Source organism: Pinus tabuliformis, chromosome 6 (assembly GCF_031772625.1).
Source record: "Pinus tabuliformis cultivar Carrire ecotype Pingquan chromosome 6, CPIR1, whole genome shotgun sequence".
In the NCBI taxonomy this organism is placed as follows: Eukaryota; Viridiplantae; Streptophyta; class Pinopsida; order Pinales; family Pinaceae; genus Pinus; species Pinus tabuliformis.
This window is the reverse complement of record NC_142292.1, coordinates 546,746,117-546,818,205: the sequence shown is the minus strand read 5'-3', so window position 1 is coordinate 546,818,205 and position 72,089 is coordinate 546,746,117.

The window sequence follows — 72,089 nt, the reverse complement described above, 5'->3', positions numbered from 1 at the left end:
AAGATTTTCACTCCATGTGAGCCTGTTACGTCTCTCATTGTCATTCACCAGGCTCAATGGATTGTACAAAATAATAATCACCATTTGTCACCTCTCATACGTACCCTCTTCTGGAATCGTACTTCCCACTTCTCGATCACCTCCTTATCATTTATGAACCAACCTGCATGACACACCTTGATGGAGGTGTTCATAACTTCACCACCTTTGGCCACCACCTTATCCATGAAACGGTCCCACGTGCCCATTTTCTCGCCTAGTTTTAACATTCCTCTCACTTCCATGATCGTAGATTAATAAATTGTGTGAGCATGTGGGGATTTTCCTAAGATTGGGCCCACCTCTACGCTTTCGTCATTGCCAAATGTCGTGGATTTATCTCTTTTCACCAACTTCTGGCATTCTTCCTTGATTTGTCCCTTCTGGAGATTTGTCCATGTCACGTTAGTAAGCATTTGTGTGCTAGTTACCCCTTCATTGGACAACTTGTCTGCCATCGCATTTGTTGACCTCCGAAGCAGGCTGAATTCCACTGTTATTAAATTCACCAGGTGGTGTTGTATGTGTTATTTAATTGCACCAGACGCCAATTACACATGACCTTCCCTACCTATGAGCCACATTGTAGCCTCCATGTTGCTTGGATGGTTATCATCAACTCTCCTTCTACAATAGCGTTAACAATTCTATCTCGAGCCAAAATTTCTTGCCCTTGTTCCAAGGCATGGAATTTAGCTGCGTTGTTGGAGGCATGTCCCAAATTTATGAAAAATACCCTACAAAGTTTCCCTAACCGTTCTCATATAACTCCATCAACCCCTGCACTACTGCGGTTCCCTTTAGATGCCCCATCAAAATTCAACTCAAAGAAACCTTGGGGCAAGGCATCCAAATCGATGAGCCCAATTGGATTTGAATATCTTTGGCCTGGGACCCCTGCATACCAAAGTAATCTAGTTCTAAGAGATTTAAGACTCTTGCCTCTTATGGAGATGGTTTTTCCTCCGATATTTTTGGTCCTTTACTATTTATTGTTTCCTTCAACTAGCACCGAATTGATTCCACCAAGCATTCTTCTTGGAGCTTCTTATTCAAGAAAAATCATTGGTTTCATTCTTTCCAAACTTACGAAAGGATGAAACTAGGAACCAGGCACCAGGTGAAGTTTACCACTTCATTATTTGTGTAATTCCCTTGCCATTTCCTAATAGTTCCTTATATATTGTCCATAATTCTATCATTTTTCCTAAAGATATAAGTCATCCAATCCCATATGACATATGTATAACTACAGATGTTTAAAAGGCAATATAGGTTTTTCTCTCCACTTTCATAGAGACAACACCATGCGGCTCCAATAAATCCTCTCTTCACCAAATTTTCCCATATGATAACTTTCTTGTGCAGCACTAGCAACATAAAGGTTTTAATTTTCAGCCACTAGGTTGATGACCACAGTTTCCTCCAAGATGGATCATTTGCCTCACCTTAGGCACCTTCTACATAAACTTTTCCCTCCTTGAGATTAAATTCTCCTCCTTATTTTTTCCATCGTCTTAATTGATCATGGTCATCATCATAAAATATTCTTCTCCTGCTTAATTCCTCTATTAATCTATGGACCACTTGTTCATTCTGGCTAGGCTCCAGAAAATGGTTAAGGTTCCACATTCATCATTTATTTCCATCCAACCATTGTTCTCAAAACTAGTGCACTTCTTTGCAGTCCTAACTCTCAGTAAATAATTGGATTGAGTGCCACTCATCCTTGCTTAAACTAGGTTGGTGTTGCCAAGCATCTTCCCAAAACAATGTTGACCTTCCATTATGATATCCCAAAAGCAATGTTTTTGTATTATTTCTCTACTTCCCAGACCATATTCCATATCATCGAACCTTGAATTGACCCTAACATACAGACAAGTTCTTGTGTAGATCAGTTGGGGGCATAATTTTCTCTCCAAAGCTAGGCCCATGGCACTGACCCTCCTTTTAGCCATCGCCACCAAATTTTAGCTCCACTCACTCTATTGACTGTCTTTTGATCCTGTAGGCCGAGGCCCCCCTAACCTTTTGGTTTACATATATTGTTTCAGGATACCAATGCTCATTTTTTCTTATCCTTAGCTAGTCTCCATAAACCTTTGAATTTCTTTGATTTTTTGGAAACCTCATTTGGGATTTGGGAATATTGATAACATATACCCTAGAATTATTGGTAGAATGACCTAAGTCAAGACTAGCCTGCCTGTGAGGTTCAATTCTCTAATAGTCATTCACTTAACCCTATCCTCGAAGCTCAAGAAAACCTTCTCCTAGTTCGATTTCTTCTAGGCTTGAATAGTTAGATGGATTCCAGATATTTGGAAGGGATAAATGTCCTTTGAAAGCCTAGGATAGAAGTCAAATTTCTCTGAACAACAATATGTGTGTTGAAGAAAAAGTGCATAGATTTGGATTGGTTTATCTCCATACCTGAAGCTACTGTAAAATTTTCCAAGAACAAATGAGCTTCCTTCACTATGGGGATACCATGCAACATGGTATCATCGACAAACTACTGATGCATGGTAGTTGAACCTCCTTCATGCAATTATAGCCATCTAATGTCCCCATCCCAGTAAGTTGTTGAAATTTCTCTGCTTAGGCCTTCCATCATTATGACAAACACAAACGGTGACATAGGGTCACTTTGGCATATTCCCTGGGAAGGGGAAAATGGTTTTGCAAGAGCACCATTTAGAAAAATTGAAAACTAGAAGAGGTGACCAAGACCATTATCTAGATTATCCATCTATTATCAAACACAAATACCCTTAGCACTACCTCCATATATTCCCAGTTGATCTTATCATACGCCTTTGAAAGGTCAAGTTATATTTTCATCCTTACCTTCCCTAGGCTCTTTAGAGAATGGGAAATCTGATGGGCATGAATCACATTATCCAGAATTTTTTTGCCTTCCACAAAACCTAACTATTCTTCTAAGATCAAAATAGGAAGTATCGTTTTGATCTTGTTGGTTGCCACTTTTGATATAATCTTGTATAACACATTTCAAAGAGCTATTGGTCTAAATTTCAAAGGGTTAATTTCCTTTTCCTCTTTCGTAATAAGAGTTATAAACATAGATTTTGGAGCCTTAAGGATTGTAGTTGAGTCCTAGGAGTCATCCACCACGTGAAACAAATCTGTCTTGACTATTTCCTAGCAGGATTTGAAGAAATTTATGGTAAATCCATCTAGACCTAGCACCTTACCATTATGCATCTCATTTACCGCCTCGGTCACTTCTTCCATGGATATGGGTTTATTTAGATTCTTATTATGTTTATATGTTATCAATTTTGGAATATGCTTTACTACCTTCTACATGGCTTCTGATCTATTAAGCAGGGTCTCCTCCGCAATATCATGAAAGTGTTGAACCAATACTTGCTCAATGTCTTGGTGTACTTCATAAGGCTACCCCATCTTTTCCTTAACCCTGAGGAATCAATTAGAGTTTTGGTGTTCAATTGGTGAAATAATTTAATATTATTTTAACCTTCCCGGAGCCATAGAACTTGTGACTTCTATTTCCATAAGATTTCTTCCTAAAGGCATCTTTCCTCCCATTGCTTCAAAATATTTATTTCCCTATTCTTCCTTTCCCCTGTATATCATTCTTCAATCAAAAAATTTTGTAACACCTCCATATTCATTTCCAAATATATTTTTTCCTTAAGGATGTTACCGAACTTTATATTGTTCCACTGCCTTAGCTAGGTTTTAATACATCTCAATCTTGCCTACAATTTAACCATCTTAGATCTTAAGATTGGGAGCATATCTTCCCACCATTTTTTGATATTTTCCATAAATGAGGGGTGATCTATCCAGAATGGCTCAAATATGAACGATCTATTTTTAGGTGTACCCAACATTGCAACATGACCGACCAATGATCTGAGCCCTGCAGGGGAGAGGATTGGCTTCCATATCCAGCCTTCACATCAACAAAATCTTTGCTATTAGGAATCTATCCAACCTTGAAGCAACTTGATGCCCCCCTCTATGCTTTTTTCTCTAGGAAAATGTTCCATTACTTGTCTCCATATCTATTAGATTTTCACCATCAATGAACCTTTTAAAGGTCTTAGAATCTCTGTCAATACACCTTTGACCACCCTTCTTTTCTGCCAAGGAAGTGATCATATTAAAGTCTCCCCCTATAATCTAGGGGAGATGAATTTTTCAATCTCTAAGATCCTTAAGGGCCTGAATAAAGCTTAATTTTTCATCTATCCTTTGTGGGCCTTAAACATTTGTGAACACAGTTGACCTAGGGACTGATATTATCTATATCTCTATAGATAGGAAAAATATGATGGCTTTTGCATCTATTAAATTGAAAACCTAAGGGTTTGACCAAGTCACCAAGCCCCCTGCAGTACTTTGAGCTTCCACCTCTAAGCATGTGAACCCCCTTCCTAATTTCGTACTCACTTCCTTAATCTTCTCGATTGAGCATTTCGTTTCTTGTAGGAACACAAGATCTGATTGTTCCACTTTTAACTTTTCCTTTAACAATATTTGTTTGCATAGGCCATTGATTCCCCTTGCATTCCATGTTACAACTTTCATTTTTAACTTTGGAGATTAGTTTGTGAGCTTAGAGCTCTCATCTTACCTGAGTTGATCAACATTTCTCCCAATTCTAGAAGGACTACGTTGTTCGACTTCCTTCCTCTTTTCCTTTGCATTTTCCTTGGTGTTGATAGGGTCTAAGATTCTGATGCTTTGACGCCAATCTCCCTAATGTCTTCATGTGGTCGTTTCTGTCCTCGAATCTTTTCCTCCTCTTGCATGAGGTAGAGGTATTGAATTCGATCCATCTCCTCTACTAGGATGAGCTCCAACCCCTTTTTTCTCCATTGTTCCACCATATTATGTAAGTCTATCCCTTTCCTTTCCACTATTTTCTGTAGATTTGGGTCCTTTTTTCCTACTGATGAGCACCAGTATTGCAGCAAAAATGCTTCAAGTCTTGGGCTAACAACTCTACTTTATCAACCCAGGGTTTGTAAAACTTGGAGGTGATAGTGTTGTATACACAAGTAAAAGTGATGATTCTGCCTTTTGTCACAGTTCAGCTGGTGAGAGACCACTGAGGTTTTCAAGCCATACTTCTATGGAGTCAGAAGAAGCTTGGTTTCTTGATATAAGAAAGGGAAATCTACTCTAAGGGAGAGCTACTCTACTGCAATAATGAAAAAGACCGAAATTCAATGCTAAATCACACCATTTCCTAATTAACTGTCAAGAAACTATGCTTGTCGTGGCGGAAAAAGTCGTTTGTGCGGGCACAACTGACCTCCCTAGGAGTCTAAACTCTCTAGCGACAAACAAGACAAAATGGAGTGATCTTTCTCTAAATATACCTTTTAAAACATGAAAACTACAAGTGTTTAGGCTTACCTTATTCCAAAACGCTGTTGTTGTAGTCCGTCCTTGCCGATCCGGATGAGCTCCTCCTTCACATCAATTCCTGCAACCACAAACAATCAAACAATTACCAAGCACTTGCATTTCATATAATAAAACATATATTCAACATGCAGACCAAGGAACACATGAAATAACTCATTAACACAAGCTATTGAGAAAAATAAACCAGTTTGTATTAATAACGAAACAAAGAAACTCTTACAACCTGGCCTTGGTGTTGTGCAAGTTCCTCCCAGGGTCCATCAAGGGTTTTCCTCTACTTTGACAAAGCTCACCCACTTCCAAGTAGAATCAAGCAAAGACAATCTCTCCTCACAAGGTTCTAAATGGGAGTCCTAATTCCTGCAGCATTTACCCAAAGAAAATGTATAGCTTCAACCTCTCCTCCCTCTGGCTCAATGCCTTTATTTATAGTGCTGTAAAGAGGTTATTCAGGTCCACCATCAATGGGATAATCCCCCTCTTTGGGTGGGATAGCTCCCTTATTGATGGGATAAGTTCCTCCTTAATAGGGATACATGAACCAACTGGAGGCGCATCCATTTCATCAAACCGACCTCTAGAAAGTTCTAGAAGTAACCACAAGTAACTTTTTTAAGATGAAACTCGCGCATTTTGCCTTTTACAGAAGGACGCACCTGTCCCTTAACATACAGAGCGTCCAAGGACGCAACTTTTGTGAACATTGTGAGCGTCCCCGCAGGTAAGGCTAGAGAGAACCTGCGACCCCAGAGATAAACACATTTTTTACAAGACTTTCTCTCTTCTTTGAGTTTGAGATGGATAGCAGAGGCATAAGACTTGCCTAAGAGGGTAGCATGACTGTTGATTTGAGCCATACTAACTGTAAGTAGTCATGGTGACATTTTTTAGTGTAACAGATTGCCCCCTAAAGTGCGAAGCCTGGAATAGATTAGGGTTTTGTAATTCTAGGAAGGGTGAAGCGCTTTATCATTTCAAGGATTGTCTTGTGGATGACCTGGTTGGAACCTGCAATTTTCAACACAAAATACATGTATAAGATTATATCATCACTGAGGTAGGCATTCCCATACTCAGATTCAAAACTTTAACTAATGGACTAACTATTCTGATACAGGAATGATCTTGCAGTACATCATTTTTTATAGACTTTTGTAGACACAGTATGGACGCAGCCATCTGTTTATGATTAGTCTACATAGATAATGAATACAAAACTCCTCGCAGCCTGGATGGTAGAAACTAGATCCAGGGTCTTCACTTCTACTTCCCGAATTGGTACGATTCTAGCCATGTGATTAAATGATTTGATGTCGAACATGGTAGAAACCACTTGATTACCAGTCGATGATGTAAACTGTTAACAAGCGTGAGAGAGACCACCAGTAATGTCAATGGTTCTCAAAGTACCAAGCACAACCCGTGAAATGTGAATAGATGTTTTGATGTCGAACACTTCACGGAATCCTTTGATCGAAAGTCAATGATGTAAACTGACGTCAAAGGCGAGAAACCTGCCATTGATGCATGCAGACTTCAAGGTACTGTCGATTCCTAAGTCATCTTTCTAGATAATGTGTCGATGTCGATAGAAAGCGACCCGTTGCAGGCAAGCCTGCAACACGAAATCATTGTTCAAGTTGAAGAAATGTTGCTGTAAGGACTGACTCAGGGATGGTCAAATGGATGACAAGTATTTTGCAGATGAAAGTTTTGCTTGCAGACCTCTTGAACACATAACGACACGACAGATGGCTTGGTGACGAATAACTCAAAGTTAATCCCGGAACCCGGTTAAAGACTTTCAAAGTGGTTTGGTCAACTGTGAGGTAAAAGATTTCCCAACCCAGGTGAATGAAAAGTGTCGTGTTCAAGAGTGGTAATAAAGTTTCTTTTGAGACAAAAGGTAACAAACAGGTTCATTCTTCTCTCTTTTCCCCCACCATTTCTGGCAAGTACCTCTTTATTTTTAACAAGCTTGAGGAGGATAACATATGCTTGATTATAAGCTCATCCTTCGGACGAGTCCAACCTAGTTTAAATTCGAACCCTAGGAAGGAGTGGTTCGTTCCTGTTTGTAATTGAACAGGTCCTTTACTGTAAAAGTTTAACGAGCCCAGTATAGGAGAAACTCGGCGTTTTTCATTTTTAGAGAGTCTGAAAAAACAAAAGGAGACTCCACGTTGAACTTTTTCGTATATTTGTGTCCCTCAAGCCCGAAAAAGTATAAAATAATACCTGGGGGAACCGCTTGATCTTGCGACCAAGGAGTACTTTCATAATAGTGTCGTTGACCTGAAAAGTAAAAAGCGATCAAGGACACGTCGTTTTATTTCCTTATCGAGTTTGAAACGACAAAAACCCGGCAATCTTTTCCTGATTTTGCGGTCAGAAAAGAGCTAAAAGGGGACCGTCTTTTAATTCCGTTTTAACGAGTGTAAAAGAAACGCTCGGCGATCTTTTCATGTTTTAGGAGTCAGAAAAGGGCTTAAAAGATGACTCTGATATTTTTATTTGTGAAAAATGACAATTTCCCTCGAAATCCCTTTGTCCTGCACAAAAGCAACACATTACTCATACCTGTTTAAAATAGGCAAAAATACATCGAAAAATATCTTTTCATGGTAAAAAATGAACTAATTCATCCAAAAAACCTATAAAAAGACCTTTTACCATGTCATTTTTACCGTTTGACTGTTGAGGTTGAAAAAGGAGCTTTTGACAAGAAACTTCCCGTGGTTGCTGCGGAAAATCTGACCGTCGGAATCGAACGCCGTCTTATCCAGGTATTTTACACATCCTACTCTGCATTTCTATCCATTTAGAATTAATTTTTAGGTCTTAGTTTCATTTTTTGGGGGGGTTTTGGTTTTGGAATGCGCCTCTCGGCGGACGCGGGTGCCCTTCGGGTGACCCGCGTCCCCCGACTTTTTCTCATACGGGAAAATGGTCGGAAGACGCGGCCCGCCTTCAGGCCAGCCGCGTCCGGGCGCCCTGTGCTACAAAGCCGGGGTGCGTCTTCCGAGAAGTGCGCATTTCAAAACCCCAACCCCCTCAAAAAACTATCTAAAAATTCCCAAATCAATTTCTAATGACTATTTCTGATGTGCAGGGCATTAACCATGTTAGATTGGAGAGAAAGAGAGCATGTAGAGGATGATGAAGCTGCAATAAATCATCAACCTTCCCTGGATGCCCTAAGAGCATGCGGATTATACAAATATTGGACCATACCGGGCATGAGGGGCCAGGTAAGATTCTTGGAATGGCTGGTTGAGCGATGGAACGTTCAAGAACAATGCTTTTACATAGGAGGGCACCAGCTCGAGATAGAGCCCTCGGATGTATACTTTCTCACTGGCTTGCCGAACAGAGGCGAGCAACTCAGTCTTGCGGGGACTAGGCCGGGTGGCCAATCCCTTGATAGTCTCCGCGACGAGTGGTGCACACCTGGGGCTCACCATTCGAAAGGCATAGAGATAAAACACATCACTCTGCCTGAACTCAAAGTCATAGCGTTCACGGTTACCAGAATTTGCGGCGCGGCCGCTTTACACATTGCTTCCGGATCCCAAATGCGGATGGCAATTGACTGTTACCAAGGCACCATTTTCAACTGGTGTGAAGCTGTGTCGGCTCATATGAAGAGCCAACTGACCAAGGCAAAGAACGGACGACTAAAGACTTTTGGATATGGGCCTCTAGTCGTGAGCTTTGCCTTGGAGAGAGTTCCAATGCTGATCCCTCAGCAACTCACTGTTGATATCTTGGGTCCTCGGGAGCCAAAGCTGATACGATGGGTTGCGGTGATGGCCCGGCATCCTGACGAGGGCGCGACAGTGGTTCGATTCTCAGATAGTTACTTTCACTGGTTAGAGGACCAGGTTTTTTCGATACAGGACTTTCCGTATGCCGGAGTGGATTTTAGAGGTGATCCGGACATGGTTCTTCCACAGGGAGAACAATGGGATGACAGAGGTACTTTTATTTTCACAAGTTTTCTAATTATGTATTTTTTTATTTTTCATATATATCGTCTCAAAACTAACAGTAAAATTTTTAAAATGCAGATGTTGGTCCACAGCGTCCAGCCAACCTCCGGCCTTTTGATAGACTACATCCAGCTGCACCGGTACCGGCCCCACAGGACGCGGCTGCAGAAGTACTAGCTGAGTTGGAGCATGATCTAGAGCGTCTCACGGCAGATATACCTGAGACTACTATGGATGACATTCCTACCCGGCTTCAGCGCTTCGTAGTCGCGGTCCCTGGACCGTTTAGGAGATTTTTGCGTAAGGTAGCCCGCGCAGTGGTGTCATACAGAGAGCACCACCAGTGATTGACTAGTCACTTTTGTAGTCACATGTGACATTTTGACTTTTTGTACTATCATTTTGCCGATCATAAGGTGTTTTCAACCTATGATCGAAGACGATGTATATATTTTTTGACACACTTCTATCTATATATATATCACTATTACCGGCTTATCTTGTTTAACATATGTGATGAAATGTTTTTTAAATTTACTTGCATGATTATTGTAAATGTCTGTCCAACATTCGAGAAGCAATTGCATCTGCTAATGTATTCAAAGACCTTGGAATATGTTGATATTCAATGTAATCAAATTCACGTTCCAAGAGACGCACTCTCAAAAACAACCTTAATAACACAGGATTCCTAATGGCATAAACTCTATTAAGCTGTAATACAACAAGTTCAGAATCTAACCTCACTATCAAACGTCGAATTCCAAATGAAATAGATTCGGATAATAATTCAATCACTGCACTGTATTCTGCAATGTTGTTCGTTGTTTGACCGAGGCTTACCCCATGCATAGAAACTAACTCGTCAGAGGGCGAATAGATAACCCAAGCTGCGGAAGAGATGTTCCGTGTACTACGACAAGCACCATCAGCAAATCCAATGTATGTTTGGAGAGGCGTCGACATCTGCAATATCAAGAGTAAAACCAAGATAAGCCAGAATAACGACGAAAAACCACACTCTCTAAGCTAAGCACACTGACTAAACTAACACACTTGCTAGCTAGAAAGAAAATCTAACCTATCTAAAAATTTCTCCATACCCATCATTTAAGCATAATACCTCTTTAGGTAAAGTCCATTTCTGGGTTTACCCAAAGAGTCCCCATCAAAGTCAACTAGCTCATAAGCCCCTTTTGCTAGCTTTCGCTTTACAATGTAGGGCCCATGCCACATGGGAACGAATTTTCCGGCACCTAGCTTATCGTTAGCTTGATCATATAATAGTACTAGGTCTCCTTCCGAAAAACTTCGAGGGGTTACATTTCTATCATACTGAGCTTTCATTCGTTTCGCGTGAGTCTCGATTGCCAATGTAGCGTCACGTCGAGTCTCATCTAATTTAGCCAAGTACAATAAACGTTTCTCCTCTTCGGAAGTAGCTGGAAGTAATTCGACAGCCATTTGAAGTGATGGGATTTCGCATTCAATGGGTAACACAGCTTCTAAGCCATAAACTAGCTGGAAAGGAGTGAACCCTGTTGAATTTTTCACTGAGGTTCGGTATGCCCATAGCGCTGAAAATAACATGTTGTGCCAATTCGACCGATGAACACCAATGGTTCGTCGGATCATGATTACTAGAACTTTGTTGATAGACTCAACCAAACCGTTGGCTTGCGGATAATAAGGAGTAGAGCTATCGTGGCGCAAACCAAGCTGGCTTGTAAGCTCAGTCATCATGACGTTTCGAAAATGGCTCCCATGGTCAGTAATGATTGCTTGTGGGACACCAAACCTAGTTATGATATGATTGAATACGAAAACTGCAGCTGTTTTGCCGCTTGCGTCGAATGTAGGCATCGCCTCGGCCCACTTAGTAAAATAATCAACCGCAAGGATGATATACGCATGCCCCCCGGCCGAGTGAGGGTTACAAGTAATAAAGTCGATACCCCATTTGGCGAATGGACCAACGGCAATTATAGGGTGGAGAGGAGCAGGTGGAGCGCGCATCTTGCGATCAAACACTTGACAGTTGTGGCACTTCCTGACTGCAATGATACAATCCTTAAACATAGACGGCCAGAAATAGCCAGCGCGCAACACCTTCTGAGCTGTGGCATACCCAGACATATGACCGCCACATGCTCCAGAGTGACAATCATTCAAAACCCTCTCAGCCTCTTCGTGAGTTAAACAACGTCGAAAAACTAGGTCTGCCCCCCGGCGATAAAGTGTATCTCCAATAATTTTGTATGGCTGGGATTGAAACCGAATTTTTCGACGTTCCGCTTTGAAGCTTCAGGCCGAAAGGTTTGGGTTTGGAGATAAATGATTATATCCCCGTACCACGGATCTACAGTACTGATAAGAAACAAAGATTCGTCCGCAATGGACTCCTCTGCCACAGTCTCTGTGGAAATCACACATCAATTCCGCAAAAACTAAGGATTTCTTAGACTTGGACTTCTCGAACTCCAAGTCGAACTCTTGCAGGATGACAATCCATTTAGAGTACTTGCCCCCTAGCAGTTGTTTTGTCAAAATATAAATCATAGGGTTGCAATCCGAAATAACTGTAGTTTTACGGAGAAGAATGTAGTGACGAAAACGCTGGACAGCTTGAACGGCTGCCAGGGCCAATTTCTCCACATGCGAATATTTTAGCTCAGTGGGATTCAAGGTCCTACTAAGATAATATATCACATGCTCCGCTCCGAATTCATCTTCTTGAACTAACACCATTCCAATGGTGGAATGCGAAGCTGCGAGGTATAAGAAGTAGTCCTGGTTGTAGTTGGGAGGATGCAACAACGGTGCATGGGTCAACGCGTGTTTAAGTGCATCAAAAGATTGTTGGGCAATCTCGTCCCAAAAGAATTGTGCGTTCTGTTTCAACAACCGTGTAAAACCTTTAGTGACCTCGGCGTAGTTTGGGATGAATCGGCGTAAAAAGTTCGCTTTCCCTTGCAAACTTTGGAGTTGGCGCAAACTCGAAGGAGGAGGCAATTTGATGATAGCCTCGACTTTCGAGGGATCGACGCGAATGCCGGCTTTTGAAACAACAAATCCCAGCAATCGACCTGTTTCTATACAGAAAACACACTTGTGGGGATTCAACCGAATTCGATAATGCCTACACCTCATAAAGATTGCTCGTAGGTGGACAAGGTGATCAGCTCGATGTAAAGAATGAGCAGGCAAATCATCGAGATAGGGTTGCACAATGTGCTTGATGTCATGAAATGCATAAGACATCGCCCGTTGAAAAGTGGCCCCGGCATTCTTAAGCCCAAAAGGTAACTTGCAATAAGCAAATGTCCCCCATGGACAAATGAATGCCGTTTTTGGTTGGTCGGCAGGTAGAATATTGATTTGATTATAGCCCGAGAAACCATCCATGAAGGAAAACATTTCACTTCCGGCACAATCATCAATAATTTGATCGATATAAGGCGTAGGATAGTTGTCTTTTGGACAAGCTCGATTTATATCCCTATAGTCGATACAGATTCTTATTGTTCCTTGTTTCTTATTGACCGGAACAATATTCGATACCCAATCCGTTAACGGGATCGGATAAATGAAACCTGCTTTCAACAGCTTTTCGACTTCTGCTTTAATCGCAGCCGCTTTTCGAGGGTGAATTTGACGCAACCGTTGCCGGACGGGTTTAGCATCCGGGTAGGTCTTTATTTCATGAACAACAATGGCAGGATCAATTCCCGGCATTTCCTCGTAAGACCAGGCAAACACGTCGCGGAATTCTTGGAATAGGGCCTTGTAAGTTTGGATTTCTTCTTCAGTACATGCGGCACCTATATGAATGTTTTCCTCGATTCCGGGCTTCACTGAAATATCAATGGGAATAGTACGAGAAATATTCCCTAAATTCAACTCTGAATCAGAATGTTTCGTTGGATCCTGAGCGTCTTTGACATATTCAGCGGTAAAGATAGATGAAAAATCATTTTCAAATGCATCATCCTTAGGTAAAAACGAAGATCTGTGATGGAGATCCTCCCATGGTAGATCATCTACACTTAGGATTTCGCGAAGTTGTTCGTCAGATGACACGACTTCGGGAAACGTTATCCGTTCTAAGGGTGAGGTGAAAAGTGACTCTTCACTGACCACATTCATTTGGTCGACTTCGGTTGAATGAAAGTCGGTAAAAGACATGAGAGCTTCATAAGCAATTTCATACGGACTCAAAGGCATAGCATTACCGAGTGAGTCTATCTCAGAGTCAGATGGGACGAACCAAGGATCATCATAAATAATGTTTTCTGATGTAATCATATGAATTGTTGCAAACGAAGGATCTGCGCTGAGTGGAGGGAGAGGAAAAGTTCCCAGTAAACCGGAATCCTTAACTAAACCTACACCAACGTCCCTATAAGGGATTGTCGTCTTACCGACATGCTGGATACTCTCTGAAGAGGCTGGGTCGGATGAAAAGTATGTCAGCTGATCAATAGTCACGATCTTACCGTTATGTGGAAACTTAATTACTCTGAAGACCGATGAAACGACCGCTGTCATAGCATATGACCAACTTCGACCCAAAAGAAGGTTGTAGTCTAGAGGGGCATCAACCACTTCCACATCCAGACTAACGGTTTTACCTTCAACCCCTATAGGCAATTCTTGTAGAATACCAAACGGACGGAACCCACGGCCATCAAAGGCCTTAAGGATGGTGGGGGATTGGTTCAACGAAGGAGAACCAAGCGATCTCCAACATTGAATCGACATAATACACGTAGAAGCTCCCTCATCAATCACAGTCCGATGAATAGGCCTGTTTTTGACTATCACTGGAATTTGGAAAGCCATTTGATGGGGGAGACGTGGCGTACTATTTTCTAGATCAAAGATCATTAGGTTCGGGTCCTGAACATCGACAGCTCCGATAGCCGACAAAAGCAATTTCCGTTGTGCTGGGCATGATTGCAGCACTTCGAGTGCCGACATTGCTGAAGGTGAAACAGCTAAGTCCTCAACAATGTTGTAATTCTGGGCTGCTCTCGCATGTGGATTGAAAGCAGACCTTCGAAGTACACCCTTGGCGGGCGGCTTAATCACTAAGTCTGGGTTAGGTTTTTCGATCTGTAGTGGATCGGAACCAGGAGCTGAGGTTGATGGGTTAGAGTGAGAAGATTCTGCTTCCTTGCCATCAACAGGAGCCTTACTACCATAATCTTGCGATCGAGTCGCAATCCTCACATGAGACATCATCAAAATGGGTTCTTCACTGGCATTCGAAGAAGAACCTATCATCTTATTCTCCTGCTCTGGAAATGGATTCTTTAACACAGCAGGAGTGGGAGAACCTTTGACTATTTTCACAACCTCGGCCCGATGAGGGCAATCTCTCGTAAAATGATCCTCTTCACAAATAAGACAAGGATATCGAGGTTTGCGTTTTTCGTCATTGGTTTCGACTTTTAGTTTTCTCCTTTGGAGCCTTGTCTGCTTTAGCCTTCTTCTTTCCTTTCTTCTTTCCACCGTTTTTTGGTTTGGCCGTAGATGACTCTACAGCGTGAATGTCGGCGGTGAGTTCAGGAGAAGACTCTCCTGTCGGAGAATCAGGCAAAGTGATAATTGGAGTAGTTGAAGCCTTGGAAGACTTCTTCTTGCTCTTCGTAGTCACGATACCAATCATACCATCAGCGGCATGAGATCCCGAAGGAGCAGCAGCGATTTGATTCGACTTTGGAAGATCCGGAATCTTCTCGTGTAACGTACCCGACTGAGTGTAAACTAAGTCAAGGTATTGTGCCTGAGCAATGACTTGCTCCTCAGTAACTACTCCGGCCTTAGCTACATCTTCAGTAATCTTCGGTAATAATGATTTAACAAACCATTCAGCTAAGATTTGGTCCGGGATAAAAACTTTCACTAATCTCCTTCGACGTCTCCACTCATGAATGTGATCAGAAATATACGTGGACGTCGATTGTTTTAGTGAAGTTAATAACTCCGTGCCGTTATCGTATCTGACCGGCAACTGAAAGTGAGTTAAGAACGAGGTAGCTAACTGGCTAAAGTTGTAAAAAGAGGCCCGTGGTAACTCAATGTACCACTTGGCCGCGAGACCAATGAGTGTACGCTGGAAAAGACGTAAGCGGATGGAATCATCTGAGATAGAATTCGAAGCACACCAGAGGTGGTAAGTCATCACATGATTGGACGGATCCTCTCCAGACTTACCTTCGAACTTGGGTATGTCGCTGGGCAACTTATTTGGCATTGGCGGCCAGAACTGAAGATATTGAATTGGATCATTAGTTAGGCGCGTCAAGTCGGGTAAATCCAAAGTTGCAATAAACGGTAACTGCCGGTTAGGATCTCTAAAACTCTGGGTCACAATACCAGCCCCAGGAGGAGGATATCCAGGATAACTAGGAACAGGAGTCGCATTTGGGATATTATATCCTCCTGGAAAACCAGGATTAACCGGACCGTACTGGGGTTGTTGAGGTTGTTGATAAGTGTACCCAGGATACGGTTGATACTGGTAAACCGGTTGTTGGACAGCTTGCCCATGTTGGTACTGTCCCTGGTACGGAGGTTGAACAAATTGAGGTTGAGTAGTGACAACCGTACTTATACCAGGCTGACCTACAGGCATCTGGACCGTGGTTTGAATCGTAGATCCAGACAACGGTAAAGATGTCTGAGGTGTGGTAACAGGGACAGTAGAAACTGGAGCCGTCGATACTCCAGAAGTAAGTATGGTAGATGTAGCGGTAGTTGCAGCAGCCGTTTGAGATGGAGTACTAGGTGCAATTGACGGCTGAGTAACTACCGAAGCTACAAAAGTTTGAACATTTGGCTGGACAGGTTGCGGTTGCTGGGTTGGACCAGAAACTACGGGTTGTCCAGCTTGAGGAATCATATGTACACTTGGCTGCAACACCTGTTGACCCTGTGATGGATCCCACACTAGCATTCCAGGGTATTGACCCGTAACAGGTTGAGGATACTGAGATCCATAACCAGATTGAGGGTAGGATTGATAATTGTAAGGTGCAGTTCCCATACTCGGAACATATGACTGACCTTGAGGCGGTTGATAACCTTGACTTGAGTATTGACCTTGAGGTTGATAACCTTGAGGTAAATACTGATACTGGGGTTGACCTTGACCTTGAGGTTGGTACCCTTGAGGTTGATAACCTTGGGGTTGATACCCTTGAGGTTGCCATCCTTGGGGTTGCCATCCTTGAGGTTGATATTGATACTGAGGTTGACCTTGGGGTACATATTGAGGCTGAGGTTGACCTTGAGGCACGTATTGCACCATAGGTACATACTGACTTTGAGGTTGCCCCCCAGACACGATTTGTGTACCTTGAGGTTGCCCCCCAGGCGTTAACTGCGGTTGCCCCCCAGGCGGTAATTGGCCACCTTGAGGTTGGGAAACGGGAACTGAACCTGACATCATGTAAATGTCTCCTACACCCAATGGTATATTACCACTGTTTCCAGCAAATAACCCATGATCAACGGGTTGAGGAGATGCCCCCGCAAAGGTACCAGAAAGTGACTGATACCCAGTGGGAACAGAAGGACCGCCGTGTAAAAAAGATTTAGGACTTTGAGTAAACACGGACGACTGACCAGACATATTTACAGGAGTATAAATACCTCCAGGTGGAAAAGGAGTACGAGGTGTAGAAAAACCTACTGAGTTGTCTAAAAAATTGGTTAACGCAAGGTACCAAGAAGTACTTCTAGGAGGACTGTAAAAGATGGATTCACGCTCCCTTAGATCAATAGTAAGTTGACCTTCAAGGTGAGAGACACCTATATCTTCTTCTGGAGCAAGTTCTTCTATAGCAATCAAACCAGAAGGTAGATTTTCGGTGATAATTCTTTCTATTCTCGGTGAATCAGGGACACTAGAAGTTGGAGTAACAGGTTCGGAAATTTCAGGTTCTTCGCCTGTTTCACTGGCAGATGAAAAACTACCAGCAAGCTCGGAAACTGTAACAGTTTCGGGATTGTAACCTGTTTCTAAACTTTGGTAATCTGGATGGACTACCAAGGAAGATTCTCCCTCTTCAGGTGAACCTACTCTACTGTCACTAGGAGGAGTTACAAGGACCTTTAACCCTTCGTACTGACCCGGAATGTCTTCAGGAGATTCACCCCGCGATTTACGGAGTTTTCTTAACAAATCTATTCCGGTAACAATCTCAGGAGACTTGCCCCGAAGTCGACGGGACTGTCTCGGTAATTCCGCCACAATTAAAGATTTTTAACTACAACACACGAAAACAAAGTAAAAAATTTCAAATCAAACCACCTAAAGTCTTCTAAAGAAGCAAACAAATTTGAAGCACACGCCTAAATAATCTAGAGCGTCAAAACACACACAAACAGTAGTCTTCCGGACCAAAAGCGCTAGTTGGTGATTAGGCCCAACCTCGCAGGATTCAGTACAGAAATGGCGGGTGGAACAGTTACCCCGGCAACCTGCTTAATGAATAGACCGGCACAAGTTCCTCCACTTTAACCATCTCGAAGTGAAGTGAACCCCCCGGAAAATCCAAGTGAGTATAACCGACGTCTGCTCCAGGTACAGTGGGACCTTCCCTCCACCGTCACCTCGGTAGAACCCTAAAGATTATGGTCACTAAAGTTACCAATCACAACAATTACACCTGGGGGAACAGTCTAAACTCCGACAGCACGCAAGGGGAGAGTAACAAGCTCAATCCCCTTACCGGCTCCTTGACAATAATCCAAGGTTTACCGATAAGTGACCCCTGGCTCCTCGACAATGGTTAATCCGAGGTTTACCGTTTGTAATACGTACTGTCTGGCGTCGTTCCCAACGAGGGGGGAATGATCCCCTCACTGGTTCGGACACGAGCTCGTGCTTCTCCTTTAAGAGGAGCTTTCCCAGAATGCAACTGAAACAATTGGATTTAATCTACTCAAGATAAACTATCTGTTTGGTTTTGTAGTCTTGGAGAGTTAAGTACTCACCTACTCCAAGACCCTAGCCTAAGCTATGTTGGTGTTTCAGAGCCCTAGAAAAATAAAAAATACTAGATTGATTTTAATTTAAGCGTTACTTTTAAGGTTGTTTCTTAAGTCAAAAGGTGATGGAAGTGAAACCAGTGGTGTGTTGACTCGACTCGAAACCACTACAAAATGCACCTAGGATGATTTACCCACTACTTTACTTTTTCGATGAATTGCTTAACTAAAAAGTTGAGAGAATGCAATCTTTATAAAAGCAATTTCTTAATTGAAGACAATCAAAGAAACAATTTGTTTGTCTTTTCAAAGCATAAAAAACATGACCGCTCTTTACATGCACGAAAAAACTCTTTTTCTCTTTCAAAAACAAAAAGCTACTTGAAACAAGACTTTTAAAGAAGATGTTTTTGTATTTTTCTTTTAATAAAGCAAATAAATCTAATATAACCAAAAATCAATCTTAACAACTATTAAAATCTACGAAAATTCACTCATAAGCAAACTAAAAGGTAAATTTACTCTAAGCCATCTTAACGAGGCCAAAACCAACAATGATTATTCTAAGGTGTTTTACTTGATCACAATCAAATCAAGGACTAGCTTATTGCAGAACCAAAAACTAGTCAAAACAAAACTCTAATCTTTTGTTCTTTTGTAAAATGGAAATCAACACTTTATAAACAAGTAATTCGAAATTTGACCCAAAACAACTTAAATGGTAAGCTGCTCACACAAGGAGACTTTACGACAGGCCCGACTTCTAAGAAGGCTGACAAACCAGAGAGATCTAAGGCTGGACAACTTTCTACCGTCAAAGTCACTACAGGACCTATTGAAAAATCAAACCCTAGGCCTAAACTTCGTTGAAATCCACTAAAACACTCAAAGCTCACAAAACAAGTTCAGGTGAAAATTTTTGACAGGGTACTAAAGGATCTGGGCAGAAAACACTAAGAAAAATCAAAATCTAAAAGCAATTAAAGCAAAAAATGGAATTTTCCTAAATTTTACAGGAAGACGCAGGCAATCCGTTATAACAGGCGCGGGCCCGCTTTGTGCAAACGGCAACAACGCGTCCAAAGACGCACTGTGCAGTACTCAGAGGGTGCGTCCTTCTGGAAAAGTTAAGAAAAACCAAATCTAACTAAATCTAAAGCTAAGCCACCCAAATACTAATTCTCACAGTCAAAAACCAGAAAATAAAAATGATTTTCTCAGAGCAAAGTTCACACAAAGGAAAAGACTTTCTCATTAATGGATTCCCCAGTGGAGTCGCCAATTTGTCGTGGCGGAAAAAGTCGTTTGTGCGGGCACAACTGACCTCCCTAGGAGTCTAAACTCTCTAGCGACAAACAATACAAAATGGAGTGATCTTTCTCTAAATATACCTTTTAAAACATGAAAACTACAAGTGTTTAGGCTTACCTTATTCCAAAACGCTGTTGTTGTAGTCCGTCCTTGCCGATCCGGATGAGCTCCTCCTTCACATCAATTCCTGCAACCACAAACAATCAAACAATTACCAAGCACTTGCATTTCATATAATAAAACATATATTCAACATGCAGACCAAGGAACACATGAAATAACTCATTAACACAAGCTATTGAGAAAAATAAACCAGTTTGTATTAATAACGAAACAAAGAAACTCTTACAACCTGGCCTTGGTGTTGTGCAAGTTCCTCCCAGGGTCCATCAAGGGTTTTCCTCTACTTTGACAAAGCTCACCCACTTCCAAGTAGAATCAAGCAAAGACAATCTCTCCTCACAAGGTTCTAAATGGGAGTCCTAATTCCTGCAGCATTTACCCAAAGAAAATGTATAGCTTCAACCTCTCCTCCCTCTGGCTCAATGCCTTTATTTATAGTGCTGTAAAGAGGTTATTCAGGTCCACCATCAATGGGATAATCCCCCTCTTTGGGTGGGATAGCTCCCTTATTGATGGGATAAGTTCCTCCTTAATAGGGATACATGAACCAACTGGAGGCGCATCCATTTCATCAAACCGACCTCTAGAAAGTTCTAGAAGTAACCACAAGTAACTTTTTTAAGATGAAACTCGCGCATTTTGCCTTTTACAGAAGGACGCACCTGTCCCTTAACATACAGAGCGCCCAAGGACGCAGCTTTTGTGAACATTGTGAGCGTCCCCGCAGGTAAGGCTAGAGAGAACCTGCGACCCCAGAGATAAACACATTTTTTACAAGACTTTCTCTCTTCTTTGAGTTTGAGATGGATAGCAGAGGCATAAGACTTGCCTAAGAGGGTAGCATGACTGTTGATTTGAGCCATGCCAACTGTAAGTAGTCATGGTGACATTTTTTAGTGTAACAATGCTTTGCAATAATTATAAATTAAAATGAATCAAATGCTACTATATAAGCATGGAAGTAAAAAACATCAAACATCACTAATGTGCAATTAAAGGGATTGAAATAAATTTATTTTTGTCTTTTTGTCTTTTCATGCAAAATCAAGTATGCAAACTAATTTCTTTTAGTGATGTGGCAGGTGAATTAAGGATGTTGGAGGATGGATAGAAGGGTTAGGAGACTTCTGGATGGTGTGGGAGACCCTTGGGAGACCTTTGGTGACTTCCTAGAGGATTTCCCTCAATTCAGCCTCAAAACAGGCCATTTCAGGAAAACCTACAGGATGTACTAGAAACCTACAGGATTCCTTGTAAACCTACAGGATACAGCCGAGAGAAAAATGGGAGGTGTTGGAAGTGATGGAAGGCTTAGGGTAGGTGGTAGATGGGTGGAATGAAGTGAGAAAAGTTCTAGGATCACTCAAAAGTCAACAACAAGGATAGAAGATGGTTGTATTCACTTAATGCGCTTGGAACAATTTCTATGTAAAATGATGAAAACTAGTGAAGGCAATGGTGAAAAAAAGGAATGACTATGGTGGATGAAGTGGAAGGTGGTTGATGGCTATAAAGTATTTTTCTACTCCTGAAGCACCTTCTCTACATAAAACATGTATAATTCCCAAAAATTTACGTAAACAAGAAGCATTCTCATAAGTTAGAAAAGCATAATTAATGAACTACTGCCTACATTATGCATGAGGAAAGTTGCTGAAAGGAATGAAAGCATGGATGAGGTCTACTGCAAGAATGAAGATAGAAGAGATGGAAATGAAATCGTACTTTGCAAAACTGATCAAATGCTAACCCAAATACAATAAACTCTAAAGCTCATACAAGAAATAGAAATCTGTGTTTTTGGGGGTGCATAAGGGTCCCTTCCTCAAATCATGATCCCAAAGGGAGGAAATGAGGCCAAGACACCTACTGACAGCCTTGTGGTAATCCTAATATCTCTGCTAACCTACTACTAAAGTAAGGCACAAATGGAAGCAAACTAATAAACAACCAATCCAATCTACACTACTTGCAATGAAAACACATCTAAGGCAAATTAACAATGAAGCTATGAGACTAATCTAAACATACAGATACAAGAAAGAGGAGCCTTAGCTGCTAGGGTTGGGCCCTAACCCAAGATCTTTAGCCCTCTGAGTTAACTCAGTGCTGGCTCAAAATAAAACTCATTCTTACCAAAACAAAAAATTACATCAACAAAACTTCCACAAGTCTAGAGCTCGAAATAGCTTAGAGTTTTACAAAAAAAATTGAATCCTAATGAGGCTCTAAGCCTCTCTACTTATACAACTGAAGTGTCCAATGACTTCCTTAAAATTAGGGAGTTTTAGATCACAAACTCGAGATAAACTAGCTCTTTGTCTCTCACTTGCTCAACTGCCTTCTAATCCTCATGGCTTGGCTGCTTAAACTCCGAGCTGGTGTGATGGATGGAGGAATATTCAAATGGGGGAGAAATAAATGAGGATGATTTACCTCCTACAATCCCTCTCCCTTGTCCCATTCGAGTTTTAACCTTAGTATTTACCAAAATTCCTTGATTTTCTCCTTCATTCCTACATTCAATGCATATTAGTCTGCTAGGCATAATATCCAACTCTAACTCATCTCATAAACAAAATATAATAAAAAAAATGTAATAAGTTGTGAGAAAAGTTGGTTTGACTAAGATAGGAGGTGAATTAAGGACCATATAATTACCTAATGATGAGGCTCATCATCACCCCCCTGCTGAAAGTGTTGCTCATCCTCTGAGCAACTCAATCAGTATTCATATCCTTCATAGCTCTAGTGGCCTCCCGGACATCCCATGCCTTTGCTGTGGTTTCCTCTTCTTATTCATAGAAGCCTGCTTTCTTTTCTACATCCTCCCACTACCTCTTTTCTTCTTCTTCCTTCCTTCCTTTTAGCATTCTTAAGAGTAGTGGTAGACTCAGTTTCAGGCCAATCCAATTGACTTTCATCCTTTGCATAGATTGCTTGTACATGGGTGTCCTATTTAGTGCTTCTCTCAATCTTTGAGGAGAGTGGTACTCTCTTATATTTTAATTGTATGGAAATGTGTTCCATCTACTCAGGCAAGCATGTATGCTATCATCCACTAACAACCTGGACATGTCCTCAAAATGTGAAATTGCTTGCTCTTGGGCAACAAGATACCTAGGTGCAAGCTGAGGATAATTTGCAATCAAATTATGGGTATTGATGAGGGTCATGGGATCTGATTGTTCAGCTCTATTCATAAGAGGTTCAATTTGTTCTCTTGCCAATATTTTTTTCATCTTTGCAGCCCTTGATTCCTCATGGTTCATCCATGATGCAAAAGGCATCAACTGTAAATATCCCAGCTTGGCATTAGGGTCCCATACATTCATGTCTGTTAAGGCCATGTTATGCAAATAAAACTCAGACATCTTGGCCCTATCTTCTAGTGTGCTCTGATCACAAAGATCAATGAACTGCTTGTAGTCCTGAAATGGCATGGTGCCTATCTGTGCTAGGGTATTGATCTGGAACTACAGCCACTGTTACTTGAGGTATAGGGCATAGGATTTAGGAGAGACTGGCCATACATGCCAATTTATTCTCTCTTTCTTGCAGTTGTCCTCTCAACCATACATTTTCTGTTTCTAGTTTATTTTTCATTATGGGCTCTCTGTCTCTCAAGCTACTTAGCTCTCTACCCATCTCCTTGAGCTTCTCCTCCATGTGCCCAATGTCTTCCACCCCCTTGGACTTGGAAATTTGCATCCATCGATGAGTTCTGGCTCTCTCCTTCTCAAGCTTGAAGAACAGTGGAATAGCAAATTTTTGAGGAATGACCCTGCCTCCTTCAATAAACCTGTAGTAGGAGTCAAGGTTAGGTTGGGGGCTAGGTTCTTTTGACTCTGGGTCCTCTTCTTTAGTTTCTTGTTGTTGGCCTACCTCCTTTTCCAATTTTTGTGTCTCCTGTAGTTTTAGCAAAGTATCTTGTAGGATTGCTTCTGCTTCTTGTAGATCCCATTGTGTATCTTGTAGGATTGATTTTCCCTTGGAGGAGGTGGATCTAGTCATAGGCCTTCTCACTTAGGTGATAGGAGACTTAGGAGAAGGAATTTTCTCCTATTGTTTAGGTGAGTCCTCAATCACAATGGAAATTTTGGTTGGTTTTTGGGGTTTCCCCTACCTTATTCTTGTGCTTTTCGTTGTCCTGAAATATAAGGGGGTTTGCCTCTGTCTTTTGCCTTTTTGCTTGATGGGGGTGCTAAGAGCAGTGAGGGCAGTTGCTGTCTCTCTTTCAGTGGGTTCTGGAAACACCCTAGGTGACTCCTCCCTGTCTTTTGCCCCCTCTTTCCCATTGCTTTCTTTACCTGTGTATTTCCTTTCTTCTTCCTCTTGTATATTCTCATCTTCTTTATTAGTTTCCTCCTTAACATCCTCCTCTCTCTCTTCATCATCCTCCTTCTCTTTCTCCTCTTCTTCTTCATCTTCCTCATTTTCTTTTGTTTCATATTCTTCTTCACCCATCTCATCTTCATCTCCTTATGCATCTTCTTCTTCTTGCTCTACTTCTTCTTCCTCTACTTCAATCTCTTCCTCATACTTTCCACTGACAGTAGGACTAACATCATATGTGAGAGCTTTGATGTCCTCCTCTTCCTGCATGTCTCTAAAAAATGACCATTGTGTGGGAATTCTGAGGTTTTGGAGGGCATCTTGTATAAGGATTCTAATTAACCCATGGTGAGCTAACTGTTGGGAATTTCCCTCTTGCACCTTGATGCTTGTTTTCTATCAGTGATTGTAGCAGGAAGTATGGTATGTCGAGCCTATGGTGAGGGGGTGTTTTTGCTTCAAATCTCAACTCTTCAAGAAGCCTAAAATGATAGCCATAGACCACACTATACCTACCCTCACATGATATGTATTTGATAAGTTGGTAGCTCATCTCATTCCAGGGATATGGCAGACTTTCTCTCCTTACTCCATTTTTTTCCTCAATGGGTTCCTCACCTTCTAAAAAGAATTTCATTTTGGCAATATGGCTATCTCCTTTGTCTTCCTTCCTCCATGGTACTCCTAGGGGAAGTGTGGTAACTCTGCTGATGAGTTCAGGGGTGAGATCTATGGAGAGGCCTCTTACCACAACAATGGCATGGACTCTAGTAAGTGGAATGAGGAAGAGAAAAATCTTAGGCCGCCTCATCATCATACTCCCTTAATTTTTCAAAAAAACCCATCCAATTATGCTTTGTGAAGATTTCTAGTACCTAAGGGTGTTGTTGGATTCTCACAGTGTTAATGGGCTCCCTTCTATTAAACCCTCCTGTCATCTTGGTTGGTGAAGTTTGAGGAGATGAGATGGTTGATACAATTTTCAAATGCAGAAGTAAAAAAACTAAAATGATTGTGTGGACAATTCTCTTGCACAATTGCCAAATTCACTCAAACTAGAGGACTTTTTTTGTTCAATTTACTTGGAAAGAGGGATATAATTACAAAGCCTACCTCTTCATAGTGTTTTTTGTGGCCAACCCCTGTGTTTTCCCCTCTAAAATTCCTCTCAGCCTATCCTGTAGACTGTCTCTATGTATCCTATAGGAATCCTGTGTGCAATCCTGTGGGATTTCCTCTGCAATCCTGTAGGAATTCCTGTGCAGCCGAGGTAAGGTTTCCATTTTTGGACCATTGGTCCCCACTACCACCTCATCATTCCCCACTTCCTCGTAATCAACTCCCACTTCATGCTTTTGTAGCCTTAACTACTTTTATCTTTCTCCTTTCTATTTTTTAGTTGACTGTTGCCACGTGTGAGAGGAAAATTTGTTTTTTCTTTGTTAACTAATTGAAGGTGGCTAAGTTAACTGGCCACCTTTCACTTATAAACCAACTTACTCATAACCTTTACATCTTTTGACTACATTATGCACATGAGAGACTGAGCGGGATACTTGCCTGTGGTGCTAATACCTTGCTGTAGTTGTTGAAGACTGGAGGTGTTTGCTGTGTGTATTGGTTGCATGTTATTCCTCTTCCTTTTTTTGTTGTTCTCTGATGATTATTTTGTTGTGCAGGTATCTAGTGTTGAATATGATGGTGTTTCTGCTACTTTTGAGTTCCTTATGCTCTTGGATCATCGTGTTTGAAGCTTGTTATTCACATGATTTGTATTCTGTGGGATAGGCTGCTACAGGATGTCTTGTAGTTGCTTCTCCCTCAGAACTCTTAATCATATACTTTGTTGGGATTTTGAGGATGGTTACATGGATGGAGAGGGAGAATAGGAGTGTGGAGAATGAGAAATACTTAGGTGGTGCTCCCTATTTCTCTATGTTTCCTTCTTTTATCGAAGATTGTGACAGAAAAAAATTTGAAACTGATTTTTTTTTTTAGGGTGAATGCAGGAGTGATGAAGGTGGACATAGGTATGGTCATGGAATGATGATGTAGGGGTGCTATTTTATTGACACAGAAGTTCATTTTTTCCCTTAGGGTTGCTTCTTGTAGGATTTCTAGGTCATTGTGGTTCCTATAGGATCATCTTGTAGGTTTTCAGGGGATCCTGTAGGTTTACAGGGGATCCTGTAGAAAACACAGTCCCCTTGTAAACTGAATGAAAAGAGGGGAAAAAATTAAATAAATGGTAGAGTGATGAATGACAATGAGTGGAAAAATAAAAATTTGAGTGAAATAGGTCTCTTTGTGATCCTCCTTTGATCTTTGATTGTTTTTCTTGCTGACCTGCAAAATAGAATTTTTCATGATTTTTCTCTTTTCCTTTTTTCTTTTTTGAAAACAACTAGGCTGCCTCTGAGAGGTTTTCATACTAGTTGTTTGCCTTGGGCGCCTCAAGAGTGGTTTTCACCCAGGGATCTTTTTTATTCTCATTTTTTCCATTTTTTCTTTTTTATTGACACCATTGGGCCACCCCAAGGGGTTTTCAACCCGATAGTGGGACTCAGGCGCCTCATGGAGGTTTTCACCTGAGTCCTTATTCTTTTTTATTTTTCTTTTTTCTCTTAGTGATTTGATTATAGAAATTTTGAATAATATGACACATATTCACAGAGATTATCCTGATTATACACTTATAAGCGGAACATGCATAATACATAACCTCCTCTACGTTGATCATCAATTTACAGAAGTAGAAACATTCACAGGCGCACATAGAAGCATCAATCACACATATCAACACAGTCTTTTCCAGGGGAAAGCATCTCGCTAAAAACCCCAACTATCTGTATATTATATTGATTGAATCATGTAACAATACATAGTACAATACTCCTCACAAGTACTCAGTACTATCTCCACATGCTACACACAATACAGCTCAGATCTGATCTCCAAATCTCCCCACTGCTTGCCTGCCTCCACAACTCAATACCTGCTCAAGAATGAATGGGAATGGTTTACCAAACTCGTATTTAACCTCCAAAGAATCACTCACACTGGGAAATACATGAGCAGAGGCTATAATACTTGGTATTGGCTAATTCATTGGCATACTCAATCCCTTTGATTGTGCAAATCATCATGCACAACTATAGTCACAACTGATAGCAATCTAATCCTCTAACACCTGTCCATGCTGAACTGAACATGCACTGACATGAAACTGAGTTAACTGATGTATTCTATAGTTGCATTATGATTTAATAATTAGTTTAACAACTCATCATTAGTCTATTTGCAGTTAGACTAATTACAACTAGTTTAACCAAGTAAAACTGAACACAACTCCATCAACTCTACAATCAACTCCACCAAACTCAACTGATTGAGTTCTAACTGAAGTCATGCATGCAACAACTCAACTGACCCAAAAAGAAAGCATAATTCCTTCTGACAGCTACATGTGCCACATCTGTAGCTCAAACTGAAGTGCTCCAAGAGAATAAGATCAAGTTTATAGTCCAAATATTATTATGAGACAATAATATTTGACTTTTCTATTTTTGACAGCCAGTCTAAAAATAGACTTTGATCACTCCTGCTGTGATCAATCCTGCTGTGATCACTCCTACTGTGATTACTCCTGCTGTGGTCACTCTTGTTGTGATCATCCCTGCTGTGGTCACTCCTGCTGTGATCATCCCTGCTGGGATCCAAAAATAGAACTTGTGCCATAATTTGCCTACGGGCCCACTTAGTGAAGGCGACTCCTTTCCACTAAGCTCCATCGTCTTGCTGCATTCTCAATAAGCATTTCTTGTTACTCACTTTTCAACACTCCCTCTCAACAAGAAAGGCTTCCTCTCAAACCCGATCCTGTAACTCTGGAATGTTCTGCATGCAACACATCCGGCCAGTCCACTTGCTCTGTCATCAAAGTCTCTGACTGCTATTGCCTCTGTCAACTGAAAACTCTGCATCTTTGTGCTCTTCAGTATTTGACTTCTCTAGCCTGTGTCACTTTGATCTCTGACTGCATCTGTGCTGCTGCTAGTTCTATCTCCCAGCATTGCATCCGCACTGCACCTCCCAACTGAGCTCCCTGTTGGGCTAGAAACACCCTTTGATGCTGAAGCTCTACCTGCTGCTGACAAGTGCTCCCTCTCTGACATCTGCGCTACTGCAACATCTCCATACATCTCACACCATTTCACACCTCTCTGTGCCACCTAGCACTGTGCAAAACACTTGTGCCTCTCGCATTGCTGCAGCCTGCTAGCTATGCACTGTCTTGGGATTCCTTGCACTGTCGCTCTCTCTGTCGCTCCATCCACATATGTCTCTACCCAATCAGTCAATTCCTGCTACTCCACATCAGGGCTCCCGTAGCAAGGTCTCATCCAAGAGGTTGGGTACCTCAAGGATCCTGCCCCTCCTCCTTGGGACTATCAATCCACATCACCCCACCTCCTACCTGGAGGTATGACTGCATGCGATCCCTCAGCTCATCTGGCTTGAAGTTTCCCCCTACTGGAGGTCTCTGGATGAGTAGATGTCTCTACTCGATCTCCTCTCAGCTTCCCCTGTTGTGGCTCCTCCACAACCTCCTGAAGCTGCTGCACCAATCGTGGCTCCTCCATAATTGTCTGAGACTTCTTCTAGCTCTGCATGTTGAGAGGTAATATACGCTCCCTCTCAACCACCAAGTCTCCATCAGTTGCCTCGCTGCTCAAGGCTTTGCATGCATCTTGAAACTCAAGAGCATACAGGTTCTTGACCCGTGAACCAATCTGCTTCACCTGTCTACTGATGATGTGTCTAAGGAAAACCTTTCCCTTACTGAAGACTACATCATATCCTCTGTCTTCCAGCATCGCGATCGACACCAAGTTTCTCTTCAGTCCTGGTACATACTTGACATCGGTCAAGGTAAGGCGAGCTCCATGCTCCCTTTGAAAAATAACCATGCCTACACCTAAGACACTATACTTCTCATCATTACCCATCCCTACGAGTATCTGGAGATCTTTCTCCTCCAAAGTACTAAACAAACTTTTGTCACCGGTCATGTGGAAAGAATCTCCACTGTCAAGAAACCAACCACTTCCCACCATGGATGAAACCATGCATGCGAAGAGTGTGAAGTCCAACTCAAACTATGAAGCAAGTGAGGCTGCCTCACCTTCAGATCCTTCATCGGATCCCTTCTTGGACTTCTTCTTTGGGCAATTAGTAGCATAATGACCCAACTCATGACAAGGAAAGCATCTCACCTTCACCTTGTCAACCTTCTTCCCATCATTGGAAGAACTGGATTCGGAAAGAGAAACCTTCCCCTTCCCCTTATTCACCTTACTCGCTAAGGCACATTTCTCCTCATCATGCATAGATGAAGAACTGTCTCTGGTGCGCCTTCTAATCTCCTCCTGCATCAAATCCGACCATAGTCGTTCCCAATTTGGCAGTTTCTCCCTTCCATTCACCGAGTTATGGTAGCTATGCCAACTCTTAGGAAGGTCAAGGAGTACTAGACTCACCATCCTCATCCAACAGTCACCCCCACACTTCCCATCACATCCCGGCATTGGGTGAACTTCATGAGATACTAGGGCATACTGTCTCCATTCTCACACTTAATGTTTTTGAGTTTATCTCTTGCTTTGGAATTCAATTCGAATTCCACCAGCTCAAAACTCAACCGCTTCCGATCTAGAATTCGTGAGAACAAAGTATTTCTTGTACAGAGATCGACTGTATGGGCATTCACCGGATATCTCACCTTCCAAAAGAAGGATGAATCCAGAGGCTACCTGGCCCGATTACAGACTTTGCCTGAAGAAATAAATTGTAAACACTTTCTGAATAGTAGATTTGATGATCAATCCTCGCTTTGATATGTAGAAATTTTGAATAATATGACACATATTCACAAAGATTATCATGATTATACACTTATAAGTGGAACATGCATAATACATAACCTCCTCTACGTTGATCATCAATTTACAGAAGCTGAAACATTCACAGGCGCACATAGAAGCATCAATCACACATATCAACATAGTATTTTCCTGGGGAAAGCATCTTGCTAAAAACCCCAACTATCTGTATATTATATTGATTGAATCATGTAATAATACATAGTACAATACTCCTCACAAGTACTCAGTACTATCTCCACATGCTACACACAATACAGCTCAGATCTGATCTCCAAATCTCCCCCGCTGCTTGCCTGCCTCCACAGCTCAATACCTGCTCAAGAATGAATGAGAATGGTTTACCAAACTCGTATTTAACCTCCAAAGAATCACTCACAATGGGAAAGATGTGAGCAGAGGCTATAATACTTGGTATTGGCTAATTCATTGGCATACTCAATCCCTTTGATTGTGCAAATCATCATGCACAACTATAGTCACAACTGATAGCAATCTGATCCTCTAACACCTATCCATGCTGAACTGAACATGCACTGACATGAAACTGAGTTAACTGATGTATTCTATAGTTGCATTATGAGTTAATAATTAGTTTAACAACTCATCATTAGTCTATCTGCAGTTAGACTAATTACAACTAGTTTAACCGAGTCAAACTGAACACAATTCCATCAACTCTACAATCAACTCCACCAAACTCAACTGATTGAGTTCTAACTGAAGTCATGCATGCAAAAACTCAACTGACCCACAAAGAAAGCGTACTTCCTTCTGACAGCTACATGTGCCACATCTGTAGCTCAAACTGAATTGCTCCAAGAGAATAAGATCAAGTTTATAGTCCAAATATTATTATGAGACAATAATATTTGACTTTTCTATTTTTGACATCCAGTCTAAAAATAGACTTTGATCACTCCTGTTGTGATCACTCCTGTTGTGGCCACTCCTGCTGTGATCATCCCTGTTGTGGTCACTCCTACTGTGATCATCACTGCTGGGATCCAAAAATAGAACTTGCGCCATAATTTGCCTACGGGCCCACTTAGTAAAGGCGACTCCTTTCCACTAAGCTCCATCATCTTGTTGCGTTCTCAACAAGCATTTCTTGTTGCACACTTTTCAACATTGATGAGGTAGGAGTTGAAACTTGCTCCATTACCATCACTGTTTTATTGATACCATCAATGAACTCTTGTTTTGATAATGGTATCTTATAAATTTTCAATCGGTGTCCATTAACAAGGGAATGGCCTCTTCATTTATGGTTCTGATCTGTACTGAGCCATTATCATGACATCTTTCTACAACATAAGGTCCTAGCCATCTTGTCCTTAACTTTCTCTTGAAGTCCTTATACCTGGAATCATATAACTAAGCCTAATCACCTTCTTGAAATTGCTTTTCCTTGATGTTCTTATCATGCCAGATCTTCCTCTGAAGTTGAATTACCTCTGTATGTAGGAGAGCCTGCATTTTGAACTCATATAAACCATTCAACTGGAGAAAACTCTCTTTTTCTGCACTGCTGAGATCTAGATCTAGTTGGGTTGCCAACCTTAATGTGTTATACTCAAATTCAATGGACAGCGAGCCCTTTTTCCCATAGATTAGCTCATAGGGTGTGAACCCAATGGTCGTCTTCAAGGTGGTATTATAGGCCCAGGTGGCCTCAACTAGTCTATCTACCCAATCCTTCCTGTTGCTGCTTACCACTTTGGTCAAGATGCCCTCTAGTGCTCTATTGGCCACCTCCACTTGTCCATTAGCTTGCGAATGACAAGGACTAGAGGTTTGTTGGGCATGGGATCCCCCCCAAGGCAACTTTTGGGGCTTAAAGCCCAAGTTTTGACTAAGTCCATTGTAAAGACTCCGCGATTTGTGGGCATGGAGCATGAAGTTGTAATAGATTCATAGGGTTGTCCACCCTTACTTTTGTAAATGTAGTGTTGATTTGATAAATCTACCCATGGTCCGCGGACCATGGGATTGTATAGATAGAGTGAGGCTCTAAGCATAAAGCAGATCTAATAGTCTAAGAATGGAAGAATTGAGGAAGCATTGAGTCAAAGTGTAGAGTTGTGTCTTTGGGTCGTAGAATAGGAGAAGGCTTTGCAGTTGAGTGCGTAGAGGCTTAGAAGTCTGTAGCTGAGTGTGCAGACCCCTACAGATGAGTGCGCAGGGCAGGTCAAGTCTGTAACCATTGGAAGCATTAATAAAGAGAAGTTTTATCATATTTATGTGTATATTTTCCTATTCTATGTATTATTGGGTATGAATTAAAATTTTACTATTTATTTACTGCACGAACTTATATAAACGTGCTGAGTAAGTGAATATAATACAAGGTATTTGTTTATGTGAAGATAACTAACTGTTATAAGAAGATAAGTAAGATCCATGGTGTGATTTGGGGAAATAGTGCAGATCGCTGCTCCAGCAACGCGAAAGCCCACAGCCACTGGTTAGGGCTACGTGAAGGCGAATATATCAGATCGTGAAGGCCTCGCAGGCCAGGGAAGTGTGTGAAGTAACCTATGCGAAGGGATTCACAATTGGACCAAATCAACCCCTCAGACATCTCCAGGGTGTGAAAACCTGGTTCCAGCACCCCCCCATACTACTTAGGGTGAGACCTCAGTCTGTGCTCCGCGGACTGTTGCCGAAAGGGCCAGTAGTATAGGGATTTGTTTGGCTAATTAAATCCAAACCTAGGTTAGGCCCTAGCAAGCCAACAAATGGTTCCGTTGCCGGGACCAGAATCTGCATAGAGATGTCTGATGTTGTATCATTGGAGTCTAACTAAGAAAGAAATTGAAGGTTGGTTGGATAAGAGAATTCATGAGTTCGCGTCACAAGAGAATAGGAATCTGCAACTCTCAAAAGAAGAGTGGTTAGACTTCTACCTATACACAGAGATCCATGAAATTTTCTTCACATCTTTCCCTACTAAGTTCTACGAGTGGATCATGAAGCTAGAAGATAGCCAAGAAAGGTGCAAGCTCGACAGTTCTATTGTGTGGACCCAAGAGTTGGTGAGAAGATTGGAAGTGTCGGAGTATAAGATCACGCACGCTATTGATCATCGGCTCGATTGAATTATAGGAGGATTCATTACTGAGTTTGCGATAGATACTTCAGTCAACTATAGCAAGGAAGAGCGACGCTTCCTAAAAGGACCGTGAGGTAAGTACATTAAGTCTCTGAACACTTGGATTAAAATGCTACTATGTGAAAAGAGGATTATGTGAATACATTGATGTTTGGGGCTACGCGATGTGGGAGAATTTACAAAAAAGAAAGTAGTGCAAAACTAAAAAGTAGCCCCTTGATTTCACCTTCGCGAGGGGACGAGGAAGAGCTCACGAAGGTCTCACCAAGAAGTGCGATAAATTTTATAAGGCAGAGGATTCCATGCATACCACCCCCACCCACACCACCACCAGTTTCACCATCTTCACTCCCATCTTCACCCATTCCACCTCCGCCACCACAATGAGTCAATATGGCAAGTGCGATAAAGTTGTCGGTGTTTAAGGGACTAGGAAATGAAGATCCGAACCAGTTTTGGTTCGTGATAAAAGCTATATGGGAAGTGCAGGGAGTTATAGAAGACAATATAAAGAAGGCGACATTGGTCAACACTCTGTAGGATCGTGCGCTGACATGGTATATTAAGCATTATAATGACAATCCGAATGTAGGGATCTTGGATATCCAAATTGCGCTGAACAGAGAATTTAGCAGACTGAATTCATAGGCGCAGTCGATCATTAGGTTCAAGGAGATCATGATGCTACCAGGTGAGACTACTTGGGAGTTGGATCAGAGACTGAAGAGCACAATTCATGAAGCTAATATGACTTTAACGGATGGACAACACCACAAATGGTTTATAGCATCACTAACGTTGCATTTAAGGAATGTGCTGTCATAACAGAGGCTAACAACTTAGGCAGAGGCCTTAGAGATCGCGATGAGGCTGAGTGAAACCCTGATACAGGATCCTAACCTAGGAGTTTAGCAGATCCATGCGCAGTTGAAAAACTTGTGCCTTGAGATGTAGAATTTGAAACAAGACAAGATAGTTCGCCCAGAAGTGCGCGACGAGGTATGGTGTGTTAAATGTAAGGGTCAGGGTCATGACAAGGACCATTACCTAGTGTTCACGAATTACCTCGTGGGAGGAGGACCGATTCCATTAAGGCCAGAGGCCTAAGCAGGACCTAGCATGACACGTGCATTGTGGTGCACGATTTGTCAAATAGGAGGAAAGCATGCTACGGAAAACTACCATTTGTTGCAGAAGTACACGTATAATTCACAACAATTGTTCTATAATATCTATAGATTAGTGGGACATGATGAGCGCAATTGTAGAAGCTATGAGCTGATGATGGATAGGACTCCCACATACAGATTTCAGGCCGAAACGCATCCCCTTGACCAAAACCCAAGAGTGGCGCGAACTATATTTGAGGGGTGCGGACGAGGCGAAGGTCGAGGAGGAGCCGAAAGAGGTCGCAGACAACTGATATGTTACAATTGCGGGGGGCCAGGACATTATGCCCATGATTGTACGAATTCGACACGTCCATCATGCTTGTATTGTACATTGTTTGATCATGAGACAGAGGGTTGTCCCACACTGATAGCGTGGTTGCACAACAAGGGAGCACTCCAACCTCCTCGGACCCAGAACCTGCAAATGATGAGGTCTGAGCCATGCAAGGAAGACCCTAACATAAACATTGTGCTCCGAAGTGGGATAACAACGGGGGATGATAAAGGCAAGTAGCCTGAAGATATTACTTGGGTTCACAAGGCTCTGACGAAAGAACTAGAGTTTGATTTGGAGTGTGCTAAGGAAACCTTCATGGAAGCTAGGAAGAGCTTCGTTAATGCCTCCACTTGAGGAAGCAAAGACAGACCGGAGCCAGAAATGGACACATCAATGCTCACAATGTTCTTAGAAACATGCATGAAGCTATTGCGTGATAGCAAGGTTGTAAATAGATTGCAGGAACTCATAAATAGATGTGTTGGGACCGTGCTAGGAGAACCCCGCGTAGTCTGGAAGATTTCAAAGCATGCGACAAGGATGGGAAGGGAAATGGGATTGACTGTGCAGATTGGAGAATATGAGATGGACCAAGTGATTCTAGATTTAGGATCAGACATGAACGTTCTGCGGAAGCAAACATGGGAGCGCATGGGAAACCTTACACTGCAAAGATCTCCTATCCAACTGTGAATGACGAACCAACAAAAGATCCTACCTATGGGAAGATTGTAGGGAATCACTGTGGATATTGAAGGAGAAATCGCGTTGGTAGATTTTGAAGTGATAGAGATTGTTGATGACAATAATCCTTACCCTGTGCTATTAGGAATAGATTGGGCCACTAACATGAACGAGGTGATAAATCTGAAGAAGCGCAATATGATTTTTGAGAAAAAGTCTCTGCGCATAGTCATACCTTTGGACCCTGCAGAAGGATCGCGCTACACAGAGCCAGTGCACGACTATGAAAGCGACAACGACTTAGACTGCATCTACAAGATAACCGTGTGAGAGAAAGACTGGGTAAATCCCACTGCATATGGACGAATCTCATGGGAGCGCGAAAGCTCCTGTACATTGGATTCGGATGAAGAGATAAATTGATGGCAGAACTGGTTACACGAGGTAACCACATTGAACTGCAACATGATGACAATATCGTAGCACTGTGTATCAATGGAATTAAGGGATCTGCCTACGTATGATGGGTTAAGCGAGGTAGATTCCTTCCTAAATAGATTTGAAATGGAGGTGCCGGAACAACAATGTTTCGAGGCCTTGAAATGGGTGCTATGTGCTATGCCCGCGAGGTGGTGGGATACGCACCAAGGAAGCTTTGAGGACTGGCGTGAATGTAGGAGAATGATGCGCATGCATTTTGGGAAGCCTCAGATGCGTCTAAATGACAAGTATGACGAACGGGATGATCCACGCACGCATCTGTCCAGGTGGGTACAGGCATATGGTAAACAACTTGTGCGGATGCACATGGACTTCGCGTTCGAAAACACAATCAATAAGCAGGTGTTGGCAAGGAAATTGCTCGAACGATCCTTCCAGTTGGGATGACGAAGTCTAGAAAGAATGCGTGTGAAGAATGTTACCCATGTAGAAGCCTTTAACAGAGTGTGCGAAGCATTGAACAAGGTATATAATGCACAGCAGAGTGATTGGGACCTATGCGTCCCAATAGTTCTATGCACTTATATTACAATGCACAAGAAACTGACGGGAAAACACCTTCTATGTTTGCCTATGGAGCAAACACTGTAGTTCCAATAGCACGTAGTAAACCTAGTCCACGCATAGCAACACCAGTAGATATGACGGTTCGCAGAGCCTTGGAAGAAGGGATCACGCAACTGAACGAAGCAGAACGCATGGGACCTGAGGAAGAAATCTGACAGGGTGATATTAGGCTCCAAGAACTTATGAAAGAAAGGATGCGATTAAGGGAGAAAAGCGCTTTGGTGGAAGCAGAAATTAAGAATCTTCACGAAGAAATAATGAAGGGTTTTCTTGATAAGAAAATCAAGATGATAAAACACGATGTGCACGATTACGGTGACGAATTTGGGAACTACCGCTGAGAGTTGATCAACCTAATGCCTTGGATTAGACCACATATTACTAAAGGGATCACTCTGGTGCTACGCTATAGATGGTAAAGTGTGCGACTCAGCCAGTAAAAATAAAAGGTGGATGTTTTCCAGGAAAAGTGATGGATGACCGATTGAAACCCTATACAGGTGGTGCGACCACTTGACTAGCTGTGGGAAGTACAATCTTAGTGCTCCTGACAGTTGAAAGGAGGTGCGGGACTATAAACTACTTTGCCCGAGAGCTGTGCAATGTCGAGGGTGTGCGCAAAAGCAAAGTGTCACAAGGTCTGCGATAGTGCAAAGGGGGTTGTGCTTCCATGCGGGTTGGCTGGAAAGTGACCGTTGTAGTCACTATTCACGATGTGATGCTTGACTTGAGACCAAATGGAGTGGGCAACAGGCATTTAAGACAAGCTTTATGGGCAAGATTTGGGAAAATCTGCCACCAAGGGAGCATTAATGGACCGGATTTGCAGGGAATGGTCAAATTCAAATTCGAAAGGCGCTATAAAATAAAAAGGGTTTCCCATCAAACAACACTTGGTCATTTGCGAATTGAGCTGTCGAGCACCCCGATTATTCTGAAACGAGATCTGTTTGTCCTATGCAGAGCATTGTTTGAGCCCCTGAGTGAGCGGTTGAGAGATTTCGGGACGAATAAGATGGCAGTGTCTGAGGAAGCCAGGGAAATTACAGAGATGACCGCCGAAGAAGCAGCATAGGCCATGACTATAGAAGACGCCCCTGAGAGTGTCGGGATTGTGGCAGAAATCCTTAAATCACCGCGCACATTGAGACCGAAGAAAGATAAACAACTAATGATTTTGGGTGCTTGTGTCCCCCCAAAACCTGTTGTGAACCAGATTAACTATGGAGGAAAAAGGGAAAGCGGTTAACCTGGAAACTGATGAGGAGGAAGAAGACCTTAAGGACCTCATAATCGAAGAAGACGAGGATGAGGGTATGGAGGAAGAAACCGAGGGCGTGGTCCCTCTAACTAAGCTTCCCACATATGTCCCTCTGTGGAAGGGGAAGACGAAGGTGCCCAAGGACATCGATGAGCGCAAGAGCTCTCTGCAGACTCCACTCCTCTCAGACAATATCATCTTTGAAGGAACGCACTTGAGAAGGGTGCCAAACTTAAAATTCGAAGACTAGGATCTCACTGACCACAAGAAATTCCCTCACCTGGCAACCACACACCTCATGAAGCCAAAGAAACACACTGTGGTGGGAGTCATAGAGTTGGAGCTACGAAAGTGGTTACGTGGAGTCGAGAAGGCAATGTTGTTGAACCTGCTCTAGGTGCCACATTAAAATCACGCCCAAGTGAATATCTTCGTCATCAGGAAGCTGCTCTGCTTGGTGCATGGTGGGTGTTTGTGGTTGGAGGAGCCCATCCCCATCATGGACCACCTAATCCACCGAGTTACTCGACTCCTGTGTAAAGGGAGGGGAAGAGCAGCGATTTGGCCATCGCGGAGGCCATGAAAAAGAAATACAAGCTGGAAAAGAAGAAGAGGGGCTACGCGATCTCCAATATCAACAACAAAGCAATTAGAGTGGTTACTCAGATATTGGCGAGTAAGGTCATGTGGAAGTGCTGTGCGAATGAGGTACCCGCGTCGGTGGTGGCACTTGTTGAACAGTGTGCAGAAGGGGTCCAGTTTAACTGGTCCAAATTCTTGTCCAAGGAGTTCCTGGAAAATTGTCGTGAGACACAGGAACAAGGAAAAACTTTCCACTATTCATGGCTTCTGTTGTCAATAGTGCTGGTGGCTAGGGAATTGCCGAAGGAGAGCCAGTTCGCCACAATTGCAAGGGATCTCCTGGAGGCCGTGAAGTATGCCTCACTGTGGGACACTAAGGATGCGAACAGGATCCGTGACAACAAAATATTTTGGGTTTTCATGGAGATGAACATCAAAATGGGGATTGATCGCAAGCTGCAGTTATCACCCACTGTCTACAACGGCCTACAAAGTTTCGTAGAATTTAAAGCGGACTTTCATCACATCTACCTTAGGGTGCAAGGACCTTGCAAAGAAGTGGAACGAAATGCCTTATATAGCCACAGATGATGTGATCTTCGATGTACTTGAGACGTGGCCGCTAGAGTTGTGCGCTTCAGACATCTCTGCGCTGGAAACATCTGTTACACAAAAGAAGAAAGAGGAGGAAAAACTACGCATGGTGCAGTTGGCGAAAAAAAGAGGGAAAGAAGCAGCAACAGCAAAAGCATAGGAGGCGCGGGATGGTGCGCAGACAGCAGCAGAATAGAAAAAGGCCACAACAATAATAGCACAGAAGGTAGCAGAGAAGGCGTGCGAGGGCCAAAATTCGCCTTCGCCAGAGCAGGAGAAAGAGATGGAAACAAAGGGAGAAGAGGGTGGCACGGACCCACAAACAGCGTCAACACAATTGAAGCGCTAGCACCAGAGCGAGCGAATGGGGCCGTGCAAGAAGGTAAAAGCATCCAACTTGTCTATCGACCCGATCACCCTTACTGAGGGGGATCTGAATGATATAGGCGAGACGGTGCGTAACATCGCCACAGAGGCCCTCTAGAACTTCGTGGAGGAGAATCAGATTATGTTGGGGGTCCTCCAAGCATAGATTTAGGAGTTGTAGGTGCGCGCTCCTTAGGTTGGTATCCTCTTGACCAGCCTCGCGGTAGGAACAACTGCAGCTGAGGAAATGCTGCATGCTTGTACAACCAACACAATAGTGCTACCAGAAGGGGCACTCGTTACAACAAATGATGCCGACCGACCTATAGTTAGTACACTAAAGGGGATAGGGATCAACATGGTTGTGTTCCCACGAGAGACACTCTATGTTCTGCAGGATGGGATTATTGAAAATTTGCGGGCTAGGGAGAACCACACGTTGCAGGCGCTGAGTGAGCAGAAGATCAACATGGAGTAGTTGAGCTTGCAATGTGACGAGGTTGTGTCTCAGAATAGGCAAATGGTACAGGTACTAGAAGAATCCTGCCAGATGTTCCCTGAGTTGGCCATCCCAGCAGATGCACCAGCAGAGGCGCACATCCAAAGATTAGCAGCAGGGGTGCGCAAGGCGCAAAAAGAAATGGCTAAGGTTCAGTTGGAGCTGAACCTTCAGATCGCAGATCTATTGTTGAAGGCGTAACCTTCAACTCCTCTAGAGGTAAGGGAACAACGTGCCAGCATCATTAGATCAGGGCTGGAGGAGATTAGCAGTGCAGTAAGAGACTGCACCAGAATGTTAGAAGAATCATTCGAGGTCCTCACAAATCTGCAGGAGGACTAGAACATACAATGCTTAGAAACAGAGGCGTGTGAGCTACAATAGCAGTACAACAACATCAAAGGGATTGCGCAGACAGTGGATCTCACTAAGAGGGTCATGCAAATGTAACAGGCTAAAGCGCTGAAAGAGCAAGTAGATGCAACATGACAGAAAGAAGCAGTTTTGAAGGTGTGTGTTCAGCCTTGGATCGATGAGGCCTTAGTAATCACAACAACAATTGAAGGCAAGCTCACGCAGATGCAGGGGACACAAGAGCAGATGTAGGGGAGCAGTTTCAACACTGTGGTTTCAAAACAATGAGTATAGGAGATTCAACAGGATACCGCTCAGTGAGCTTCCGACCTTGCAGCCATCCAAGCAGAGTTGGGAGGTCTTCACGCGAAGATCTCTGCATCGACAGAGTAACTCGAGGGTGAGTCACGCTGTTTGTGTCGGGCGCTGTTGGGCATGGGATCCCCCCAAGGAAAGTTTTGGCGCTTAAAGCCCAAGTTTTAACTAAGTCCATTGTAAAGACTCTGCGATTTGTGGGTGCAGAGCACGAAGTTGTAATAGAGTCATAGGGTTGTCCGCCCTTACTTTTGTAAATGTAGTGTCGGTTTGAGAAATCTACCCATGGTCCATGGACCATGGGATTGTATAAATAGAGTGAGGCTCTAAGTGTAAAAGAGATCTAATAGTCTAAGAATGGAATAATTGAGGAAGCATTGAGTTGAAGTGTAGAGTTGTGTCTTTGGGTCGTAGAATAGGAGAAGGCTCTGCAGCTAAGTGCGCATAGGCCTAGTAGTCCGCAGCTGAGTGCGCGGACCCCTGCAACTGAGTGCATAGGACAAGTCAAGTCTGTAACCATTGGAAGCATTAATAAAGAGAAGTTTTACCATATTTTTGTGTATATTTCCCTGTTCTATGCATTATTGGGTATGAATTGCAATTTTACTGTTTATTTATTGTGTGAACTTATATAAATGTGCTGAGTAAGTGAATATAATACAAGGTATCTGTTTATGTGAAGATAACTAAATGTTATAAGAAGATAAGTAAGATCCACGATGTGACTTGGGGAAATAGTGCAGATTGTTGCTCCAGCAACGCGAAAGCCCACAACCATTGGTTAGGGCTGTGCAAAGGTGAATATATCAGGGTGTGAAGGCCTCGCAGGCCAGGGAAATGCGTGAAGTAACCTGCGCGAAGGGATTCACAGTTGGACCAAATCAACCCCTCAGACATCTCCAAGGTGCGAAAACCTAGTTCTAGCACCCCCCCATACTACTTCGGGTGAGACCTCAGTCCGCACTCTGAAGACTGTTGCCGAAAGGGCCACTAGTATAGGTATTTGTTTTGCTAATTAACTCTAAACTTGGGTCAGGCCCCAACAAGCCAACAAGGTTCTATGCTTGATCTTGTGCTAGCTGAGCAAGTATTCAATCATGTTGGAGGAAAACTGGCTACCTTGGTTTGTGACCAGCTCTCTAGGGTACCCAAATTTGTAAAATACATTCTCCCTTAGGAACTCAGCTACCTTCTCTTCTGTTGTTTCCTTAATTTCCTTGGTTTCAGCCCACTTAGTCAGATTGTCAGTGCACATAATGATGTACTATTTCTGCTTGGAAGGAGGGTCAATAGGTCCAATGAAGTCCATGCCCCACTTATCAAATGGCTTGAAAGTCACTTGAGGCTACAGAGGCATTTCATCTCTTGGAGTAGACCTTCCCATCCTTTGGCACCGATCACACTGACTAGTATATATTTTCACATATTGTTGAAGAGTGGGCCAATAATGGCCTACTTGTAACACTTTGAATGTTTTCCTCTTTGCTGCAAAGTGACCTCCATAAGGCCCATCATGACAGGTCAGAAGGATGTCAAAGACTTCCTCCTCCCTGACACACCTTCTCAAGATTTGATCTGGGCCAAGTTTGAAGAGATTGCCCCCAATCGAAGTGAAGGGGATGCTCTTCCTTATTATCTTTCTTTACTCTTTGGAGGAAAAGTTCGGTGGGAACTGTGTAGATACCAAATAGTTTCTATATCGACAACCCATGGAGAGAGAACTTAAATAGCAAATAAGTTCTCATCCAGTAACTGGTCATTAACCATTCCTTTTGCACCTACAGGAAAATTTAATCTAGACAAAAAGTCTACAACAACATTTTCCTTACCAGGCTTATCAACAATAGTTAGATCAAACTACTATAATAAAAGTAACCATCTTATAATCCAAGCATTCACATCTAGTTTATTCATTAAATATTTGATTGTAGCATGGTCAGTATGTACAAATGTTTGATAACCTGTAATATAATGCCTAAATTTGTTCAATGAATGCACAACAGCTAGGAGTTCCTTTTTGATCACTGTGTAATTTAGTTCAACCTTTGACAGATTCTTACTGATAAAGTAGATAGCATAAGGAAAATTTTCATCTATTTGACCTAGGGCTACTCCTATGTCTTTGTGTAAGGCGTCAGCATGAATATGAAAAGGAAGGGCTCAATTTGGGCCTTGTAGAATTGGTGCAGTGGTTAACTTGTTCTTTAGGATGTCTAAGGCCTCTTGATAGCTTTTTGACCATATAAACTCAGATTCCTTGGCCAACAAGCCAAATAAAGGAGAGGTAAACTTATTGAAGTCTTTTATGAACCTTCGGTAGTATCCAGCTAACCCTAGGAAACTTCTGACATCTCTCATCTTTTGAGGAGGTGGGACCCTTTGGATGATAGCTATTTTGTTTGGGTCCACCTATAGTCCTTGCTGAGATATTGAATGACCTAGCACGGTCCTTGCAGTCATCAAGAATTCACATTTTTCAGGACTAAGAGACAGGTTCATTTCAATGCACTTGTGCAGTACTTTGCCTAGGTTGGACATAGCCTCTTGAAAATCACAGCCATAAGGTGTAAAATCATCGATATAAATTTCTATCGCATCATGGACTAACTCGAAAAAAATACTCAGGACTGCTCTCTGGAAAGTGGCAGGAGCATTACACAGGGGAAAAGGAAGGACCCTATAGGAAAAAGTACCCCAAGGACAAGTGAAGGTCGTTTTATCCTGGTCTTTAGGGTTGACCTTGATTTGGTTGTACCCGATGAATCCATCTAGGAAAGAGAAAAACTTTTTCCCTGCCAGGCCATCTAGCTCTTGGTCAATGAAAGGTAGAGGAAAATGGTCCTTCTTTATGGCTTTTTTCAACTCCTTGTAATCAAGGCAAATCCTCCACTTACCATTTTTTTTGGAACTAACACCAAAGGAGAGACCCACTCAATGTCAGAGATAGGGTAAATGAATCCTGCATCTAGTAGTTTTTGCAGTTCTTCTTTGACTATATCTTTAAGAGGTGGATTCATCCTCCTTTGGGGCTATCGCACTGGGTTGCAACCTTCCTTGATGTATATGTGGTGAGTACACACTTAGGGGTGCACTCTCTTCATTTCTTTGTAACTCCAAGTGAAGGCATCTAGATGTTCCTTTAGCATGTTGCATAACTTCTCTTCTTGGAGAGCAAAAAGAGATGCATTGATTTTGAAGGTTCTCTCAGGGTTGAATTCTATGGTTTTGACATGGATGGGGTTGGAATCGGCCAAGCATAGGTCAATTGGATGATTTTTCTGGGTTTCATTTACTACATCTTCTAAGGGAAATGTACTGGGAGTTGAATTTTGGAGTAGGTGTTCAATCAAATCATCTTCATCCTGTTGTCCTCCTCCCATGGTTGTTTCTAAAGTATAAAGTTGGGCGGAATAAACTGCATCTTCTTCCTCCTCCTCCAACCATAAAGATAAAGCATGCTTTAGAGATGGATGAGTAGGAGGGTATAGGACTAATTGCTTGGACATATGCCCATTCTTGATGGTCATATTCCTAGCTCTGTAGCTGATGTAAGCATTGGCAGTGGCCAACCAGGGTCTCCCAAGGATGAGAGGGCAACCAGTAAGCTTAGCTTTAGGCTGGAGACTAGGAAATCTACAGGGTACTCCCAAGAGTCAAAGTAGACCATCACATCCTCCACAATCCCCTCAGGGTCACAGTGGAGCGGTTTGCAAGTAGCGAAACTCTTGTGGTATTCCTCAATGAACCTTGGAGGTTGAGCTTGAGCATGGTGTCCTTGGTTATCACATTAATGGTAGCCCCAAGATCGATAAAAGTGTGTGGGACAATGGTGCCATTGATGTGCACATCTACTACAAGGCGTCCAAGGTCCAAATACTTTGGACAGATTACCTGCCCCAACATTAAGTCAGACAATTATCCAATGACATTAATGGTAGGGGCATCTCTTCTTTGCCTCCCTGGATGCTTGAAGCACTTCTCCTTAATCAACTTATTGTAAATAGGAACATCTTTTATTTCTTGGAGAAGTGGAATATTTACACGTAGATTTTTCAATTCTCCGAGAAGTTTAGTCTCTTCTAGGGTAGGTTGGAGTGGTTGGGTCAATCTCTCCAAAAAGGGTGGATTCACTTTAAGAATGCTTTCCTCTCTTTCTTCCTCAACCTCCCTAGGTGGAGGTGGAGGTTGGTTATCTGGGAGAACTCTCCCAGATCTCAGGTTAATCTCCTGGATTTCCACAACATAAGTTGGATATGATGTCTCTCCACTGTATACTTGCTGAGCATGTCTGTTGTTCGGGTTCAGATTTGGCTGGGAAGGCATTTGGGGTTGCTCGAGTGGAGTAGAGTATAACAATTGTGGTTGAGCAGGTGGTGGAGGCAATAAAGCTGGAGCATTGATGTATTGGAGCCTCCATCCCTGGGGCTGTGCATTCCACTGAGGTTGTGGCGAAGCATATGGTTGAAATGATTGGTTGGCTGGCTCAGAGTGATATTGAGATGCAAAGGACCAAGGAGGAGGTGTAGACCAGGAAGGATGAGTAGGGGGTCCCCAAGAAGGTATGGATGTGGTCTAGTTGGGGTTGTAATATGCATGGGATGACCCTTGCATGCCCTGTTGATATGGTCTAGGCCCATGAGGTCTCCTTTGGCTTATGAAGCAGAGCTGCTCAGTGACCCCTTTAGCTCCTTGATATACAGCTTTAAGTCCAGGAAAAGAAGGGCACTTGTATGTGGAGTGGTTTTCTTCATAGACTGAGAAAATTTCAATAGAATTCAATGGACATTCATTCCTAGGGTGCCTCCTGGTGCATCTAGGACAGAAAATGGCTAAGGCTCTCTCTACTTCCTCCTACTTTCTCTTAATGTGCATAGTGTCCATTTGTAAGGCAAGGGTTTGCAACATCTCACTCTTGAAATCTTCTAGCATGTTTCCAATTTCACCCTTGATGGATGAGTTGGAAGAGGATGTACTGACCATAGGTTGACTACCCCTACCTTTTTTCCTAGCTACCCTAGAATGGTTTCTAAAGATAGTCTTGATATCCTCATAGGGTAATTGGTAGATATCTCCTCCTACTAACAAATGTAGGGTATCCAGAAGATTTTCCCTTACTCCCCTAAGTAGGACCAACTTTAGTGACTCAAACTTGGCCCTTTTGTAACTAAGCTGGAATCTTTCTTCATAGTCCTGTAGGGATTCATCATTGCCTATGGTCATCCTAAAATTTCATCTTTAGTATCCTTTGACCTATAGTAGTCTCGATACTTGTTGTTAAAGACTTGCTGCATCTGAGCCCAAGTTGCTATGCTATCCCTAGGTAAACCCATGAACCAGCGCAATGTTTCATCCTTGAGGGTAGATGGAAATAGTTTTAACTTCTGCTCATCATCTGTACAGTCATAGGTTCGGCATATAACGACAAACTCAAATAGGAAAGTGTTGGGGTCTTCTGTGGTTAAGCCATGGAAAAGAGATAGGGCAGAGGGGCTTATATTTTTTTATCTTAGTGTCCCCATTAGTTCCATGATGGGGAAGGAACCCTCAATTTTCTCTCTATTCCCTTTATCATTTCTGTTTTCAGCCATTGGTTTAGTAGGAATGGGTTCTTCTTACTCTTCTTCCCTTGTAGGTTCTTCAAATATGTCAGGTTTCTCACCTAAGGGTTCCTCAAATTCACAACCACCGAAGAAGAGGGAAGGTTGGCTATTTGATGCAGTGGGGGTATTTGGCAAAAATTTCCCTAAGTTATCCCTATTCCTACGAGGCATGAGAGGAAATGTTTTTGGGTTGGTTTTGTGTTTTTTTTTTCAAACTTGGAAAGTACTTTGAGAATTGAAATTACTAGTTAAATGAAAACTACTGGTAGAATGAAAAAACTAGTTGTTGAATTGAAATCTTGCTTGCGAAATGGAAAGGAAAGCAGAAAATGTAGAATGAAAAAGGAAGCAACTAAATTACTTTTGCAGAAATAAACTAATGGCAGAATATTAGAGATAAGAAATAGAAGAAAGAAGCAATATTCACATATTACTCAGACAAGTCCTCAGCAACGGCACCAAAAAGTGATGAGTGCCAGTATTGCAGCAAGAATGCTGCAACTCTTGGGTTACCAGCTTTACTTTATCAACTCAGGGTCGTACAAACTTGGAGGTGACAGTGTTGTATACACAAGTAAAAGTGATGGTTCTGCCTTTTGTCACAGTTCAGCTGGTGAGAGACCACTGGGGTTTTTAAGCCAAAATTCTATGGAGTCAAAAGAATCTTGGTTTCTTGATGGAAGAAAGGGAAATCTACTCTAAGGGAGAGCTACTCTACTACAATAATGAAAAAGACCAAAATTCAATGCTAAATCACACCATTTCCTAATTAACTGCCAAGAAAATATGCTTTGCAATAATGCTAAATTAACATGAACCAAATGCTACTATCTAAGCATGGAAGTAAAAAGCATCAAACATCACTAATGTGCAAGTAAAGGGATTGAAATAAATCTGTTTTTGTCTTTTTGCCTTTTCATGCAAAATCAAGTATGCAAACTAATTTCTTTTGGTGATGTGACAGGTGAATTAAGGATGTTGGAGGATAGCTGGAAGGGTTAGGAGATGGTTAGATGGTGTGGGAGACCCTTGGGAGACCTTTGGTGACTTCCTAGAGGTTTTCCCTCAATTTGGCCTCAAAACAGGCCATTTCAGGAAAACCTACAGGATGTACTAAAAACCTATAGGATTCCCTGTAAACCTATAGGATATAGCCGAGAGAAAAATGGGAGGCGTTGGAAGTGATGGAAGGCTTAGGGAAGGTGGTAGATGGGTGGAATGGAGTGAGAAAAGGTTTAGGATCATTCAGAAGTCAACAGAAAGGATAGAATATGGTTGGATTCGCTCAATGCGCTTGGAAGAATTTCTATGTAAAATGCTGAAAAATAGTGAAGGTAATGGTGAAAACAAGGAATGACTATGGTGGATGAAATGGAAGGTGGTTACTGGATATAAAGTCTTTGTCTACTCTTGAAGCACCTGCTATGCATGAAACATGTATAATTCCCAAAAAGCTATGTAAACAAGAAGCATTCTCATAAGCTAGAAAAGTAGAATTAATGAACTAACTGCCTACATTATGCATGAGGAAAGTTGCTAAAAGGAATGAAAGCATGGATGAGATCTACTACAAGAATGAATATAGAAGAGATGGCAATGAAATCCTACTTTGAAAAACTGATCAAATGCTAACCTAAATACAGTAAACTCTAAAGCTCATACAATTAATAGAAATATGTGTTTTTGGGGCTGCATAAGGGTCCCTTCCTCAAATCATGATCCCAAACGGAGGAAATGAGGCCAAGACACCTACTGACAACATTGTGGTACTCCTCTTATCCCTGCTAACCTGCTACTAAAGTAAAGCACAAATAGAAGCAAACTAATAAACAACCAATCCAATCTACACTACTTGCAATGAAAACACATCTAAAGGCAAATTAACAATGAAGCTATGAGACTAATCTAAACATACAGATACAAGAAAGAGGAGCCTTGGCTACTAGGGTTGGGCCCTAACCCAAGAGCTTCAACCCTTTGAGTTAACTCAGTGTTGGCTCAAAACAAAACTCATTCTTATTACCAAAATAGAAAATTACATCAACAAAACTTCCACAAGTCTGGAGCTCGAAAATAACTTAGAGTTTTACTACAAAAATTTGAATCCCAATGAGGTTGTAGGCCTCTCTACTTATACAACTGAAAGTCCCCAACGACTTCCTTAAAATTAGGGAGGCTTGGCTCCCAAACTTGAGATAAACTAGCTCTTTGTCTCTCACTTGTTCAATTGCCTTCTAATCCTCATGGCTTCGCTGCTTGCACTCTGAGTTGGTGTGATGGATGGAGGAATATTAAAATGGAGGAGAAATAAATGAGGAGGATTTACCTCCTACAATCCCTCTCCCTTGTCCCATTCGAGTTTTAACCTTAGTACTTGCCAAAATTCCTTGATTTTCTCCTTCAATATTGCATTCAATGCATATTAGTCCACTAGGCATAATATCCAACTCTAACTCATCTCATAAACAAAATATAATCACAAACATGTAATAAGTTGTGAAAAAATTTGGTTTGACTAAGCTAGGAGGTGAATTAAAGCCCATATAATTACCCAATGATGAAGGCTCATCACCTACTTCACTTGGAGCCATTTCGTAATCACCTTCAAAATCATTACCTGTGTATGGTATTTCCAAATTTTTAACAGAGTCTTGTATGGCCTCAATCATTCCTTCCTCTTTATCGTCCTCCTTATTCCCATCTTTATCTTCTTTACTACTTTTATCCTCTGGATTCTGCTCCAAAAGAATCACAAAATTGTTCTTCAATGTTACTCTCACTCTATTTTTATTGTTGTTGTCTTCTATTGGTGCATCCCCTTGTGTTTGGCTTTACAAATTCGATTGCATCCTTTACCCTATTCTCAGTTATATTCTGGGGACAATCCTTGATCAGGTCCTTGTGCTCATGGTAGCATCTGCACCTGAAGGGAATTTGTTCATAATCGATAGGTTGCAGTTAGATTCCATCTCAGAATTCCAGTTTGATTACTTTTGGCAGTGCACCTGACACATCCATCTCCACGCAAATATTTGCATATGACATGTATCTTCCTTGCAGCGCCGCATATGAGATATTGACTAACTTCCCTAATGTATCTCCTATAAACTTTAAGGTCGAGGATAGCCAATAGTCTAAGGGTAGTGAATACAACCTGACCCAGACTAGAACATTAGTAAAAGTGTCTTTCTTTGGAGTAAATTTTTCCTTCCATGGCTGCATGTACAAGCCCATAGAGGCAAATAAATAGGGACCTCCATCAAAGACTCAATCCCTATCCTCCAGGTTTGTAAAGACCATTGTAAAAAATCCTTTGGACCCCAAATGCAACTCTATCTCACCATGAGACTTCCAATGGTGCTTGATCCAATCACATAATGCTTTCTTTATGGGTCAGAGACCCATGAACATTTGGAATTACCACCATTTTGGGCTTGCATGGGCCATTCCCATTAGCCCCTTTTTACTTTTTTTGATGATCTAACTAGCTTCCTGTGGTACCTCTATCATGTTCTCTTCTTTGGCCATTCCCGACTTGATTACTTGCCCCTTTTGGTCCTTGACTAGTGCCTGTTAACCCGTCGATTGAAAATCTAAAACTTGTTGTGGAACCTTTTCCTTTATCAGCTACCATGTTTCTGTAGGAGGGACACCTACTCCCTTCCCCTATGAACACCATCCAAACCAAAACCTACCTGCAAATTCTTAGAAAACATAGCTATAGTGCACTCCCATACAAGCTTATAAATAAAAATATATTAATATAGGAATGAAATTCTTAATATTTAATATTTATAAGAATTTTAATTAATATACTTATATAAAGTAATTTACAGTAGTATTTTTCTTTAAATATAGATATGATTATTTTGATTTGAAGAAAATCTTTCTCTAAAGGGTGGAAGCTTTTTCATAGCTTACTTGTTAAGCTAGCAATTGGATAACTATCATTGGTTATTATCCACAAATGCAGGTTGAACCATCATCATTACTCAAGGAAAACTAAACCACCTAGAATAATCAGATGGTGGTGATTTAGAGCCATTAACATGTTGCTCATATCTAAGTAGAAGTACTTTGAAGAAAATTGATGTATAAGTATGTGAATATTCAATAATAAAACATATAATTTACTATTATAAGTTGTAATTTTTTGTGAATATTATCAATTTAGTCGTATTTTCTGTTAAACATAGGAGAAATTTAAAGTGAAAATGGCCAAAAGAAGGCCAAAACATGGCCCATAAAAATCAACACACACACACACAAATGCATAGATTGATTTCAATGTATATGTATTGCATCTTGAAATCGATGTGTTAGAATTTAAATAAAAAATGAAATATGAATATAACATAGAAATTGAAATTGACATAGAATTTGAACCAGAAATCAACATGTAAACTAAAATCGGTGCATTGATTTCAGTGTAGATTCTTTTATTATTTATTGATTAATGCATATTGAGATCAATACCTTATAACTTGAATAGAGGTAGAAATAAAAATAGAAATTAACAAGTAAATTGAAATCAATGCATTTATTCAACATTATTATTTTATTTAAACTTATTCCTCATGTAATTATTCAAATATACTTCTAAACTGCATACATTGTAGTCAACATATTGGTTTCAGTATATATGTATTGTACATTGAAATCGATGGGTTACAACTGAAATAGAAATACAAATCAACATAGAAAAAGAAATTAATATAAAACTTGAAATACAAATTGAGATTGAAATTGAAATTGACATTGAAGTTCACATTCAAATTGAATAGATATTATATATAAAATTAAATCAAAGTAATGAATTGGCATGTACATTGAACTCGATAAATTGATTTTGGTGTACATATATTGATTAAATAATGTTACTTTGTTTCTATTTAACTTATGTAATTCTTGAAATATACTTCTGAATCATATACACTAAAATCAACATATTGATTTCAATGTACATGTAATGTACATTGAAATTGATGCATTAGAAATTAACATAAACTGTGAAATACAAATTGTGATTGAAATTAAAATTGACATTGAGGTTGATAGTGAGATTGAGTAGACATCGGCATGTAAACTAAAAATCAATGTATTGATTTCAATGTGCAATTTTTTTATCATTTATTGACCAATGCACATTGAAATCAATACATTATAAATTAAATACTAATTAAAACATAAATAGAAATTGATATGTACTTTTTTTAAACACTAATAAGTAGTAGTTTTATAAAATTTGCGCTTGAAACGCAGCAAAAACTAGGGGAATTGCATCAAAATCAGAGGCCATGTTCTTTAACGGTAGAATATAGACTTTGAGATTCTACAACATATACACATAGATTATTTTCTACATACTTCCTACTGGAATGTTTGCAACTATAAAGCCTCCAAAATTGGCCACATAGAAGAACCATTTTACAATATTTTGTCATTCACAATGAGAGTAGTCCACTGACATTGCATCCACCTGATCTGCACTTACATTTCCATCTAAAGTTTGTTGTCTTTTTGTTGTGCTTGCTGAAGGGAGATTCTCCAATTGGATGCATAGGGCATCAATTTCATCATTTTGACGATCAATATGATTTTGAAAGTATTGCATTCTTTCATATTGTTCTGCTACCTAGAGGGAGAGCTGAAGGAGAAGTTGCAGAAGGGAATGTCAATCAATGTTTTTGTTGATAGGGGGATGAGGACAGAGGGGGCACTTAGAGGATCGCTCTCCTCCACCTTTACGACTAGAGTTGTCCATCGCGACCCTGCGAATTGACGTTATCTAATTCCAGCCCCTATCACTAGCCAAGCCTATCCCAAATCCCAAAAGATTGCAAACCAATTGAAACAAAAGTTGAACACTGAATGTCACAAGAAAATACCAAAGAAAGACTGAAGATTTATGCAGAGAACAAGAGAGGAAATTTACCAATTTCTTCCCCGATTGCCAAGGAGATGCAAGTAGACCAGTTTCCTTGCAGAGCCACGAGATATTGGTTTTCTTATCACTTTAAATGTCCCGCCCCTTGTCAATTACCACTGGAATTGTGGCTCGAAGTTGCCACAATTTAAGCGAAAGCCAAATATGTCATCATTCTCCTTTAAATAGATAGAAACCAAATCCAACCCATTGCTCTCCTCCATGAATGCTTGAAATGATCTTTATCTCTCCCAAATAATAATAACTCTAATTATTTCATTCCATAATTCTATTTATAATAACCCTTGAATAATACTCTTTATATTTAAAAAAAACCAAAGAAACTAATTGTCAATTAAGTTTATCTTGGGTGGTTAGGAAGAATGGTTGTTATCTCTCACACCGAGGTCCAAATCATATTGAGAGGGATCAAATCTCTTGAGGTGCAAACATTTCCTCAAGTTTATCAAATCTTGTGAGGTGCAAACATTTCCTCAAATTTTTCACTCTAAAAGAGGGTTGCTCCTTGAAATATTTGATTCCTCTTGACATTTGTTAGATCCAAGGTACTCAAGGTACTCCTCTTGACATTTGATAGATCCAAAATTAAAATAGATCTAAGATAGTAAGATCTAGAAAATACCAATTAACATAATAATTACTTTTTTACTTTCATATATATATATAAACAATATTTATTTTGTTTGTATAAACAATTTATTTTTATATATATATATATATATATATATATAAACATTTTTTTATAAAAGCTAATTTTTGTTATTAATAATTTTTTTTAAGATATTACGAAATAGTTTCATATTAAATAATAAAAAAATTACACTTTTCTTTTATATTAAAATGTAAAAAGTCTTTTTCTGCAATCATTATTATTTTTAATTAAATTGTATATCATCATTTAAAAGTATACACTTCAAAAATTGTCAACAAATGTAGGGAATGGATAAAAGATTGCAATGCTTCGTAATCTAATCTAGTGGTGATGGTATATCAAAGCTGGCTGGTTGGCTGAGTGATTGGCACTCATTTTTAATAAATACTCTATCATAATTTTTATTTTTTTAACAAGTTGTCTTTAATACAATTTTTTGGAAGCTTTTTCAGTCTAATTTCTCTAAAATCAGGTAGGAATTCATTGAAATCACAAGTTTGATGGGTAAAATATGCACAATAAAGTGCCTTAGGGGTTTTTAGGGTGCTGAATCCATATATACAATAAAAAAACTAGTTTAAATAACACAAATCAAGATTTTACCACAAATTTTTCCTCGGATTTCAGCACCGGAAACTCCAAAAAATTGCATTAAAGACAACTCCTCTTTTTAATCCAATAACATATTAAAGATTTAATTTGAAATGGGATACTTTAGTAAGTTAGTATTCATAACATGTAGAACATTAAATTTTTCTCATAGCATTTATTATGTCATTATAAAAAACATAATATTTAATGTTTGGGATTGGAATTTTAAAATAGATTTACTTAATAAATTTGACAGTTTTTACAGTTTATTTTTATTATTAGTATTTACAATTTTAATGAAAAATTTTGTAAATTTTTTAATTGTATTTGACGAGCAAATCACCCATAACAAACTGTCAAATTCCATTGCTGATGCCACAGTTTCCCCTCCTTAAAGGCAATTATCAGACATAGGTTGCAGACTTACCCTTTCGTTGTTCACATATTAGGTACGTGAAATGTAACACAGTAAATATAGATAGATATCATCGTAAGTACAAAATTAAAACCCGCATTCAATTTGACAACACTGCCTGCATTTTGAATAACAAATAACTAATTTGCCCATGAACCATAAATACACATCATTTTGAATAACAAATAACCAATTGGCTCATGAACCATAAATACACGGAACTGTATATAGCTTCAATTAGATCACTGGCTTGCCAAAATCTAACAATAAGCCTATATAACCCATGCATTTATAGCCATTAACAAACTAATTATGGCGGCCTTGATTTTGATCGCCATCAAGGTTTGTCTGCCCTTACGCCCGTTGGCTCTAAATATACAAATTCAACTTTGAAATAGATCTCTTTCAGCTGTGCCCTCCACTTGATTTTGGGCCTCTGCAAATTTGTCTGATTTAGGGACAAAGGCTGAGTCCTCTGACTGTGAGAGGATCGCATGTGATTGCTGTCGTTGAAATTGTGTCCCGCTATGCGCGAGAGTCAGTGGAACAAGATGATTTTGTAATTGATTTGAATTGTGCCCATCCTCGTTTTAATATTGAAAGTGATTTGATTATGAACAAAACGCTCACATTCAATGTAAAACGTTTAATATTAATCGTACTTTTACTTGGATATCCTGGATGTGGATGGAAAGTATTGATAATAATGGTATCGATTAGAATTTCTATTAAAATTTGATGAAAGGCTATGTTTCAAAAATAAATGTTATATTTGAATATAATAAATTTAGATTTAAGATACTGGCGTGTGTATTTATTAGCGTTTGTACGTATGCCATGTGTTAATTTTATGTGACTAAAAGGAATTACACAACTAGCCCTTATTGAGAAACATATTAGTGAAATGTTTTAAGTAGAGAATAGATCTATCTTGAGAGGGATCGGGATCATCTTTGAGGTGTAAACTTTTTGTTTAATTTTTTTTAATCTAAAATAAGTTTTTACCTTGATGGATTTGATTTTTCTGGCTATATCATAAGTTTGGAGTTTATATATAGATAGAAAGAGAGGCTACATCTCAACTCCATCACAGTGAACAACATATTATTGAAATGCTTTAACTAAGATTTATCTTAACTTTGGATCTATCAGAGCCAAGAAGTCAGGAGGGATAAAATCCCTCAATTTGCAAACATTTACACAATTGCCTCATGCTCCTTAAGCAATATACCATTGAAATGGTTTAATCATAAGAATTTAGAAAATGGAATGACTATTGAAACAACTATTTGTGAAAAAAATTTCACTCACTTTTATCATTGTCATTTCACCCACCTTATCTATGCTTGGTTTCCACTAGAGCGCATTCTACAATGTTCAATAGTTGTTCATTCCACTGAAAATCATGATGTTACTCCTTATCCTAATGAAACGTTTAGAGGTTATGATTTCCATTTATAATAAATTCCCAATCTCAACACCAATTCCAAATTTCTATACATCTAGTTATAGAAAAGCAACATCATAATCAATTTAGTAACAATATGGTCTTCCAGACAGAAAAGTGACAAACCAATATTTCAACAAAAATAGAGGCATTGTGATTCTTCCCCATAGCTTTAAGCAAAGAGAAATAGAGTCTAGACATAATGAATATCATGGGAGAAATTACAAACTCCAAATGCTGGAGAGTTTAGAGGAAATCAAGCATTAAACCTAGAAGCATAGGGTTTACACAAAAACACTATTAATATATGGGATGCGACCATTGATTTCAAAGTAGATACATGACGTTGATGTAGATTGAGATAAAACTATAGAACATAATCATTCTCTTTAGAGACACATTCTACCATAATCAACACATTTTACCATAATCATGGTAACTAGAAAAGAATTGTGACATAAAATGAATTACATTCTACCCTAATCAACACATTCTACCATAATCATCGTAACTAAACAAGGGATTGTGACATAGAATGAATTTGAGAATATTAAAGACTATAACTAGTACCATAAGGACTCAAATGAGGGACCCAAATAGTAGGCGCTCTGGGAGGGCAGAGAGGACAACCATCATTAAAATAATTTAAGAAATTGTTAATACTTATACGAATAATTATATGAATAATGAGACTCATAATAGTATTTTTGTTCTAAATATAAATATCATTATTTTGATTTAGAAAAATATTTTTCTAAACAAAATAAAAAATTATTATAATTTATTTATTAAATTAGTAATGAGATAATATTATTTGTAACTATTTACGAATGCAGGTTGACACAGCATGAAAATCAAATGTAAAATAACTAAATAGTTGTGAGTAAGACTTATTAACATGTTGCTTTTATCGAAAGAAAAATATTTTGAAGAAAATCAATGTATAATGTAGGTGAATATTCAATCATAAATCATATAATTTATTATTAAAAGTTTTAATTCTTTTGAATATTATTAATTTAGTCATAGTTTATGTTGAAAACTGAAGAAATTTAAAGTGAAAATGGCCCCAATAAGCCAAAAATAGTCCATAAAAATCAACGCACATATAACACAAACTGAAATGCTATTGATTTCAATGTATATTTATTGCACATTAAAATCAATGTGTTAGAAACCAAATAAAACTTGAAATAAAAATAGAAATGGTAATAATTAGAGTTGACATATAAATTGAATTAGAAATCAACATGTAAACTAAAATATTGATTTTAATGTACATTCTTTTATTATTTATTGATCAATGCACATTGAAATTAATACATTCTAAACTAAATAGAAATATAAATAGAATTTAACATAGAAATTGAAATACAAATAGATATAGAAAGAGAAATAAAATTTGAAGTGTAATTTGAAATCAATAAATATTACTCTTTATAATAACCCTCAAATAATGGTCTTGATGTTTTTAACAAACCAAGGAAATTAAGTAAATATAAAATGATTATATTCATTTTAGACATATACATGTACATACTTTTGATAGTTTACAAATTGTTTAGCTATATTAAAAATCCAACATAGATCTAGCTTAACTCTAAAAGAGGGATCAAATTTCTTTTTACTCTAAAAGAGATTTGATCCTTCTCAGCTCTTGGTAGATCCATGGATCTATGTTGGTTATAATTATAATTATTAATTTTATATTTTATTTTAGTTTTAGTTTTAGTTTTATGTCATTTGAACAAGTAAAAGTGTTTTATTGATAATTATAATTATTATTTTAATTATCATTTTATTTACAACATCTTTACACACATTTACACCACTATAACATCTCCCCATAGCTTTTTGCTTCTAGATTTAATTTTAAAAATATTATAAAATAATGAGTAAACTTTTCCTTAAGTTTTATATTTTCTTCTCTTTTCTTTTCTTTTCTTTACAATGAATAAAGAAGAGCTTACACATCTCTTATATTAAATTGTAAAAATAATTTTTGATATAATAATTTTTTAATTAATTATATACCAACATAGATCCATCTTAAATATGGATCTAATATGAGCCAAGAGGGATCCGATTTCTTCATGTGTAATTTTTTTATAAGTATAAATTATTTAAATGTTTTGTATAGTTATTTAATTTATTTTTTTTAGATTTTAGATTTTTATTTTATTCTGATTGAGATAAGCAAAATTTCAACTTTGATGACAGACGAACAACATTACATGACAACATTACACATCATATTAGATTATAGAATAAACCTCTCGACTCAATTATTATTTAAAAATATACCATTTAAAATATAATTATTAATCAACAAATATTAGAAAATAGAACCCATTTAATTTAAGAAAAAATAAAATCATTTTAATTTAAAATAAATTTAAAATTATTTTAAATATATTTAAATATAATTAATTTAATCTAATGGGAAGTATACTTAAATATGGATCTAACATGAGCCAAGAGGGATCCAATTTCTTCACGGGTAATTTTTTTTATGAGCCTGTCACGCTTCCACAATTTTTTTTTTTTTTTTTTTTATTATAATACAGCAATGTTAGTTTTTCTACCTAAGCATTATTACTATGACTTACACATTACTGGATGCATTCAAACCTTACCAATACTTACACATTGCTACTTTGTTATATTCATGGTTTGATATATATGTTGTTATATTCGCATTCATATATATCCACTTACGTTCCCCACACTCATGACTTCAATGATTCAATATACATTATACCTTAATTATATGTGAATGAAATAGACATATTCCACGGCTTATGGAAAAGATTAATCGTTGACCACACAATATATATGGTTGTATGCAATGTTGATCATGGAATGTTTATTACATATCCCGAGAGATCGGGTTTGATCGTTTGTCCGGCCACCGTATTCTCGGACCAGGTGTAAGCATCCTCCATCGTCCATTTGGAAAGATATGTGGCAGATGGCAATCTTGCCATGTGCGTCCTGTACATGGCCCTGACTCCTCGGCCTTGATGCTTTTCGCGCCAGAGAACCTCCACGGTAAACCGGCAATCGAATGGTTGACAATTCCTTCTACAGATCAAGGGTTCTCAATGAGACACGAGCCGGTGACCTTCTGGAGGGTTTATAACTTGTCTAAACTTTCGGGTTGCCATAATGTTTATTCCATTTCCTCCGCCTCGTTCCAGCTCTGTAGCCTCATGGTGCTCCGCCACATCGGTCTTTGGCCTCAGGCATGCAGATCGGGCCACCATACATCCTCATTGCTGTTTGAAAATAAGATACCGTGTTGCAGAAACCAGGTGCAGCTCGGTTATGATTATTGTTTAGTCTCTTTGCTCTGGATTCCTTACAGTTTTAATACCAGGTTTATATGATGCTAACAGCGTGTAGTTTTTTTGTGCAGGAATGGAATCCCTCCGCCATAAGGGACGAGGGTTCTTCTTCTCCTCGTCTTCCTCACCGACAGGTAAGTTTCAACACCACTTACCGCCGCTATACATACAAGTTCTGTGTAGTTAGAGGCTAAGTTGTGCTCGTCCGCTTGACAGGGGTTCTGACACTGCGTCTCAAATCTGTTTCCTGCACAAGCTCAGGGTCTCTTGAAGGCATGTAGTGTTAACCTTTTGTATATTAAAACCCTTCGCTAGGACTCCGAGGGTTGAATTACTGGCTCATGAATGATTTACAGTTCTGTCTCAGACACAGTACTGACATTTTATCTTTTTTGAAAAACAGTCTAATATTATTTCTTGAGCTCGGCTTCGGCTCTAATGGTTGTTTAGTCTTTGTTGTATATGGATATAGTGACTTTACGACCGTCTGGTCATTTGTTCCAATGGGCCGTGCCATTTGCTTCCAATGAACAATATAAATGTATTTTCCAGGTCTTTTATTGCATGTTTGAGTTTTTACTACCGTTCAGATGAATGACCCTAAGGCCATTCGACTCCGGCTTGGTTACTCCACTGGCGGAGCGTAAGCTCCCGCTGCAATAGTTACCAGGTCAGGGTTTCCACCGGCTATAACCGCCTGAGAGAGCATGTAACCCTGGTTACCCTGCTCTGTCCTCGGCGTCCATTATTTATACATATGTTATACAAGAATGATGCATGTTTCATTTCAGCGTTTACCTAATATGTTTAGAGTAATATGAATGCATTCTGTTTCAAATACCCGTTGAGGCCCTCCTCACGGCTTTACACCAGGGTTTCTATATTTAATACCTTTATTCATTCGAGCGTTTTATATATTACAGTGTGAAGGATGACTCCAGTTCGACATTGCTGTGAATGTGAAAGTATATACAGATAGTCCCTATATTTTCCTTTTGATGCAGAACACTTGTGTCCATTACATCTTAAAATGTTGTTGTGTAATGTTTCATGGTTCGGTTCTAGAACGCGTCTTAGGGTTTCTCAGTAATCTTTACAGAACTGTATATTCTCGTTTAATAATGAGGCCTGTACATTTGGTTTAGCTTCTTATATGCTAATGGTTGCAAATCATTTGGAATGGGATACGTTTTCCCTATCGCAGGCCTATCTCTGCATTCTCTGTTATAATACAAAAGACTGCATTCTCTGTTATAATATAAAAGACTGCATTCTCTGTTATATGCAAAAGACTGTTGTAATAAAAAGGGTTTTGTTCTTCCTTATACTCAGTTATAAATGAGTACTAGTATCGAGCTCTGTTTATAGGGTTATTCTTATTTTTATGTTATTCTCAGGAAAGGAACAGCTAATATTAGTCTCAGTCCGAGTTATAGAGTTCATCTTTCTTTATCATTTATCCTCGGGAACAGAACAGCTAATATTAATCTATGTCCGAGTTAAAGAAATTAATCTTCTTTACATCTTATACTTAAGAAAGAACAGCTAATAACCGTCTTTGTCTGTGTCTTAGAAATTACTCATCTTTATCATATATTCTCAAGAAAGTAGCAGTTATTACCAGTGGCTTTTCCTTCGACACAGAATAATAACAGAAGTATTTCTAGTAGGTGTGAGCATTATGAGCCATACCTGCTCTTCCGCAACCTACTTGTTATTGCTTGCCAAACCTCCCGACCGTAGGAAGACTTCTCTTGGATCTTCCACCCCCAAGCAATTGCAGGTCCTACTCGACCGCAATAACACTGGACTCGCCAGTAACGCTATCTGATCCTAACCAGACTTAGCGTGTACAGGAAGTTCTTTTCCTCATGCCATCTGATCCTAACCAGACATAGCATCCCAAAAGAAAAATGTTTTTCCTCTTTTCTCCTTTCTGTTTTCCGCCTGTCTCTGTTATATACTCATACGTCTCCCAACAAAGATACCGATCAAACACGCGACCTTCAATCCTATTCAGTCTCACGCTCTTCCATCAAAGATGCCCCGACCAGCATCCCCTCGTTCAATTTTACAGGAATCAAGAATCGGTTCAATAACTGATTCAAGAATCGGTTCAACAACTGATTCGTAAGTTTTTTAATTTAGAATTACTTTTTACTCAGGGTAGTTGCAAATAGGGATATGACATACTCCCCCCCTTAACAGGAACACCGTCCTCGGTGTTCATCTCTTGTTGGAACTTTAGATTGTACTCAATGTATAATCATCTAATCCACACACAATGATGATCCTTCCTCTTTGGAATCCAAGATTTTATTCCAATTAATGACAATACCCGAAACAATAATGATATAATCATAAGAAATATCATTAGTTATAAGCATCAATAATCATAAGCATTCGTAATTGCAAACTATGCAACTTTTAATTGCCACCACTTGGCCCTTATTCATTCATGATAACAATTTTCTGTGTCAACTTACCATTACTTACCATCTATTTTGAAAACCATGAATACTTTCATGTAAGCATTCTAATAGTAGTTGGAAATCTCTTCATTCCTCCATGGTAAGTAATTCCTGTAATATATGACTAACAAATAAATTGCATTAGTCACTATATTTTGAGTCAAATGAAATATTTTTTTGACTATCAATTCAACTGTGCAATGCTAGATGATCTCTAAATCACAGTACTTTTACAAGTACTTAAAGAGCACTAACACCAATCATCAAATGATAAATCACTGCTCACGTGCTCACTGAACGAATTATTACTAAAGACATCCGCAAAGTGCTTCTAGATGTATCAAAAGAGCACCTAGCTCTAAAACAATCAATCACTGCATCATTTGAAAATGGTCTTAGTCCCTACTAAGACTTTCACAAGATTAATAATATGATAAAGGAATTAAAATTTCCAATAATTCCTTATTGAGTACTAAATTCATTTCCTGTTAAACGTGCATAACATATTTTTCACAACTATATATAGAATTCATCTTTAACATATCATATAGCTGATTCGTTAATTTCTTTAACTATGAGTACCATAAAGGCTAAAGAATTCCCAACCCATGGGAACTGGTTTCCATAACCAAACCGAGTCATTTTCACATCCAGACAGTTTCTTTGATAGAGACCTTACCAGGTCTAACATGGAATTTCACTGGCCAACCAGCTCAAGAATTCCAGGGAGAATGAATCTGGGCAGACAAGTACCATCAACCCCTCTGGGCAGGTAGCTGCCATCAACCCAACTCCGGGCAGACAAGTACCATCAACCCCTCTGGGCAGGTAATTGCCATCAACCCAACTCTGGGCAGACAAGTACCATCAACCCCTCTGGGCAGGTAACTGTCATCAACCCAAGCACTTGCAGGTCCTACTCGACCGCAATTACACTGGTCTCGCCAGTAAACGCAGGTCCTACTCGACCGCAATCACACTGGTCTCGCCAATAAACGCAGGTCCTACTCGACCGCAATCACACTGGTCTCGCCAATAAACGCAGGTCCTACTCGACCGCAATCACACTGGTCTCGCCAATAAACGCAGGTCCTACTCGACCGCAATTACACTATAGTTATCATTTTCCAACTCCTTAAGCATGGTCAAGGGAATACTCACATGCACATCAAGCGTTATCTAGTCATCACCAGGCTTAGCGATTTCTTTTCCCATCTCCGTCTGTCCCTACAGCACGGTCTTCTTCCTTCTCCTTGCTTCCTTTTCCTTTGGAAGCATCTATAGCTGGGGAAGGTAGTTAGAGTTTACTGACAACTGTATTAACACAGGTAGTCTATTTATGAGTAATTATCATATGTAACTATACCATAAATGGATCCTAGAAATGTTACCCACCGAACATGCCTCTCCAATTAGGTTCACACTGGAATGCAACATGCATAAGAAATCCATCATTCCCATAGTAGAGATAAATTCAACCATCATTAAGGCTCCAATGGTTTTTATCTCTCAACCAGTAATGATAAACACATACCATGCTAATGGATTTCACTTAATTAGAGGGCAATCATCTTTAAATCTATTAGGACATAAGCATATACTATTCATCATGCATTCCCATGGTGAATAAAATTAAGAACTCTTCTCATAAACAACTAGAACTATAGCACAGAGAGAGTAAGAATCTCCACACACACATTCCATGCATGCGACATCAATCAACTTCACTTGTTTACGGATTGTAGCAATCTTAGTCCAATTTAATTAATGCATATAAGTTCCATGGGTTAGTCATACAACACTAACCAATCTCAACTACCAATCATCTTCATGCATCCATGATAAGACTGAATCAAAGTTAGTTATGACAATCAAGTCTCGCTGCTTGACTCATTGCATGTTTTTTTTTTTTTTTTTTTTTTTTTTTAAAAAACAATTTTTCATCCTATTCAAGGATGTTTCCCCTGATTTATATTCATGCATTAGCCTATTAAGTTTCGTTCATTGTAATTTCAATCTAGTTCAATTTATGCATCATTTTTATTGCCATATTTGCAAATTAAAACTTGGTAGTTGATTGTCACTTCCTCACTGAGTGTTCAATATTGTTCTTAAGTGCGACAAAAGTTTCATTGTCTTTTTCCTCATCAGGAATCCAATGTTATGAATGTAGTTATGCAACAACTTATTACCTACTTCTCAAAGAAGTTATAAACATGAATCACGCCTGTCATACCAAAAGTATTGTACGGCACAAATGAATATGCGAATGATTAAACTCATACCTGAGTTAATGCCTACTAATGGCGTACTTCAATATCCTTTCTGCTTACCAATTCCCAAAGGCGCCAGTATTGCAACCTTTAGCTCTGATACCAATTTGTCACGCTTCCACAAAAAAAAAAAAAAAAATATTTATTATAATACAGCAATGTTAGTTTTTCTACCTAAGCATTATTACTATGACTTACACATTACTGGATGCATTCAAACCTTACCAATACTTACACATTGCTACTTTGTTATATTCATGGTTTGATATATATGTTATTATATTCACATTCATATATATCCACTTACGTTCCCCACACTCATGACTTCAATGATTCAATATACATTATACCTTAATTATATGTGAATGAAATAGACATATTCCACGGCTTATGGAAAAGATTAATCGTTGACCACGCAATATATATGGTTGTATGCAATGTTGATCATGGAATGTTTATTACATATCCCGAGAGATCGGGTTTGATCGTTTGTCCGGCCACCGTATTCTCGGACCAGGTGTAAGCATCCTCCATCGTCCATTTGGAAAGATGTGTGGCAGATGGCAATCTTGCCATGTGCGTCCTGTACATGGCCCTGACTCCTCGGCCTTGATGCTTTTCGCGCCAGAGAACCTCCACGGTAAACCGGCAATCGAATGGTTGACAATTCCTTCTGCAGATCAAGGGTTCTCAATGAGCCACGAGCCGGTGACCTTCTGGAGGGTTTATAACTTGTCTAAACTTTCGGGTTGCCATAATGTTTATTCCATTTCCTCCGCCTCGTTCCAGCTCTGTAGCCTCATGGTGCTCCGCCACATCGGTCTTTGGCCTCAGGCATGCAGATCGGGCCACCATTCATCCTCATTGTTGTTTGAAGATAAGATACCGTGTTGCAGAAACCAGGTGCAGCTCGGTTATGATTATTGTTTAGTCTCTTTGCTCTGGATTCCTTACAGTTTTAATACCAGGTTTATATGATGCTAACAGCGTGTAGTTTTTTTGTGCAGGAATGGAATCCCTCCGCCATAAGGGACGAGGGTTCTTCTTCTCCTCGTCTTCCTCACCGACAGGTAAGTTTCAACACCACTTACCACCGCTATACATACAAGTTCTGTGTAGTTAGAGGCTAAGTTGTGCTCGTCCGCTTGACAGGGGTTCTGACACTGCGTCTCAAATCTGTTTCCTGCACAAGCTCAGGGTCTCTTGAAGGCATGTAGTGTTAACCTTTTGTATATTAAAACCCTTCGCTAGGACTCCGAGGGTTGAATTACTGGCTCATGAATGATTTACAGTTCTGTCTCAGACACAGTACTGACATTTTATCTTTTTTGAAAAACAGTCTAATATTATTTCTTGAGCTCGGCTTCGGCTCTAATGGTTGTTTAGTCTTTGTTGTATATGGATATAGTGACTTTACGACCGTCTGGTCATTTGTTCCAATGGGCCGTGCCATTTGCTTCCAATGAACAATATAAATGTATTTTCCAGGTCTTTTATTGCATGTTTGAGTTTTTACTACCGTTCAGATGAATGACCCTAAGGCCATTCGACTCCGGCTTGTTTACTCCACTGGCTGAGCGTAAGCTCCCACTGCAATAGTTACCAGGTCAGGGTTTCCACCGGCTATAACCGCCTGAGAGAGCATGTAACCCTGGTTACCCTGCTCTGTCCTCGGCGTCCATTATTTATACACATGTTATACAATAATGATGCATGTTTCATTTCAGCGTTTACCTAATATGTTTAGAGTAATATGAATGCATTCTGTTTCAAATACCCGTTGAGGCCCTCCTCACGGCTTTACACCAGGGTTTCTATATTTAATACCTTTATTCATTCGAGCGTTTTATATATTACAGTGTGAAGGATGACTCCAGTTCGACATTGCTGTGAATGTGAAAGTATATACAGATAGTCCCTATATTTTCCTTTTGATGCGGAACACTTGTGTCCATTACATCTTAAAATGTTGCTGTGTAATGTTTCATGGTTCGGTTCTAGAACGCGTCTTAGGGTTTCTCAGTAATCTTTACAGAACTGTATATTTTCGTTTAATAATGAGGCCTGTACATTTGGTTTAGCTTCTTATATGCTAATGGTTGCAAATCATTGTGAATGGGATACGTTTTCCCTATCGCAGGCCTATCTCTGCATTCTCTGTTATAATACAAAAGACTGCATTCTCTGTTATAATATAAAAGACTGCATTCTCTGTTATATGCAAAAGACTGTTGTAATAAAAAGGGTTTTGTTCTTCCTTATACTCAGTTATAAATGAGTACTAGTATCGAGCTCTGTTTATAGGGTTATTCTTATTTTTATGTTATTCTCAGGAAAGGAACAGCTAATATTAGTCTCAGTCCGAGTTATAGAGTTCATCTTTCTTTATCATTTATCCTCGGGAACAGAACAGCTAATATTAATCTATGTCCGAGTTAAAGAAATTAATCTTCTTTACATCTTATACTTAAGAAAGAACAGCTAATAACCGTCTTTGTCTGTGTCTTAGAAATTACTCATCTTTATCATATATTCTCAAGAAAGTAGCAGTTATTACCAGTGGCTTTTCCTTCGACACAGAATAATAACAGAAGTATTTCTAGTAGGTGTGAGCATTATGAGCCATACTTGCTCTTCTGCAACCTACTTGTTATTGCTTGCCAAACCTCCCGACCGTAGGAAGACTTATCTTGGATCTTCCACCCCCAAGCAATTGCAGGTCTTACTCGACCGCAATAACACTGGACTCGCCAGTAACGCTATCTGATCCTAACCAGACTTAGCGTGTACAGGAAGTTCTTTTCCTCATGCCATCTGATCCTAACTAGACATAGCATCCCAAAAGAAAAATGTTTTTCCTCTTTTCTCCTTTCTGTTTTCCGCCTGTCTCTGTTATATACTCATACGTCTCCCAACAAAGATACCGATCGAACACGCGACCTTCAATCCTATTCAGTCTCACGCTCTTCCATCAAAGATGCCCCGACCAGCATCCCCTCGTTCAATTTTACAGGAATCAAGAATCGGTTCAATAAATGATTCAAGAATCGGTTCAACAACTGATTCGTAAGTTTTTTAATTTAGAATTACTTTTTACTCAAGGTAGTTGCAAATAGGGATATGACAGAGCCGACATTATTTAAATGTTTTGTATGGTTATTTAATTTATTTTTTTTAGATTTTTATTTTATTCGGATTGAGATAAGCAAAATTTCATCTTTGATGACAGAGGGACAACATTACACATCATACTGGATTATAGAATAATCCTCTTGACTCAATAATTATTTAAAAATATACCATTTAAAATATAATTATTAATCAACCAATATAAGAAAATAGACCATTTTTATTTAATAAAAAATAAAATCACTTTAATCTAAAAATAAATTGAAAATTATTTTAAATATATTTAAATATACTCAATTTAATCTAATAGATAGTATAGTTATTTTAATAATTTTAACCAATTTAATCTAATAAGAAGTACAGTCATTTTAATTCAAAATAAATTTGCAATTATTTTGAATATACTTTAACATTGACATTTAAATGAAATAAACAAAGTGAAATTGTTCTCATCATAATTGGAACTTCTAAATCATTTAAAATATTAGAAGGATAAAATTACAAAATTTCATTATCAAAAACATGACTCTCTACCATCAAAATCCATAAACTATGGATAAAATTTTGCATGAGTTAATAACTGAACTTATCAAAAACACAACTTTCTACGATCAAAATCCATAAATTAGGGATAAAAGATTGCATTAGTTAATAATCGAACTCATTGCCAATGGTGTATCAAAATTGGCTTTCTAGTTTATGAATTTTACACCCCTGGTGACCACTATTTTTTTTTTACTTTGAATCCAATAACCTAGGAAACAGTTACAATTTTATATTTAATATTTATAACATGTAAATTAGTAAATATTTTGAAACTGGATAGTGGTTGGAATTAGATAAATTTGATAATTTTTACATATATTTATTTATTTTCATAATTTGCTAACATATATTTATTTATTTTCATAATTTGTTAGAAAAAATTTTAAAATACTGATTTTTTAATTATATTTAACTAAAAACTTATTTAATATAAAAATTTATCAACCAAATTCTATTTCTAAACAATTTATCAATCAAATTCCATTTCTAAAAAAATTATCAATCAAATTCCATTCCAATACTTAGGATTAATAATATATAATATCTAATGCTTTACGCCTCCACACACAACATTCATTATACTGAATTCAATATAACATACCACGACAAACAGAACATTTGATATTCTGCACCATGGTGCCCACAACGTCCCCCTCTGTAGGGACATCCCCCTTTGTAGGGGCAATTATCAGACAAAGGTGACAGAGTTAACCTTTCGTTGTTCACATATAGAGGTACGTGAGATGCAACAGAGGACAGGTACGGTGTAGGTATAGATATAATCCTAAGCACAAAATCAAAACCCCGGCTCAACTTGAGAGCACAGCCAGGGTTTTTATCACCATCAGGGTTTTGTCTGTCTTTTGGTCCGTTGTGAAACTCTGAACAACGGCTATCTTTTGATGGCTAGTTTTTTTGAGGGATAGGATTGGAATTTCAAGATAGATTTTTGATGAATAGATTTTTGACGAATAGGGTTGGAATTTCAAAACAGACTTATTTTTTAAATTTGATAATTTTTTTATTTCTTAAATTTGTTTCTAAATAAAAAATTATTTACTAATTAAACAATTTGCTTGTTAAATTCTATCCTTGCAAATAGGTCATACAGAGTGTAAACATGTGATACCACTAACAATTGAATTCATTCCATATTAAAATATCATCACTTTTACAAATTTAGTAAATATTTTAAAATCTTAAAAATAAAAGTGAAATAAACTAAACTAGAGTGAAGTCAAACAATTAAATTTATTCATATTATTATACCTCATTTTCAAAACATGCAAATTAAAATCTAAATTTATTTATTTATTTTTTTATAAATCTGGTTTGTGCTCTATACATTTGCCTGATTTCTCTGCCATGTTCCATGTTGCTATCAGCTGCTCTCAGTCCTCTGAGTGTGAGAGCATCCTATATCATTGCTGTCGTTGAATGTGAATTTGTGTCCATCCGTGGAGAAGATGGTTTTGCAGTTGAGTTGAATTATGTCCAGCCCGGTCCCTGTGTTGGAGCACGTTTTAATATTGAAAGTGATTTGACTATGAGGAAAATGCTTACATTCAATGTAAAACGTTTGGAATGAACTTAAATTCAGATTTATTTTTTATTAATTTAAAATCACACTTTAATTAAAGGTTGAATTGATGTCTGATCATTTTGTGTGATAAAATCTAGTAGTAAATGTGATGATGGTTGATTTGATAATTTTGTGTGATAAAATTTAGTCAATGTAATGTAGTGATTGATGATTTGATTCGATTGTTTTTATTTAGAGAAATATATATATTTTACTTGATTTATAAGAAACAAATTCATTATGATTTTAAAAAAATAAATTTTTAATTTAAATTATTTTTTATTAATATAAAAATTAGTTTTAATTTAAATTTTATTAAATATTTTAATATTAAATAAAACATTTTTTAATTTAAGGAAATGTATATATTTTACTTGATTTATAAGAATCGAAATCATTAGGATTTAAAATATATATATATATATATAAATTATTTTTATTAATATAAAAATTAGTTTTAATTTAAATTTTATTAAATATTTTAATATTAAATAAAAGAATTTTTTAATTATAAAATTTTAATTTCAAAATTTTAAAGGAAACTTTTCATTTCTAGATTTGCAAGATGTTATAAAGTAGTGTAACAATAAAAAAAATAATACTTTTTGAAAGATATAAGTACAAACAAAGATCAAAGAGAAGAAAATATTATGTGTACTCTTCTTTATGTCATATATCAATACAAAACATGTGATATGATGATGACATTTTCTTTCTTCTATTTATATGAGAGGTAAGTGAGGTCAACCATACAATGTGAGCCTAAACTCTTATAAGCAACTTCTAATAAACTTATGTATGCCTACACAACTAAAGAGCTCCACTCCAAAGTACGCATGTCATGATCCAAAGCAATCCCCTACAAGAACATTGTCTAACTCCAAGCCTCCAACTAGAAACAAATGTAACACCATGCTATATAGGACCTAATGCCCTCCTCTAGGATGCACAATGTTCATCTTCCCAAGTAGGGCATTCGCCAAGCAAATCAGCTTGCCATGTTGCCACAATGAAGAGCATCCACCAAATGATCATGAGAACTCCAATGTGAAAGGGAAGAATATCAAGCCAATGCTTAATTGGGGTCAAGCAATCATGGAGCAAGTTGTCTCTTCCATGAAAATTCATCATAGACCTTACAATTCCTAAATTTGAATTTCAACCATATATGATACTTTAATTAAGGTAAATATTGAAATATTTTAATTAAGGTAGATATTTTAATTAAGGTTATTTATGGGACATATTTTTGTTATAGATATAATATTTCATGTCAACTGGACCATATTAAATAAAGAAAGAATTACATATCTCCTTCACATTAGGTTATAAGAATGACCTATTAATGCAATACAATATTTCTTCTTTCTATTCCTCAAATTTTATATAATCATTAAATAATGTATACTCAATACTAACATTATTTTTTTTTGCTATCCCTTGAATTTTATATGATCATTTAATAATGTCAATACTAACAATTTAATGGGCCGTTAATGAAAATTAGCCCAAAGGTGTTGAAAGTAAAGCTTGTTTAATCAAAAATCAATTTGCAAGTATTTTAAATATATTTATCATCCAAATATAATAAAGAACGTTGCTCCTATGAGAATGGGGCTTAAAAAAACATTTATAAGGTTAGAATTTTTGAAATTACAAATTTTTATTATCAAATTCGTGAATGTTTATCATATCAAAATTTATAAATGATCAATGTATTTTTTTTAGTGTTTAATGATATATCTTGTATGTAATGGCATAAGAGATTTCATTAGACAATAGGGTTAGTGTTTTAGTCAGTGGATTGACATCCTCTTTTAAGGATGCTCCACCATGATTTTGGTGAGTACAAATTATCTAGATTTAAGACATGCTTTGCATATTGAGGTGTGGGCTCTTGGATTCAATAGTAAATTTGGATCAAATAGCATGGAGAACATTTAATGCTTTGCAGTAAGGTTCTTAGGCTATGTAAAACATTCAATGCTTTGTAGTAAGGTTCTTATGCTATGTAGAACATTTAATGCTTTGCGGCTATGTGTCTAGTGCTTCTTAGTTTGGATCCAATGAGGCACACTTTAGCATGAAAAGTAACTTTTTTGCATGCTTAACATTTATTTTTTTATAGCTAGGTGCTTAGTGCTCATTACTTTGAATCCAATGACACACACTTCGATATGCAATGTAATTTTGAACATTGGAGCGAGGTATTTAGTACTCATTATTTTGAATCCAATGAGACCCATATTGATATGCAAAATGATTTTGGATTAAATAATATGCATAACCTTTAAAGCTTTGCAACTAAGTGATTGTGGCATGCACATCATTTAATGCTTTGGAGTGAGGTATTTAGTACTAGTTCTTTTGAATCCAATAATACACACCTCAATATGTAATGTAATTTTGGATCAAATAACGTGCATACCATTTAATTCTTTTCAGTTAAGTGATTATAACATACATAACATGTAAGGTTTTGGAGTGAGGTATTTAGTACTCATTGTTTTGAATCCAATAACACACACTTCCACATAGAATACATTTAATGCTTTGTAACTAAATATTTGATGCTCATTTATGTGAAAGTTCTTAGTATTCATTACTTTAAATCCAATAATACACCTAAATATGCAAAGCATTTAATACTCTTGTTAGCCGTTACACATAATGTCCCTCCATCTGGGGGCAATTATCATACATAGGTGGCATAGTTCTTTAATACTCTGGTTAACAGTTACACATAATGTCCCTCCATCGAGGAGCAATTATCATACATAGGTGGCATAGTTACCCTTTTGTTGTTCCCATCTACGTGTATGACATAAGTATAGATGTAATCAGAGGTACAAATTTAGAACCCATGTTCGACAACAAAAGCCATGGTTTTTTTTTTTTTTTTAAATGATTATCAAAATTTTATTTATACTTCAATGGACTTTGAAACTCTGTTCCCAAATAAATACATTTAAAATTTATAAAGTTACAAAAATTTGAAAGAAAAATGTAACTTTTATAATCAAAACCCATAAATTATGGATAAATGATTACATTCGTCAATATTTAAAATCTATTTACAAATAATTACACCCGTGTTTTGATGATGTATCAAAAATAACTTTTTCGCTAGTTAATTGACGCACTTTTTTTTACTCCACTATGACTTCACTCTTGACCTCTTTGTTATTGGAGTTATCTTTAGTGTGATTTTTTGGAAATTTTTATGGTAAGTTTTCCGATCAAATTTCTCTAAAATCTGACAAGAATTTATTGAAATCCCAAACTTGATAATTAACATTTAATACTTGACCACTAAATATTTAATTATTCATTACATGGATAGATAGCATTCATTACGTTGAATTCGATATAACACTCCATGATATCACTGAACATTGGATACTCTGGAGTCTGCACCATAGTGCCCACTGCCCACAACGTCCGTCTCTATAGGAACAATGATCAGACATAGGTGGCAGACTTACCCTTTTCGTTGTTCACATATGAGGTAGCAACACAGAATGTGTACGGATAAATATACATATCATCACGGCTACAAAACCAAAACCCTCGCTCAACTGGACAGCAGAGGCTGTACTTTTGATCACCGTCAGGGTTTTGCTTGTC